This window comes from Prionailurus viverrinus, chromosome X (genome assembly GCF_022837055.1).
Source record: "Prionailurus viverrinus isolate Anna chromosome X, UM_Priviv_1.0, whole genome shotgun sequence".
NCBI lineage: Eukaryota > Metazoa > Chordata > Mammalia > Carnivora > Felidae > Prionailurus > Prionailurus viverrinus.
The window spans coordinates 99,859,836-99,931,924 of record NC_062579.1 but is presented as its reverse complement, the minus strand read 5'-3'; the positions used below and the strand labels follow the sequence as shown (position 1 = coordinate 99,931,924).

The window sequence follows — 72,089 nt, the reverse complement described above, 5'->3', positions numbered from 1 at the left end:
TTTGAGAGAGAGACAGAGACAGAGAGAGAGAGAGAGAACACAAGTGAGGGAGGGGCAGAGAGAGAGAGAGAGGGAGACAGAATCTGAAGCAGGCTCCAGGCTCTGAGCTGTCAACAGAGAGCTGGACATGGGGCTTGAACCCATGAACTATGAGATCATGACCTGAGCTGAAGTTGGACACTTAACCGACTGAGCCACCCAGGCGTCCCTTGAAATTTTATTTTTAAAGGGACTGAAGAGTATATAAAATTAAAGGTGATAATAATGTGAGTCAATGTAACATCTTAAGTTGTCCACAAATGTTTCTTCTACAACCTTCGTGGGCATCCTTTGTTCACTGGGTCTGCAATATGAACTTGATTGGAAGCTTAGATGTTGATTTTTCCCCCTCTAGTGTCCTATAATATGAAGTTTCTAAGAAAAAAACTAATGGTTTTATTTGCAAAATCCCAGCTCTTCTGCTCAGAGATGGATTGTTCTTAATCTAACCAGCTCAAAGAGCCAGTGGCTTTGCAACCAGAGGATTGAGGGTCCTGGTATCTAGTGGAAGCATGCCACTTTAAGGTCCTGACTCCCAGACACTGTGAGTGTACTAAATCATAGAAGGGAGGGTAACACTGCAAATAGATTCTTCTGTTCAGAAGATTTATCCTGCCCTACTTGGTTCTCATTTCATTTTCAGGCAGCTGCAATTATTTGAGAGTTATTTCTTTTACTGAGTTGGATTTCTGTTTTCTTTTTCAACCATGCCAATAGTCCCATTTTTGTTCTCTGGAGCCACCCAGACTGAGTAATTTATTAAAAATAATAACTCTGCCAAGGTCTGAAGACACTCCTAATGGTTTCCCACTAAATCTTTTCCTGACTAAACATCTTTAGGTTCCTCAACTAGTTCTCAAAGGCTATGACTCCAAGTCATATAATTACATTGGTTGCTTTGGACACACTACAATTTTGAAGGTTTCTTGTTTCTTATGACACCCAGAAATGCATACAGATACTTCAGGTGTATATTGCCAGGTGAACTGAGATGATCATCTCCCTTGATCTCAACACTAGTCTTATGTTAAAGTAATTTATGAAGCCAGAACAAGATAATTCTGCTTAAGCCAGTTACAGATGGTAATGACTTTTAAGTCAACCTTAGGTGGGGGTGATGTTGGGGGCTTAGAGTCACACTTAACTTCACTCTATGTTTGGCTTTTATATGCCAGTATATTTCTGGTTATGAAAAGAGCTATATTTTCTCATACTGTTGGCATGATTTGCATGCCAACAAAATCAGAAACTCACAAGTAGACTTTTCATTTGTTCAATACTCGCTCCTGACTTTCTGAGCCAGGTTTAATGAAACCCATCCGGGAAACATGTTTAATTCCAATTAACTTTCTTACTCTGAGATTATTATTCTTATCGAGATTTCCCACAAATACAAGAAGGTCTATATATACTCTGAGTTCTGTTTTAGTACTCTGGATAGCTCTTATATTCCCCCCTCACCCTTTCTTACAGTTCTGTTGCTATGCAAATTGAGAAGAACCAAAGATATACTTAGACAAAACAAGTAGTATTATTTATAGCACTTAGGAATCCAGAGAAAGTAGGGAAGTGCAGATAGATTAGTAAACAAAGAACTGTGAATCCTTAGATGGCTTCACCAGATAGTTAATTAAAGTTGATTATTGCCCTTAGTCTCCCAGCTCTGGATTAGGATGCTTGCAGTGTGATTTATGTAGTCAGCACTATTTCGTGACTCCACAAGTTTTTATCTTTGTCCAAAATGATCTAGTCAGAGACCCACTACAAATGCCAGGCATTAAGTGTATCACAATGCTAATTCTTTTGACTGAAGCCTGACTTGATTTGGTAGAAAATGACTTCAGTGTATTGGATTTATGGTTCATTTAATGAGTGCTGTAGATGTCAATACGTTAGTGTAAACCTGATGCAAGCAATAATTTCATTTGTAATGAGGTGCTCAGCCATCATCCTACTATGAAAAGTAGCACATTGTTCAGTGGGCACACAATATACCTGTCTAATCAGACTTAAGAAACATGCTGGTTGTACATCACAATGATATTAGACCACTTGACTTCTCTGGGACTTGGTCTCCATGTTTGCAAAATGAGTATGTTGAACAAAGGCCTTTGCAGCTCTGAACTTTTAGGATTTTATTAGCCATTTCAGAAAATCTCTTTACTTTAAGACATGTGCTTTGTAATGCACATGAATTTGTATAAGCCATTTATTCTGTGACCTGCACTCCCTCCCAAAGCCATGACTCCACGAACTTGCCTAACTACTGAGTGTGGGCACTGACTGCCCATTGTACCAGACTATTTTTTCAAGGATGTTTGTATAGGGAAAAGCCTTGCAATATAGAGATAGAGTCTCCATCTGAAACAAAGGGCAGACATGCTTATTGCCCATTGTAAAAGATTCTATAAGCTTGATTTCCCTAAGCTCAGGGTTCCTCTCCTATAATGCAACCTACTTCACATGCAGGAGTCATTTGGCCCTCTTCACATTACCCATTGAGAATTGGGAGTTTGGAACCAATGCAAAAATGCTGATACACTTGTTACTGCTATTGCTGTGAGCAACACATTATCTGTCATTTCTAATCCAGGAATCTCCTATTTTCTACCAGTATCCATGAGACTGTGGCAGCTAACTTGCTAACTTTTAGGTAGAGTAAAATCTTAGACCCTTCACAGTTCTTGACAACAACCCCAGCCCACATTCACTGTCTTCTTTTCTTAATGCCATAGCACTAGCCTCTGAATAATCCAACTCAAAACTCATTTCTTTTATCTAATTGTTTTATATGTTAATCTTATCTCCCAACCAGACTGTAAGCACTTGAGATCAGGCACCATGCCAATACTTTTTATGTCCACCCTATAGTTGCTGGCACAGGGATGGGCACATAGTAGGGGCTTAATATGTGTTTTTTTGATTGACACTGGCTACATGCATGTCAGCTGAGCTAAAATACTTCCTAGTTTTTACCAATGAACTTCTCAGTTTGGGTGTCTTGTTATGGATGAAAACTATAGACTTACTCCCCTAGAAATAGAAGAGCATTAATGAGAGAGGGAGATGTTTGTTTTTCAGGCATCTAGGATGCAAGGCATAGACATTACTTAATCAATTGGATACCATTTGACTAACAGGCCAATTGTAAGGCTATTCTGAGCCCCATATTTCCAAAGATATCAGAGAAAGTTTGTTGTGCTGGACTGCTAATAATTATCATGGTTTAGCTACTTAAACTAGAATATCGTTTCTGTGTAGAATTCAAGAGTCTCGGGAGGGCTTATATGTCAGCCCACTGACTTCAGCATCAATGAGAGCTCATTTGACATTTGATAGAAATCCCAGAGGAGAATTTGACTCCCTATGAGTGCATTCACCAAAGCCACATTGCTGCTTGTATTATTGTAAGTATCTTATTATTATGGCCCATTATACCAGAAACAAAAATGTCTGTATATACATTTTCATTTGGCTTATCATTGTTTCCAGTAGTCTGGATTATTCAATTAGTCTAAATTCAATTTTTTTCCAAAGGAATATGGAGACACAACAGGCTTTCTGCTATTAGTGCTAAAGTATTAGGACTCTTTCTTTAGCTATGGCTCTGAATATGCACCCCCTATTCCCATAATAAAATTTACATCTCTCTCTCTCTCTCTCTCTTTGCAGCTATTCGGACTGCAACACACTCTCAGTTCAGTCTTCCTAAGTACAACTGATACTACTTTATAGCTGTGACATGGTTATCTGTTTCTAACTGTAGCTTTGCATATCTGGCATATTCTAACTTTAGTTTTGTAAATTCAAGCTGTTCTTCTCACTTAGAAACAGTTCTTGCTATTTGAATTTGGGTATGCTGCCACCAAGTGGTTGCCAGTTTTTTGATTCACATGGGCTCATAATTCAAACTGTAGGTTGTGTTGTTTTTGTTGTTGATTGTGGTGTATATGATAGGATTAGGGTAGTGTGATGACTATGAATAGGTGAATGTATCAGGTATCAAAGGAAGTTGGGAGGAAATCTTAATGAAGCAGCAAAAAGATAGTGAAGAGCAAAAAATGGGCCATAACTTGAGGAGAGAAGAGGAAAGGTGGTCTGAGCTTCAGAGAATGAGATCAGGGACAGAAAAGTTGTGGAGTAAAGGGGACAAGGAAATAATAGGACAAAAAAGAAAATGACACAGAGTTAAGTGAACTTGATCACCGAACCAATTTGTATCTTTTGTTGTTGAACTTTTCTATGGTTCTTATACTTGTTGGGGAGTCTGAATAGCAAGATAGATGTAATATCTTGTGCAGAATTGTGTCTGGTACATCTTTGTACCCACCCCCCCCCCCCCTTAGTGTCTAGCATAGTGCATAGTTGGTCCTTTAATAAAGGTCTGTTGAATGTTTAACCCAAACTTGGAGGTGTTGAAACAATATATAATGGAGGTGCAGGGTGCTGGCTTGAGGCATACAGGTAGCTCCTGATAAGCAAGTCTTGATGATGTCCTGCCTCTATCATTAAGCTGAGGTCCTGCACAACTTTAGCTGGCTCCTATAATCAGTCTTCCAAATAATTATAACCTTTTCTAAATCTTCTGAGTAAAGTGCCTATATACCTTCTTTTTTTTTTTTTTCTTTTTAAAAAATCTCAGATACAAGGCCCTTGAAGTCCTTAGTATGTCTGAACCAGTCTAGGGGCTGGAAACAGATGATGCATGTAAACTCTAGCTTGGAGGATGTGAGATCTAGAACTTTTTCAATTCATTAGATGTGCAGGGTATGACTATATAGGGCTTTTTAAAAATGCATATAAAAAGAAAACTGAGGATCATTCCAAATAGGATGTTTGTTGGAATTAACACCCTAGTTAGACATAGTTCTTCTCCAGAAGGGGGTTTACCCCTGCATGATAATATGTATGTCATGTTATCTTTGGCCTTGGCGAGCATATGACCATATAACTGTTTTTTAAAGGTATACATGCCTGGATCTTACCCAATTCATGCAAATCTGGTGAGATTGTCTCCAATGCTTCCCTTAATGTGGAAATTATATCCTTGAGGACAATAGTTCTAGGGAGCAGATATAATGACCTATTTGGCACCAGAAACCTCCATATCTCTTAGTGCAGAATTCCTCAACCAGAGGTCCATGTGGAACAGTATAACATGGTGAATAACAGCATGGGCTTTGGAGTCAGACATACCTGCCCTCAAACTTTACCTCTACTTTATAGGAACCCTTTGAGATCAGACAAGTCACTTAACCTCTCTGTGTTCTAGGGTTCCTAACCTTTAAAATGGGGTGATATTAACTACCTTATATGGTTGTTATGAAAGTTAAAGAAATGGCAAAACATGTAGTGTGCTTAACAGTTTTTATCATGTAGTAAGCACACAATCTCTGGTAGTATTATATACATTTATTCCTAGAACACAAACTTTAGAAAGTGACAGACCTGGATAGCATCTTTTCTTGCTCACCACTACATCTTTGCCCTCAACTTCGGAGACTTGTGCTGCTTTCCTGGGCACAGAGACTCAGATTATCTCCTGCCCTACAGAGGGCTGAACAAGTGAGAGTTTGTAAGCTAAGTAGGATGTCATTTTGAGTCACCATTGCTCTAATTTATTTAGACATTTCTGAAGAACAATTGGAGTCCCTTCAGTTTTAATTTCCCTCCCTTCCCAGATAAATTTTCCAAATGTCTACTTCCTATTTCCTTGATCAAGGCCAGAGTTGAAGAAAACTGGCCTTCAATCTTCAACCAGGCTGAGAGCACCGTTTGGGCTCAAGAGCAAATTGTATTGGAAAAGTAGCAGAAGCACTGAAATGAATTGTCATGAAATGAGGCTTCAAATGAAAACACAAGGCAGAGCCTGATCCTAATTGGCAGTGGAGTTACTCAGGTAAGAGGCCAATTCCAAATGTCCCATTGCACAACTTTTGTAATATGCATTTCCCCTCCCTGCAATCACCTCCTTTCATCCACAGAAGGCCTTTGGAAGATGATGATCACTGGGTAAATGTAACACTGAGTTATTTGACATTTAAAAAATCACTAACCCATAAACAATGTGTAGATATGGAAAATGTCTATACTGTGGTACAGTTTGAAATGTTCCCTATGATAGGGTGAATAATGGTACCCCAAATATTTCCATGTCCTAATCCCTGGAATCCCTGGAATATGTTACCTTATATGCAAAAGGAACTTTGCAGATATGATTAAGTTAAGGATCTTCATATGGGAAGATTATTCTGTATTTTCTGGCTGGGCCCAATGTCATCACAAGGGTCCTAATAAGAGGGACTAAAGAGGAGACAGAGGCAGAGGAGAAGGCAATGTGATGACAGAAGCAGAGATTAGAGTTATGCACTTTAAAGATGGAGGAATGGGCCAAAAGCCAAAGGAATACAGGCAGCTACTAGAAGATGACCAAGGCAAATAAATGGATTTTCCCTTCAGGGCCTCCAGTAGGAACCAGGCCTGTCTACATTGTGCTTTAGGACATTGAAACCTATTTTAGACTTCTGAACTCCAGAACCATAGGAGAATAAATTTGTCTGGTCTAAAACCAGCCCTCCAAATTCTCCAAGATATACTGGAAAGCCAGAAGTTCCCAATATTAGAATTATTGCTTTGGGTGATATCACTGAAAGACACAGCTGTTAAAAGCTTCTGCTGAAATGCAAAGGAAAAACCGTGTTAGGCAACATTCAGCCTGCTATGCCTTAATCTTCCTGACTGGCAGAGAGCATGGAAGGGGACCCAGATTGCAGGGATTTCTGGGCCTTGGATTGTGAGAGGATAGACTTGATGGGTGGTATCTGTGTGGCTGGGTGTAGCAAGTGATACTTGGGATAAGAGGCTGCCAAAAAGGGGAAAGAGAGAACCTGAAAACTAAATTTCATTTATTACACTTTGTACTGGGACCAACTAGTGAAAAACTCACCTTGGATGGTGAGCATCATCTTTATGACTAATCTAGTTAGTTGCAGGCCTGTTCCATAGAGTTCCTGATGAACTCAAGGAAAGAAAGAACTTCTTGTGCTCTCCTATACAAATCTACAAAATGTCTGACTTTGGGACTGATAGCTCTTTGGTTCACCACTGTTGGTTTTTGTCTCTTTCTAATATTCTGACATCCTGCCACCTCTACTGCCTTTTCCTGCTGTCCTCTAAGTTCAGCTCTTTAGGCTAGGCCTGCCAGACACATTTTCTTTTCATCCCCAGAGACTTGAGTTTCCTGCTCCTAGGAATTCTTTGCCCTAACCTATAAACTTTCTACCAGCCCCTGGCTGGTTTTGATCAGGAGATCTTACAGATTATTTGTGAAATGACTCTTTCCCAGAGAGAATTCTCTTCCCCACTTTGCCTCTCCTCACCAAGTATTCTTATCTTTACAATAAGAAATAGCAGATTTATACATGAAGGATCTTGAATCCCAAAATCTGCCATCTGTATCTGTAATCATTACACTTGGTCGCCTGCCTTCCCTACCTCTGATCTCACTCCCAGAGAACTCTAACAAAGGTCCAGAAAACTGATGAACTTTGAACTTATTAGTAGCTTCACCTATCCCTTGTCTACCCCCGCCATCTCCATTTGTAATTTGATGGCTTCAATATAAGGAACAGTTGGGCCTTAACCTAACAGAGAGACTATCTGATCTACATAGTTACTAAGGTCTTTCAGCAACCCAGGAAGGAGAGACTTCTTGTTTTCCAGGCTATTGCCTCAGAGTGAATATAATGATGTCACCAAAGTGATGCCTGTAGTCTAGGATATATAACAGATTCACTTATTAAACTATCAGGAGGCCTCAGACAAATCCATTCAAATGTGAGTGCTGACTTCCCAGGAAGTGGACAAGGGAGTTCAGGTGTTGTAAAGGAGCACTTCTAACTTGTTTACGAGGCCTAAGATGTATAATCACAAGGGCCCAAGAAGATCAAATAGCCCACATCCAATTCTTAGACAGCAAGACCTGATATGGTCTGAATCCAAGGCTATGTTTATTATTGAATGGTGTTCTAGCACTTCAGTAATACCTAGTGGTAGAACCAGGACTTGGGGGTGGTAGAATAAGCCAGATTGGAAGAGGCAAGACTTGGGAATTTAGGAGGGCTTAGTGGGTCAGGGGAGGGATGGGATGGGGTAAAGATGTAGTTCCAGGGTTTAATGATTTGGTTATCATAGGCTTGAGTATATGATGTACTTGATCAGGGTAGGTTCAGAATCAAATCAGACTACAGAGGGCTAAAAGCAGGTAAATATCCATAATGAACTAAACCAAGAACCAGGCTATTGGCCAAGCAGAAGTGAGGCAGTTGACAATGGTCATCCAAGCATTTGACAATTGGCAGAGTCCGGATTAGCTGGTGGTCAATTATCAAGGGACTGTGGTATGATATAGTATTGTATGATTATGTGGGATTCAGATCTAGATTCAGATTGGGAAACAGATTTTTCTGTAGAAAATTTAGTCCAACTAAAGGAAGGACTTTAGTCCAGGCAAGGAATCACAGGGGAGGAAAGACATAGAAGGGCTCTGATTGTGGAGGTACTTGTATTCTGTCAGTGGAAAAATGTGACTTGGTACTGAATTGCTGGGTTATTTCAATCTTCTCACTGGTGGTCCTCTCTAGTCTGTTATTCACAATGTAGCCAGAGGTAGCTTTTGAATATGTTAAGATTTTATTGCTTCTAATTGCTCTTAGGATAAAGACTTGACTCCACTGATTTCTATAAGGCTATGCATGGTTTGGCTCCTGCCCACCTCTTCAAACTTGTCTTCTACCATTTTACTTTTCACTCTTGGCACTCTAGCTGCACTGGGTTTCTATAGGATCTTTAGCTCCCTACTGTCTCAGAGCTGGTGCACATGCAGTTCCTTCTGCTTCAAGTATACATTACCTCTCTTTTTATCCTTCCAGTCTCAACTTAAATATCACTACATCAAAAAGGCCTTCTCTGATTCATGTATCTAAAGTAATGTTTCCTTCTTCTTTTTTTTTTGAGAGAGAGAGAAAGAGAGAGAGCACACAAATGGGGGAGAGGGGCAGAGGGAGAGATAGAGAATTCATGCTGAGTGTGGAGCCCAATGCAGAGCTTGATCCCACAACCCTGGGATCATGACCTGAGTGAAAATTAAGAGTTGGATGCTCAACTGACTGAGCCACCCAGGTGTCCCTCCTTATTCTTTATAATGGTTCTACTCCCCACCATCACTTACAAGTCACACTCACTAACCTTGCCTACCGGGAGCAGCAAGTTCACCAGTTCCTATGCACCACTTCCATTAGGCTTTACCTCCTCAATAATCTCATCACCCACCACAATTCCCCACTGTCATGTCCACCACCACACCTTTCTTCATTAGCCATACTCTCTAGCCCCACCTATTACTGCCAGCCTCATCCACCTCTTCTAAAACCAATGCTTCTCTTCCTACCACTCCCTATTAGCTATACTCAGAAGCCCCACATACCACCATCAACCATATTATCCTTGCCCATCCAGCAGCTCCAAATAGTAGCAGATCTACCCTACTTACCCTACTAATTAACAAGGGCCCTCTTACTTACTGGTTAGGTATGAGCCTGCTTCAGTAATGTCTTCCCTGATCATTCAATCTGATTTAAATTTCCTTGTTTTCCATAACACCTTGCCCTTCTTCTTTATAGTACTAATCACAATAGCAATTATAATGATTAACAGTTGTCACCCCCAGAGAGTCTATGGCTATTTGTTCACTGCTATTTCCCCTTTACCTAGACATACTGTAGATCTCAAAATACACTTGATGAATCTCATTGTATCAAGTGTTACAGAAAAAAAACCCTGAGCTTAAAATAGTTAAATAATGTACTCAGGTTTCCATATGTCAAAATAGTTAAATAATGTACTCAGGTTTCCATAGCTAGTAAGTGCCAGAGCTAGAATTCAAACACAGAGACAGTTGACTATAAATCCCATGGGTTCTTAATAATTATGCTAGTTGTTTTTGCCAGACCATCAGCATCAGCATCATTTGGGAACTCATTAGAAATGCTGATTCTCAGGCAATACCATAGACTTACTGAATCAGAAACTTTGGAAATGTGGCCTAGCAATCTGTGTTCTAATAAGTCCTCCAGGTGACTCTGATGCATGCTCAAATGTGAGAACCACTGTGTACACTAGATTGCTTATTTTATGGTTCCTTCTTGGTAAGAGATCCAGGTTGCGCTCATCTATGCAAATAGCCCTAAGGGTACCTATGGGCTCAGCATACTGTAGATGTTTAATAGTAGTGTTGAATAATGAGTGAATTGAGCTGTAGGGTACATTAGTTTTTGAAAGACATATAGGCCTTTTCATCAAAACCACAGGAGGACAGTGAAAACACCATAAAAGGGCTAATATAAGGGGCATGACACTTGCCTGGAGAAAAGTTATCGAGATGAAATTATTCATTTATTACCTCCTCTTCTCTACCTTCTTCCTTTCAGGTCAATCATGTCCATGGAACTGTCTCTGACCCTAATGGATCATATTGATAGCTCTTTTATTTGGCTTCTTTATAGCATTATGAGTAGCATTCAAGCTATCCCTGATTATATGTGACAATGCATTTTTTGCGTGTCTAAGATATATAAATCATGATCCCCATAATGAAACTGTATTCTCCTTAGCACACAGACTGTATCTTTCTTTTGTGTCCTCTAGTTTCTACTATGGGCTTAAGTGTATAGTAGCATGTTTGGATAATGTTTTAATAAATTATCCTGAGTGTGTGTGTGTGTGTGTGTATGTGTCCTTACATCTAGCCCTTCCCATATTTAACAAAGACATCACCTAAGAAAAAGGTTAATATAGTAGGAGATGAGAAAACAAAAAAGTTAATTATTAGCCTTTGAGTTTTAAAAACGTATTTGAGTTTCAGGAATCAAGACTTTTGAGCATAAAGAACTTAGAACATACACTTCATGACATACACAATAAATCTAAAATGATATAAGACCAAACAGAGCCAGTTTTTCTCTCCCCAGACTAGATGAAAATTCCACGGGATGTGAGAGGAGTGAGAATTTGAGCAAAAGAGTGAGTCTGTGTTAAGTCCTTTAAGAAAGGTGGTGTAACCTGTCCCTGTGGGCCAAGGCCCAAGTTGAATAAATAATATAATACTCAAATGGGAAAGAGTGATGGAGAAAGCTAAGCAAGAGACTGTGCCTTGCCTCTCCCCACATAGGGGAAGGCAATACACCTTGAAGAATTCTGCTGAACCCAGCCTGGCACCAGAGTGGTAGAGGTGGCTGCATGTGTTCTATTTCAGGAGACAGGGCTTGAACAGTCTTATAATTTTCTGGTAAGGTATGGGAGGAGCCAAGTGTTTTCTAGATAACAACAATGTGCCCTGAGACCTGAGAAAACTTAAATTCAGGGTTGAGGAGGCACAGCAGTGATCTGAGTGCAACTTTGACTGAGACCTGAGTGTAAGTTGAATATCCCCACAGAGACAATCAAGGCCACGCATGACAATGTACCTCTCAGTGGATTCCAGGGTGGATAGCAGAAGACAACTGGAGACTAAATACCTTCTGCTTGTCTTAGCCACAACCCCAGACATTGTGAGGAATGCTTGAATTGACCATTTTATATTACTTGGAGATATGGGGACTCAAAATAGAGAAAGAAAAGATTCTTAAGCATCTGTATTTGTGAGTTGACATTTATATCAACCCTACCAAGATACTCTGTATTTGGTTGACTGGATTGACTTGATGAACCAGAGCCTTCCTCTTGGGGCCAACATTTAGGAGAAAAGTGAATCAGAAGACAAGAAGCTCTTGCAGGGGATTGGGTAAATTAGTATGTATTTAAGTGCTCCCTGAGTTGTCCTTGCCTCAGTATGCTTTCACTCCAACACTTCTCAGCTCCTCTAGTCTCAGTTGTGATAATAGTGTTCCAAATATCAAACAGTGCAATATCCGTGCTTAGTCAAAGAAGATTCTAGCTAGAGTCACTCAACTATTAAGGCAGGAAGGTGAATTCAGCCATTTTAGAGTTTTCTCATAAATACAGAGATGGAAACAAGAAGTTTTAAAATAAGCCTCAATATCCACTTTTATGTGTAGTTACAGATGTATGACTTGATCATTGATTTTAGCAGGTAAACAGAACTGGAAAGATTCATATTTTTAACTGGGCTGTAGCATGAGTATTGCATTTGGAAGGGCCACATTATTTATTAAACCATGTGGGGCTGCTGTGATTACGCTATAGATAGGCAGGTCTCCAGAGTCAATTGGGGTCGTCAAATCACATTCAATGAATGTCCTCACGTCTCAATTGAAGAAACCTGCTATTGAGGGACTCCTCTAGAGTAATCAATTAAAAGCAGTAGCATTAAGCAGCTAACGGTACTGGAAAATCAATACCAGCATGGGGAAGAAACAATTCCCTGCAATGATTTCATGCAAATTTTTATTCTTGTGCCTAATGACATTAGGATCCACTAATGACACATAGTTCAAGGAGGAGCATCTTTTCCAGTTAAGCATAAAGCACATTTTTACCCCTATAACCTTGATGGCCACTTGGGAGGTCTACTTTCACTGCTGGGAAGCAATAGATTAAGGTAAGGCAGCCAAAGTTTCTATGTATTTCTCCTGTGGGAAAGATAGAGGTAAGATAGAAAGAATGACTTTCTGGAGATTGGAATAGGTCCCTGGAAGGGCCAGGACCATTCCTCTTTCATTCACTAGACATCTTTTCACACTGGCTCTACGCCTTTAACTGCTCCTTCCCCACTCATGACCAAAGGAAGACTAGGAAAGACACCTATAGCTCAGCCCAAATTGCTTTGAGATTCCAGACTCCACTACTTCTCCCCAGTATTAAAACTTGTGGTGGGCATGCATTTTACTCTAATATATGGAGTGAATTAAGTACTGTATTTCTTTTATTCTCTAAACATAATTTAGTCTGCTAAGAGGCCACATCCCTTCCTCAAATTTGGCAGAAAATTCTATCTTAGTTGTTATTGAGGCCTCCAGGATCATGTTAAGTTACTGGGTATCTTGAAAATCATAGGGAGTCTTCAGTCTACATACCGTATGGTCTCTTCAAGGCTAACAGCTCTTATGACTCTGGACCAAGCCAAGGAACAGGAATTTTTATCCAGGTTGGTAGCCCCAGAGTGGCCAGGAGTCTAGCCTTCTTTGCATACCACATTGCTATTTTTCTCTGAGATCTTGTCACCTGCTGGGCACTGTCAGGACACAGGGTGCCTATACTTTCCACTTGTAGAATCTATAAAACTTTAGTAGCCCTGCCAGTTTTAAGGATATTGTCTTTAAATTCTAAGTACCTCTTTATCTGAGGTATCAAATCTCAGAGCCACTTCCATTTTAGGACATCAGTTTAGCTCTTTGCCTCCTTTTGCCTTGGATTTAGAACACAGCATTCTCTTAACTTTGGCCTGAAGCTGTTGAATCTCCATGGTTTCCAAGTCACAAGGCTCATATTGCCCTGGGTAGGCTGTGTGCATGTGAGCATGCTAGTGTGTGTGTGTGTGTGTGTGTGTGTGTGTGTGTGTATGCATGTGTATGCTTCTGTGCATGCACATCAGGGGTGGGGTGGGAGAGGGTTTATGTTCTTTCTGAATTTTCCCTTTCTCATAATCCTCCCTGCTCCTCCACCCCCTTTCACGTAGCAAACTCCTAACCATCCTTCAAGTCTCAGCTTATATGTCACTCTTTCAGTTAAGTTTTCCATGGCCCCATGCTCTAAATTAGATCCCCATAATACACATGCATAGCATGGCGTAGCTTTTCTAAGTAGTACACGCCATAATGGTAATGAGTTATTAAGGTGACTGTTAATATTTCTTTCTCTTACAGGTTTGTAAGGTCCATAAGAATAGAGACTAGCCTTTTTTGTTTATTGTTATATCCTTATTGCTTCATAATATCACAAGTTTAGAATATGTAAAAGAAGGTGGAGTAAGTGAATAAATGAAGTGAAAGCTTTCCACAGTTGTGAAGTAACAATTCAGTGGTCATTTTCTAATCTTTCTTTTTTTAGACTTATATAGTGGTAATAGATTATAGGATGAAAATAGACCATGCATTGACTTGTGCCAGAAAAGTTGGCATTGAGTTGTTTATGTTATCTTTTTATTATCTTTTTAAACATATGTAATATCTGTAGTGATATCTCTTTTTTTAAATTCTTTATATTGCTAATTTGAGCCCTCCCTTTTGGATTTATGTAACAAAGAATTTCTATTCTAAAAAACACTTGAACAGATATTTCACAAAACAGGATATTGAAATGATTAACAAGCATCATTAGTCATCAGGGAAATGCAAATTAAGACCACAATGACCTCAACTCTCAGGAAGGCTAACATTAAAAAGACTAACACCACCAAGTATTGTCAAGGATGGGAAGCTCCTGGAACTCTTATTCACTGTTGATTGGAATGTAAACTGGTACAACCACTTTGGAAAACTGACAGTATCTACTCAAGTTGAATATAGATGTATCCAATGACCTAATAAATCTGTTCCTGTATATATACAACCAACAGAAATGCATATATTTCTGTAATAGTACCAAATGGAAAGCAATCCAAATGTTCATCAGCATTGGAATAGATAAGTAAATTGTGGTATGGTATATTTAAGTAATAGAATGTCACACAGCAATTAAAAAGAGTGAACTATACTCTTATGTGGATCCTGAGAAACTTAACAGGAACCCATGGAGGAGGGGAAGGGAAAAAAAAGAGGTTAGAGTGGGAGAGAGCCAAAGCATAAGAGACTCTTAAAAACTGAGAACAAACCGAGGGCTGATGGGGGGTGAGAGGGAGGGGAGGAAGGGTGATGCGTATTGAGGAGGGCAACTGTTGGGATGAGCACTCAGTGTTGTATGGAAACCAATTTGACAATAGATTTCATATATTTTTTAAAAAAGAAAATTTTAACCTGCAAAAAAAAAATAAATAAAATAAAAAGAGTGAACTAAATTACATCAAACAACTGGATGAATCTCACAAAGATAAGGCTGAGAAAGAAGTCAGATGCAAAAGAGAACCTATTTATATCAAGTTCAAACACAAGCAAAATTAATCTATGGTGACAGAAATCAGAATAGTGGTAGACCAGGAGGGACACGAGAGAGGCTTTTAGGATTCTGATCTAGTTCTCAGTCCTGATATAGGTGGTGGTAATACAGGTATGCTCACTTCATAAAAATTAATTTGTACAAGTAAGATGTATCCTTATTATATATATATATATATGTTATACTTTAATTAAAAGTTTATAAAAATAAATAAAACAAGAATAAATATATTAAATAAGAGGAGGGGATTACAGTGGATGATTTTTAAGGTTCTCTCCAGCTCTAACATGTTTTTATCTCATGTGAAAATGCTTTCAAATTAAAAAGTTCTCTACAAGTATATGGTCTTTTACAGGTTACCAGTGGTACCTGATCTTTATTAGTGATTTCTTGACCAAACAATGGCAAATAATTTACTTAAATGTCTATGTATTTATTTTCTATTTGAAAATTTAAGTTACCTATCTGCTTTTCTGGTTATTGTTCATCTTCCAATTCCTTTGAACTTTTCTGTCAAGACCCTGGATGAGAAGCCAGAGACAAATATCATGGAGAATAATCCTGAATCTTAAATTTTGAGCTAGCAATAAACAATGACAAAGCCTCTAAATTCAAGGTTCAAGGTTAAAGGAAAATGGTTCATGACTTCTTTGAATCAGCTGTGGCTTTGCATTCTTCAGACTAAGTTTTCTACTTAAATACTTAATGGAAATAATAATGATTTCTGCAATCATTTGACCTCTGTTAGGAGTCCATAATTCTAAAGTTAGGAGAAATTAATGCTAGAAGAATAGTAAGATACATTTGACATTAATTTTCAAAAGTAGTCATTCAAATTGTATCATTTTATCACTTTTTTTTTCCTTGGCCTCGTGGGTAAAACTCAGTTAATGAATCTACCAGTAAAGCACAGTTGATTAAGTGGTTTACTTATTCTGAGAGATGAGGCTTTGGCTTCACTGAAGCCACTGAGCTTATTCAAACCCAATATACAATTTTTTTTACTTCGAAGTTTTTCTCCCTTTGAGGTATTCTATTTATTAAGAACTCAACTTTCCTGGTATCTAAATGAATGTTTCCTTTTAAGGTATATCGCCTTTCTAATTTGTGGCCTGGGAAAAAATGTCAGAAAGTTCTTTAAATCTATTTAGTGAAGTATTTTAAATGCTCATCTTGCACTTTTGAGTGAAGTGTAATTTACATTTAATAAAAGTAGAAGCTGAGCAGTAAGCTGTAAGTAATTATCATATAATTAAATGTCTACTATGAAGGGAATGAAAACGTGAGCTCCTTCGTGCTTTCCGTGACTGGGTTATGCAATGGCAAATTAAATTACAGCTCTTTATCTCAGGAGGCTCCAGGGAACCAATTCAGGGTTTGAAGAGATACCTCTGAGTTGCCAATATAGTTTCAGTAGGAGGCTGAAGTGATGAGTTCACTGTCCAAGCAGGCCATATAAAAATGGATTCTGTAGCTTAGGTTTTAGAAATGGAAACCAAAGTGTCTATCCCTCTCAGTGACTTTGAAAACCCCTTTTCCCTATGTTAATATTTATAAATGGGAAATAGCACCATGATAATTAATACTTAATTATCACCATAGATAAGTTTTATTTTTTTCAAATTCACAAAGCAGTTGGATTTGGGGATGATATTCAAATACATTTGTAATTAGGTGAAATGCTCCCTCTAATCTGATTTTGTTTAATATCACTTAAAATATGCATTGAGTTCCTGCTAAGTTCAAGATGTCACAGGGCATTCAAAGGTTAAAAAGACATGATCCCTGCCTTGTGGAAGATTATAGTCAGGAAGGGGATAAAAGTTATGCACACAAACTACAAAACAAGGCAAAATCAGATAGTTATCAGAAAATACAAGGTGTGGAATAGCTCAGGGGAAGAAACAATCATTTCTATTTCTGGCTAGGTACAGCTGGTCAGGTTTCAGGAAGATGGTATTTAATCTGGTGCATGAGAAGTAGACTTATTATAAGAAGACATATTGAAGAGACCATGAGCAATGATAGATGTGGGAAACCAGCACAGGGGCTTCAGGTTATGAAGTCGACCAATTTTGTTACTTATTCAACAGTCAGGGTGGCAATTTATCTAAATTTGTGAATGCAACTATTGGGTTTTTCAGACTTTCTCCCTAGTCAAAACCTATAATGTGATATTTTTTACACTTTACATTGGAGCATTAGGTATAGTGAAAGATATGGATGAAAATGGAGATATGGAGCTGGGTTATAAAAGCTCTTGTGTAGATTTTATGCAAGGAAACATTCAATTAAAAAATCTTACTGATGGACTATTGTGTGCCAGACATTTAAAAAATCATGGGGAGTATAGAGATGAATACCTTTCCTGCCCACAGGAAACTAATTTAGAGGAGGCTATGCATGAGAAGTGCTGAGGGCACCTATCCTAGACAGGATATGAGGGGTCAGGAGAGGCATTCTAGAAATGGTGATGTCTGAGTTGAAATATGAAAGAGAGTATGGGCTTTCCTGAAACAGAAGACATAGGAAGAGTGTTTCTAAGCAGAAAAATGAGAAGAACATTATAAGCAGAGAGAATATGCAAAGTCCCCAAGGTGTAGATAGCCTGGAGAATTCCTAGGAGTGCTAGGCTTGAACTGAGGGTGTGAATTGAATGCTAAAGAGATGAGGCTGGAGGGATCAATAGGGAGCTCACCCTGGAATGCCTTATAGAAGCTATTTTAGTGATCCAGGTGAAGATGACACAACTCAGAATTAAAAATATAGTAGTGGGGCGGGGGCACTTGGGTTGCTCAGTGGGTTGAGTGTCCCACATAGGCTCAGGTCATGATCTCATGGTTTGTGAATTCAGGTCCCATGTCAGGCTCTGTGCTGACAGCTCAGAGCCTGGATATTGCTTCAGATTCTGTCTCTCTCTCTCTCTCTCCTCCTCCCCTGATCATGCTCTGTCTCTTAAAAATGAACAAAAACATTTAAAAAATATAGTAGTGGGGAGGAAGAAGAGGGCATACGTCCATCTGAGAGAGATTGAAGGGGTATAATTGACAGGATTTGTTAATGAAACGTAAGTGTTAAGGTACATAATAGAGTGCAAGGATGAAGTTCAGGCTTGGACTTGGGTGTCAGGGAGAGCCATTCACTCAGAGGGGGAACACAGGTAGATGAGAAGATTTGAGAGGGAAGTCATGAGGTAAGTTTTACCTATGTTGAGTGTGAGAGGCCGGTCAGATATCCAAATGGAGAAAATAGCAAAAAGTTGGATATATTATTTGGAGTACAGGAAGGAATGTAGTTTGAGCTGCAGATATAGTTTTTAGAGTCACAGTATCAGGAGTTGCAAATCCAAATGTCTACAGGATCCAGGCAGGTAACATAAATGGATGACTCAGTCTGGGCTGATATGGGGTAAAGATAAAAGGAGGAGATGTACATAGGCCCTGCCCAGGGCATTCAAGTTGAAAATAATCTAGTAAGCCAGCTAAACCAAACCCAGCTACAAAGCCATATGAATTTTCAAGCAGCCAGTTTTCCACCTTTGATAGAGATCACAATTAGCCATAAAGGGAATGTAGAGTTTTGGCAGAGAGAATGTAGAGTACAGAAAAAAAAATAAAACCAAGGGCATAACTCCAGAGGAGAAATATAAGGAATAGATAGATATTTGGGGTTAGGGGAGAAGAGAGTAAGAGAGAGCGAGAGCAAGCCAGGCAAGAAAAATTAACTGAATTTGCACCATGGAGGGGATTGCTAACTTTGCTAACTTTAACTGAAATCATTTCATTGGTGTGGTGGGCGCTGAAACCAGATTGTAGTGGATTGAGAATTTAATGGAGGAAAAGAAGTGGAGACTGAGTATGGACAACTCTTTCAAGATATTTGGCTGTGAATGAGAGGTGAGCAGTTGGGTGATAGTTGGTTATTTATACATGCATGTATACCAGGAGAGACATGAGCGCAATTGTATGCTAAAGGGATAGGGTAAGGTTGAAGATGGAGGAAAGAAAATGATCTGTCAATTATCTGAGGTCCCTAGAGAGGTGGAACCAGAGGAAATTCAGAGCACAGGTGGAAGGATTAGCCTTGAGGTAAGAAGAGTGGCACCTACCCTACTGAATTTGAAGATAATTTCATTTAACAAAGATTTATGGAGCTTCTGTACTGTACTAGACACTGTTATAGGTGTTAAAGATGTAGCAGTTTAAAACAGCAGGAAAAAATTTCCTGTTGTCATGGAGCTTATGTTCCAGAATGAAGTATGTACAAGAACAAATACATATAAGCCATGCTTGGGCTTGAAGCAGACTGTGGTTGAAACATTCAAAGGTCAAAGGTTGACCTTTGTTGTTCTTTAATGACCTATATTTCCTCTGTGACTGATGCAGGAGATCTCAGAACAGTAGGCTCGGAAGATGTTGGAGAAGCTTTGCAATAACTACTGTGGTTCATGTAATAGAGGGGTCTAGGAACAAACAAAGGTACTTCTGAGTAGCAACGAGACCTATAATTGTCTTGTAGTGGAAGAGGGATCCACTGACTTTTCTGTAAAGGACAAGACAGCAAATATTTTGGGCTTTTCAGGCCAGAAGGTATCTGTCACAAGTACTCAACTATGTTGTAGTACCAAAGCAGCCATAGACAATAGATAAATGAATGGGCATGGCTGTGTTCCAGAAAGACTATTTACCAAAACAGGTGGAAGTCTGGATTTAGCCTGTGGGCCTTAGCTTGCCAACTGCTGTAGTAGAGCATTCACAGGATGACAACTGCTTCATAAGAAAATTTTATTTGACAGCACCAAGGAGGTGGGTAGGAGGGTGGAGGACAGTGCATTGGTTTAGGTGAGTCTTAATAAGGATCTGGAGCAGTGGGAATGGAAACTAGCATTGGAGCAGTGGGGATGGAAAGGCCAGGAGAGCAAGGAGAGATACAGTGTAATGCCAGTCAGGGAAGGAGTTGATAATCAATTATGTCAGATACTGCAGAGAGGTCTAGGAAACTGGGGCTAGAGAAGAGGATTTGTTATTGAGGAGGTTGGTGCTCCCCCTTTCTTGAAAAGTTTACCAAATTTTATCAACACATTGCACAATTGTAAAACATAAAATAGTTAACAGGCCCCACCCATTCCCTCTCTTCCTTCATATCCAGCCTGCTAGAAGACCAACACTTAAGTCTTCTGACTACTCCTTCTGGTAGTTGTTTTCCATTTGTATAAATAATATGCTTTTAGTGCTATTTCCTGTTATATGAATTCTAGACAGCATCTATTGACATTTTCTTATGGAATATGGGGATTTAATACTTTTACTTTACCCTCTGCTTATCTTCTTTTCCCTATATCCACTCAATATAATTACATCATCATCTTTGTTCAAATCAGTATGCTGTATTTTTCTTAGGGTAGCTATGTAAGTATGGTTCACTGCTGAGCCAAGTAACATACTATGATTCTTATGTCTTTCTGTATACAACTTTTTGTTCATCCTGGAGTTAATAACTGCTTCATATTTTGCTTAATTAGAAACAATAATTATTGTAATTAAACTTTTTATTTTGAAATGAATGTACATGATAGTTGTGAAAAATAATACAGGGAGATTCCATGTCCCCTTTATCTAGTTTCCTAAAATGGTAACATCTTGCAGAACTATAGTACACTATCAAAAACAGGATTTTGACATTGATAGACTCAAGATACAGAATATTTCCATCACCACAGGATCCATTGTTTTGTTTTTCTTTTAAAAAAATTTTAAACGTTGATTCATTTCTGAGATAGAGAGACACAGAATGTGCGCGGGGGAGGGGCAGAGAGAGAGGGAGACCTGGAATCCAAAGCAGGTTCCAGGCTCCAAGCTGTCAGCACAGAGCCTGATGCGGGGCTCGACCTCACGAACCATGAGATCATGACCTGAGCCAAAGATGGACGCCTAACCAACTGAGCTACCCAAGCACCCCTGTTTTGTCTTTTTATAGCTACCCCCACTACCCTTCCACCCTCACCCCCTCCTTAACCCGTGGTAACCACTAATCTGTTCCTCATTCTAAAATTTTGTCATTTCAAGATTCTTAAATAAATAGAGTAATATAGTATGTAGCCTTTTGAGACTATGTTTTTTCTTTTCACAAAGAATAATTCCATGGAGATTTATCCAGGTTGGTGCATGTATTGATAGGTTAAGCCTTTTTATTACTGTGTAGTATTTCATGGTATGGATGTATCACAATTTAGTCATTCATCCTTTAAAGAACATCTAGGTTATTTCCAGTTTTTGCTTATTATGAATAAAGCTGCTATAAATGCTTGTGTACAGGTTTTTGTGTTAACATAAGTCTTCATTTCTGTGGGACAAATGCCCAGTAGTGCAATTTCTGGGTTGTATGATAATTGCATGTTTCACTTAAAGAAAGGGCCATACTGTTTTCCACAGTGGATATACCATTTTATATTCCCACCAGCAGCATAGGAGCAATCCAGTGTCTGTGCATCCTCACCAGCATTTGGAGTCACATTTTTTTATATTAGCTATTTTGACAAGTGTATACTAATATCTCATTGTTTCAATTTGCAGTTCTCTACTGGCTAATGATGAACAACTTTTCAGGTACTTATTTGCCATCTGTACATCTTCTTCAGTTAAATAGCTGTTCATGTTTTTCCCTATTTTCTAATAGGATTTTTTTAATTTTGAGTTTTAAGCGCTCTTAATATGTTCCAGCTAAAAGTCCTTTGTCAGATTTGAATTTTGCAAATATTTTCTCCTACTCTGTAGTTAGTCTTTTCATGCTTTTAACAGGGTCTTTTTCAAAGCAAACATTTTTAATTTTGATAAAGTCCAATTTATCAATTTTTCCTTATGAATGGTGCTTTTGTTGTCAAGTCTAAGAACTCTTTGCTTAGCCCTACACCTCAAACGTTTCTCCTATGTTTTTTTCTAAAAGTTCGATAGCTTTATATTTTAAATTTAAATGCTTGACCAGTTTTGAGTTAATTTTTCTATAAGGTATGAAATTTATTTTTTATTTTTTATTTTTTTCAATATATGAAGTTTATTGTCAAATTGGTTTCCATAGAACACCCAGTGCTCATCCCAAAAGGTGCCCTCCTCAATACCCATCACCCACCCTCCCCTCCCTCCCACCCCCCATCAACCCTGTTTGTTCTCAGTTTTTAACAGTCTCTTATGCTTTGGCTCTCTTCCACTCTAACCTCTTTTTTGTTTCCTTCCCCTCCCCCATGGGTTTCTGTTAAGTTTCTCAGGATCCACATAAGAGTGAAAACATATGGTATCTGTCTTTCTCTGTATGGCTTATTTCACTTAGCATCACACTCTCCAGTTCCATCCATGTTGCTACAAAGGTCCATATTTCATTCTTTCGCATTGCCACGTAGTACTCCATTGTGTATATAAACCACAATTTCTTTATCCATTCATCAGTTGATGGACATTTAGGCTCTTTCCATAATTTGGCTATTGTTGAGAGTGCTGATATAAACATTGGGGTGCAAGTGCCCCTATGCATCAGCACTCCTGTATCCCTTGGGTAAATTCCTAGCAGTGCTATTGCTGGGTCATAGGGTAGGTCTATTTTTAATTTTCTGAGGAACCTCCACACTGCTTTCCAGAGTGGCTGCACAAATTTGCATTCCCACGAACAGTGCAAGAGGGTTCCCGTTTCTCCACATCCTCGCCAGCATCTATAGTCTCCTGATTTGTTCATTTTGGCCACTCTGACTGGCGTGAGGTGATATCTGAGTGTGGTTTTGATTTGTATTTCCCTGATGAGGAACGACATTGAACATCTTTTCATGTGCCTATTGGCCATCCGGATGTCTTCTTTAGAGAAGTGTCTGTTCATGTTTTCTGCCCATTTCTTCACTGGGTTATTTGTTTTTCGGGTGTGGAGTTTGGTGAGCTCTTTATAGATTTTGGATACTAGCCTTTTGTCTGATATGTCCTTTGCAAATATCTTTTCCCATTCCGTTGGTTGCCTTTTAGTTTTGTTGGTTGTTTCCTTTGCTGTGCAGAAGCTTTTTATCTTCATAAGGTCCCAGTAGTTCATTTCTGCTTTTAAGTCCCTTGCCTTTGGGGATGTGTCAAGTAAGAAATTGCTGTGGCTGAGGTCAGAGAGGTCTTTTCCTGCTTTCTCCTCTAGGGTTTTGATGGTTTCCTGTCTCATATTCAGGTCCTTTATCCATTTTGAGTTTATTTTTGTGAATGGTGTGAGAAAGTGGTCTAGTTTCAACCTTCTGCATGTTGCTGTCCAGTGCTCCCAGCAACCATTTGTTAAAGAGACTGTCTTTTTTCCATTGGATATTCTTTCCTGCTTTGTCAAAGATTAGTTGGCCATACTTTTGTGGGTCTAGTTCTGGGGTCTGTATTCTATTCCATTGGTCTATGTGTCTGTTTTTGTGCCAATACCATGCTGTCTTGATGATGACAGCTTTGTAGTAGAGGCTAAAGTCTGGGATTTTGATGCCTCCTGCTTTGGTCTTCTTCAAAATTACTTTGACTATTCAGGGCCTTTTGTGGTTCCATATGAATTTTAGAATTGCTTGCTCTAGTTTCGAGAAGAATGCTGGTGCAATTTTGATTGGGATTGCATTGAATGTGTAGATAGCTTTGGGTAGTATTGACATTTTGACAATATGCTTCCAATCCATGATCAGGGAATGTCTTTCCATTACTTTATATCTTCTCCAACTACCTTCATAAGCTTTCTATAATTATCAGCATAGAGATCTTTTACATCTTTGGTTAGATTTATTCCTAGGTATTTTATGCTTCTTGATGCAATTGTGAATGGGATCAGTTTCTTTATTTGTCTTTCTGTTGCTTCATTGTTAGTGTATAAGAATGCAACTGATTTCTGTACATTGATTTTGTATCCTGCAACTTTGCTGAATTCATGTATCAGTTCTAGCAGACTTTTGGTGGAGTCTATTGGATTTTCCATGTATAATATCATGTCATCTGCAAAAAGTGAAGGCTTAACTTCATCTTTGCCAATTTTGATGCCTTTGATTTCCTTTTGTTGTCTGATTGCTGATGCTAGAACTTCCAACACTATCTTAAACAACAGCGGTGAGCGTGGACATCCCTGTCATGTTCCTGATCTTAGGTAAAAAGCTCTCAGTTTTTCCCCATTGAGGATGATGTTAGCTGTGGAATTTTCATAAATGGCTTTTATGATGTTTAAGTATGTTCCTTTTATCTCGACTTTCTCAAGGGTTTTTATTAAGAAAGGGTGCTGAATTTTGTCAAAGGCCTTTTCTGCATTGATTGACAGGATCATATGGTTCTTATCTTTTATTTTATTAATGTGATGTATCACATTGATTGATTTGCGAATGTTGAACCAGCCCTGCATCCCAGGAATGAATCCCACTTGATCATGGTGAATAAGTCTTTTTATATGCTGTTGAATTCGATTTGCTAGTATCTTATTGAGAATTTTTACATCCATATTCATCAGGGATATTGGCCTGTAGTTCTCTTTTTTTACTGGGTCTCTGTCTGGTTTAGGAATCAAAGTAATACTGGATTCATAGAATGAGTCTGGAAGTTTTCCTTCCCTTTCTATTTTTTGGAATAGCTTGAGAAGGATAGGTATTATCTCTGCTTTAAACGTCTGGTAGAACTCCCCTGGGAAGCCATCTGGTTCTGGACTCTTATTTGTTGGGAGATTTTTGATGACTGATTCAATTTCTTCGCTGGTTATGGGTCTGTTCAAGCTTTCTATTTCCTCCTGATTGAGTTTTGGAAGTGTGTGGGTATTTAGGAATTTGTGCATTTCTTCCAGGTTGTCCAGTTTGTTGGCATGTAATTTTTCATAGTATTCCCTGATAATTGCTTGTATTTGTGAGGGATTGGTTGCAATAATTCCATTTTCATTCATCATTTTATCTATTTGGGTCATCTCCCTTTTCTTTTTGAGAAGCCTGGCTAGAGGTTTATTAATTTTGTTTATTTTTTCAAAAACGCGGGGCGCCTGGGTGGCTCAGTCGGTTAAGCGTCCGACTTCAGGTAGGTCACGATCTCGCAGTCCGTGAGTTCGAGCCCCGCGTCGGGCTCTGTGCTGAGAGCTCAGAGCCTGGAGCCTGTTTCTGATTCTGTGTCTCCCTCTCTCTCTGCCCCTCCCCCGTTCATGCTCTGTCTCTCTCTGTCCCAAAAATAAATAAACGTTGAAAAAAAAAAACGCAACTCTTGGTTTTGTTTATCTGCTCTACAGTTTTTTTAGATTCTATATTGTTTATTTCTGCTCTGATCTTTATTATTCCTCAACCTCTGCTGGGTGTGGGGTGTCTTTGCCGTTCTGCTTCTATTTCCTTTAGGTGTGCTGTTAGATTTTGTTTCTTGAGATAAGCCTGGGTTGCAATGTATTTTCCTCTCAGGACTGCCTTCGCTGCATCCCAAAGCGTTTGGATTGTTGTATTTTCATTTTCACTTGTTTCCATATATTTCTTTTTTTTAAAATTTTTTCAACGTTTATTTATTTTTGAGACAGAGAGAGACACAGCATGAACAGGGGAGGGGCAGAGAGAGAGAGGGAGACACAGAATCTGAAACAGGCTCCAGGCTCTGAGCTGTCAGCACAGAGCCCGATGCGGGGCTCGAACTCACGGACCGTGAGATCATGACCCGAGCCGAAGTCAGATGCTTAACCGACTGAGCCAACCAGGTGCCCCTGTTTCCATATATTTCTTAATTTCTTCTCTAATTGTCTGGTTGACTCATTCATTTTTTAGTAGGATGGTCTTTAACCTCCATGCTTTTGGAGGTTTTCCAGACTTTTTCCTGTGGTTGATTTCAAGCTTCATAGCATTTTGGTCTGAAAGTATGCACGGTATGATCCCAATTCTTGTACACTTATGAAGGGCTGTTTTGTGACCCAGTATGTGATCTGTCTTGGAGAATGTTGCATGTACACTCGAGAAGAAAGTATATACTGTTGCTTTGGGATGCAGAGTTCTAAATATATCTGTCAAGTCCATCTGATCCAATGTCTCATTCAGGGCCCTTGTTTCTTTATTGACCGTGTGTCTAGATGATCTATCCATTTCTGTAAGTGGAGTGTTAAAGTCCCCTGCAATTACCACATTCTTATCAATAAAGTTGCTTATGTTTGTGAGTAATTGTTTTATATATTTGGGGGCTCTGGTATTCGGCGCATAGACATTTATAATTGTTAGCTCTTCCTGATGGATAGACCCTGTAATTATTATATAATGCCCTTCTTCATCTCTTGTTACAGCCTTTAATTTAAAGTCTAGTTTCTCTGATATAAGTATGGCTACTCCAGCTTTCTTTTGACTTCCAGTGGCATGAAAAATAGTTCTCCATCCCCTCACTCTCAATCTGAAGGTGTCCTCAGGTCTAAAATGATTCTCTTGTAGTCAGCAAATAGATGGGTCTTGTTTTTTTATCCATTCTGATACCCTATGTCTTTTGGTTGGCGTATTTAGTCCATTTACATTCAGTGTTATTATAGAAAGATATGGGTTTAGAGTCATTGTGATGTCTGTAGGTTTCATGCTTGTAGTGATTTCTCTGGTACTTTGTCTCACAGGGTCCCCCTTAGGATCTCTTGTAGGGCTGGTTTAGTGGTGACTAATTCCTTCAGTTTTTGTTTGTTTGGGAAGACCTTTATCTCTCCTTCTATTCTAAATGACAGACTTGCTGGATAAAGGATTCTTGGCTGCATATTTTTTCTGTTCATCACATTGAAGATCTCCTGCCATTCCTTTCTGGCCTGCCAAGTTTCAGTAGAGAGATCAGTCACAAGTCTTATAGGTCTCCCTTTATATGTTAGAGCACGTTTATCTCTAGCTGCTTTCATAATTTTCTCTTTATCTTTGTATTTTGCCAGTTTCACTATGATATGTCATGCAGATCGATTCAAGTTACTTCTGAAGGGAGTTCTCTGTGCCTCTTGGATTTCAATGCCTTTTTCCTTCCCCAGATCTGGGAACTTCTCAGCTATTATTTCTTCAAATACACCTTCAGCACCTTTCCCTCTCTCTTCCTCCTCTGCAATACCAATTATGCGTATATTATTTCTCTTTAGTGCATCACTTAGTTCTCTAATTTTCCCCTTAAACTCCTGGATTTTTTTATCTCTCTTTTTCTCAGCTTCTTCTTTTTCCATGATTTTATCTTCTAGTTCACCTATTCTCTCCTCTGCCTCTTCAATCCGAGCTGTAGTTGTCTCCATTTTATTTTTCAGTTCATTGATAGCATTTTTTAGCTCCTCCTGGCTGTTCCTTAGTCCCTTGATCTCTGTAGCAATAGATTCTCTGCTGTCCTTTGTACTGTTTTCAAGCCCAGCGATTAATTTTATGACTATTATTCTAAATTCACTTTCTGTTATATTGTTTAAATCATTTTTGATCAGTTCGTTAACTGTTGTTATTTCCTGGACGTTTTACTGAGGGGAATTCTTCTGTTTCATCATTTTGGATAGTCCCTGGAGTGGTGCGGGACTATGGAGCACTTCCCCTGTGCTGTCTTGAATAAGTTGTGTTAGTGGGCGGGGCCGCAGTCAGACCTGATATCTGCCCCCAGCCCACCGCTGGGGCCATAGTCAGACTGGTGTGTGCCTTCTCTTCCCCTCTCCTAGGGGCGGGATTCACTGTGGGGTGGCGTGGCCCGTCTGGGCTACTTGCACACTGCCAGGCTTTTGGTGCTGGGGATCTGGTGTATTAGCTGGGGTGGATTGGTAAGGTGCGCAGGGGTGGGAGGGGCAGGCTCAGCTCTCTTTTCCTTTGGAGATCCTGGAGGGAGTCAGACCCACCGGAGGGATGGATCCGCAGAAGCACAGCATTGGGTGTTTGCGCGGTGCAAGCAAGTTCCCTGGCAGGAACTGGTTCCCTTTGGGATTTTGGCTGGGGGATGGGCGAGGGAGATGGCGCTGGCGAGCGCCTTTCTTCCCCGCCAAGCTGAGCTCTGTCATCCGGGGCTCAACAACTCTCCCTCCCGTTGTCCTCCAGCCCTCCCGTTCTCCGAGCAGAGCTGTTAGCTTATAACCTTCCAGATGTCAAGTCCCTCTTGCTGTCGGAACACACTTGGTCCGGCCCCTCTGCTTTTGCAAGCCAGACTCGGGGGCTCTGCTTGGCCAGCGGGCTGCCCCTCCACCCCGGCTCCCTCCCTCCAGTCCGTGTAGCGCACACCGCCTTGCAGCCCTTCCTACCCTCTTCCGTGGGCCTCTTGTCTGTGCTTGGCTCCGGAGACTCCGTTCTGCTAGTCTTCTGGCAGTTTTCTTGGTTATTTAGGCAGGTGTAGGTGGAATCTAAGTGATCAGCAGGACGCGCGGTGAGCCTAGTGTCCTCCTACGCCGCCATCTTCCCAGGATCCCCCCCTAAGGTATGAAATTTAGATGCATGTTCATATTTTGACTCTGCATGTCCAGTTGCTTGAGCACTATTTGTTTAAAAGTTTATCTATCCTTTATTAAATTGCTTTTATACTTTTGTCAAAAATCAGTTGGACATATTTGTATGGGTCTTTTTATGGGTTTTCTATTTTATTCCATTGATTTAAGTGTCTCTGTGTCAATATTACATAGTCTTGATTGCTGTGGCTATATAATAAATCTTGAATTTGGGTAAGCTGATTCCTCCCACTTTATTCTTTTGTGAAATTGTTTTTGCTATCCTAGTTCCCTTGCTTTTCCATATACATTTTAGAATAGTCTTGTGTATATCTGTGAAAAAATATTGCTGGGAGTTTATAAGAATTGCATTAAATCTATATATCAACTTGGGGAGAATTTAGATATTTAGTATGTTGAATTTTCCACCCCATGAACATGTCATGTATCTCCATTTATTTAGATCATATTTGACTTCTTTCATCAACATTATGTAGTTTCTAGCATGTAAGTTCTGTATGTATTTTGTTAGATTTACCCTTAGGTATTTATTTTAAAAGCAATTTTAAGTGGTATAGTATTTTTAATTTCAGTGTCCGTGTGTTCATTGTTGTTTGTATAGAAATACAATTGATTCTCATGTTATTATCTTATATCTTGCAACCTTGCTGAACTCACAAAAACTCAGTTTTGGAGGGTTCTTTGGGTAGATTTATTAGGGTATTCTATGTAGAAAATCATGTCATTTTCAAATAGGGACAATTTTCTTCCTTCATTTCCATCTGTATGCCTTTTCTTTTCTTGCTTTATTGTACTGACTAAACCTTCTAACACTATGTTGAATAAGAGGGAGTGAGGATGGACATCCATGCCTTGTTCTTGATCTTAGTGGGGGACCATTCAGGCCTTCACAATTGAGGTATGTTAACTGTAGGCTTTATGTAGATGCTCTATATCAAGTTGAGAAAGTTCCTCTCTATTCCTATTTTCTGAGAATTTTATCATGATGGTGTGGAATTTTGTCAAATTTTTTTTTCTGCAACAATTGATATGATCATGTAATTTTTCTTCTTTAGCCTATTAATGTGAGGGATTGCATTGATTAATTTTTCTAATATTATACCAGTCTTGCATTCTTCATATAAATTGTACTTGATCTTGGTGTATAATTAATTTTATGTGTAGCTGAATTGTTTTTTCTATTATTTTGTTAGACTTTTACATATGTAGTCATGAGAAATATTGGTATGTACAGTTTTTTTTGCACTATATATCTGGTTTTGGTATCAGGGTAATACTAGTTTTATCAAATGCATTTTGAAGTGTTTCTTCCTCTTCTATTATCTGAAAGATACTGTGTGGAATTGGCATTTATTCTTTAAATGTTTCGTATAATTCTACTAAATTTAATTTTATTATAATAGTACTCAAATTATCTATTTTATATTGGGTGAGGTTGTGGTAGTTTGGATTTTTTGAATAATCAGTCCATATCACCTAAGTTGTTGAATTGTGTGCATAGAGTTTTTCATACCATTCTCTTACCATTTTGTTGTCTACAGGGTTGTGGTGATATCCCCTGTTTCATTCTTATATTGGTGATTTGTGTTTTATTTTTATTTCTTTGTCAGTCTCTCTAGAGGTTTGTCAACTTTATTGGTCTATTTATTTATTTCAGGTTTGTAGATTAATTTCTTAATAAATAGGTTAAAGAGAAGTTACATCTTTGCAATATTGCAATTTTCTACTAATAAACACAACCTATATCTACTTGTTCCCATAGTGTTTTCAGTTTTTTATATGCAAATATAACAGCTATTCATTTATTATAGTAATATATAATTTGCTTACCAAAAAACTAATTAAAGAAATTTTTAAGGGGCACGTGGTGGCTCAGTTGGTTAAGCATCCAACTTCTGCTCAGGTCATGATCTCACAGTTCATAGGTTTGAGCCCCACGTTGGGCTCTGCACTGACAGCTCAGAGCCTGGAGCCTGTTTCAGATTCTGTGCCTCCCTCTCTCTGCCCCTCCAACACTTGTGCTCTCCCTCTCTCTCTCTTTCAAAAATAAACATTTAAAAAAACAACAACAAAAAGAAATTTGGACAACAGAAACATAATATAAAGGAAAATACAGAGGTAAATAACAATCCCATATAGTTGTATCACACATAGAAATCCACTGTGAACAGTCTCTCGTGTGTGCTGGGTATTATTATGCAGCATATTTAATTTCACGTTGTGTAAAAATGAAGCTTCACATTTGATCTCATGATAGTAGATATTCTCTAAAGTACAATTTATAACTGCCAACATTATATCACATAAATATACTACAATTTTTTCAACCAGTCTTCAGTTGTTAAACATTTCACGGATTTTTTTGGTAATGTTTTATTTTTTTAAGTGGCACTACAGTGAACAAACTTATAAATATGTATGTGTTCTCTTGGTTCTTTAATTGTTTAAATTTTTAAATTTTAATTAAATCCATGTTACTTAACATATAGTGTAATAATGGTTTCAGAAATATAAATTAGTGATTTATCAGTTACATATAACACCCAGTGGTCATCCCAGCAAGTGCCCTCCTTAATGCCCATCACTCATTTAGTCCATCCCCCCACCCATCTCCCCTCCAGCAACCCTCAGTTTGTTCTCTGTATTTGAGTCTCTTATGGTTTGCCTCCCTCTCTATTTTTATCTGATTTTTCCCCTTTCCCTACATTCATCTGTTTTGTTTCTTAAATTCCACATATGAGTGAAATCATATTTGTCTTTCTCTGACTGACTTATTTCTTTTTTTTTTTTTTTTTTTTTTTTTCAAAACCTTATTTTATTTTTTTCAACGTTTATTTATTTTTGGGACAGAGTGAGACAGAGCATGAACGGGGGAGGGGCAGAGAGAGAGGGAGACACAGAATCGGAAACAGGCTCCAGGCTCTGAGCCATCAGCCCAGAGCCCGACGTGGGGCTCAAACTCCCGGACCGCGAGATCGTGACCTGGCTGAAGTCGGACGCTTAACCGACTGCACCACCCAGGCGCCCCCTGACTGACTTATTTCTATTAGCATAATACATTCTAGTTCCATCCTCAGGAAACAAGTTGTTAATGAGGATGTAGAGAAAGGGGAACACTTTTGCCCTGTTGGTGGGAATGCAAACTGGTGCAGCTGCTCTGGAGAATAGTATGGAGGTTCCTCAAAAAATTAAAAATAGAACTACTCTATGACCCAGCAATTGTACTACTTGGTGCAGCCATTCTGGAGAACAGTATGGAGGTTCGTAAAAAAATTAAAAATAGAGCTACCTATGACCTAACAATTGTCAAAGGATGCAAAAATGCTGATTTGAAGGGGCACATTGAGCCCCAATTACTCAGTGATCAAAAAGAATGAAATCTTGCCATTTGCAACAGCATGGATGGATCTAGAATGTTTTATTGATCTTTTTAAAGAATGATCTCTTTGTTTTGAGTATAAGACAATTATAAAGGTTTTAATGATTTCAAAAGCAGTCAGGTTCTAAACCCATTAAGTTCTGACTTGCAACTGAACCCCATGAAAACTGATATGCCCACTTTGAGGAGGTTGTCTGACCATCCAGGTCAAGCTGGATCACCACAAGGTAGAGACAATGGAGTAAGGCAGGCCTAGAGCTGGTGTGTCTTCCAGGATAGATAGGCATTCCAGATAACAGTAACACACTGGACAAGGGCCAAGCTGTAATGAAGGTGAACCAGGTGGAAGTTGGCTAACTGCACAGAAGGCTAGAGATTATAGTTGGTAATAAGGGCACCAGGATTGTCCTGCTGTAGCTTGGCCCATCTGTCCCTGACTGACAGTCCATTGAACGCTCCTACCAGTGGGAAGAAACAGCCTAGAAAGCACAGGGCAAAGCTCCGCTGATTTAATAGCATCATCTTTAGTGCATCTACCTTGGTGGTGCTGGGGATAAGCTGGTCAAAACCCCTGTACAAGCCTTATACTACAGAGCCCACAAAACCACAGCCCAGAGAGACCATAGTTAGGGTCCAGCCAGTCTGGTGTTCCTACAGACCTCACCTCTCCACCAGCTGCTGTGAGATAATGTCACTCAGAACCATCAGGGACGCAGCTGTCATGACCTGTACTTTCCATGGATTTTGTAGTTTCTACAAAACTAAAAGGCAATCTACAGAATGGGAGAAGATATTTGCAAATGACATATCTGATAAAGGCTTAATATCCAAAATATATAAAGAACTTATAAAGCACAACACCCCCCAAAAATGAATGATCCAATTAAAAAATGGGAAGAAGACATGAACAGACATTTCTACAAAGCAGACATCCAAATGGTCAACAGACACATGAAAGGATGCTCAACATCACTCATCATCAGGGAAATGCAAGTCAAAACTACAATGAGCTGGGGCGCCTGGGTGGCGCAGTCGGTTAAGCGTCCGACTTCGGCCAGGTCACGATCTCGCGGTCCGTGAGTTCGAGCCCCGCGTCAGGCTCTGGGCTGATGGCTCAGAGCCTGGAGTCTGTTTCTGATTCTGTGTCTCCTTCTCTCTCTGCCCCTCCCCCGTTCATGCTCTGTCTCTCTCTGTCCCAAAAATAAATAAACGTTGAAAAAAAATTAAAAAAAAAAAACTACAATGAGCTATCACCTCACACTTGTCAGAAGGGATAAAATCAACAAAAAAGGAACAGGTGTTGGTGAGGATGTAGAGAAAGGAGAACCCTCTTACACTGTTGGTGGGAATGCAAACTGGTGCAGCCACTCTGGAAAACAGTGTGGATGTTCCTCAAAAATTTAAAAATATAACTACCCTACAGCCCAGCAATAGCACTATTGGGTATTTACTCAAAGAATACAAAAATACTAATTCAAAGAGTTACATGCATCCCAATGTTTATAGCAACATTATCTACAATAGCCAAATTATGGAATCAGCCCAAGAGTCCATCGACTGATGATGGATAAAGAAGATGTGGTACATACTACTCAGTCATAAGAAAGAATGAAATCTTGCCATTTGCAACGACATAGATCGAGCTAGAGAGTATTATGCTAAGCGAAATAAGTCATTCAGAGAAAGACAAATACCATATGATTTTACTCATATGTGGAATTTAGGAAACAAAACAAATGAGCAAAGCAGAGAGAGAGAGAGAGAGAGAGAGAGAGAGAGACTAAGAAACAGACCCTTAGCTATAGAAAACAAACTAATGGTTATCAGAGGGGAGGTGGGTGAGGGTGTGGGTTAAATAGGTGATGGGAATTAAGAAGTGCACTTATTGTGATGAGCACCAGGTGTTAAATGGAAGGGTTGAGTCACTATTTTGTACACCTGAAACTAATATTATACTTTATATCAACTAACTGGAATTGAAATAAAAACTTGAAAAAAGTAAAGAACCATCTGTTTATTTCATAGATTTTCTCTATTATTTTTCTATTTTCACTTTTATTGACTGCTGTTTATTATTTCTTTCCTGATTGCTTTGGGTTTATTTTTCTTTTTGTTTTCTAAGTTCTTAAGCTGAGAGCTTAGATTATTGATTTGAGACTATTACTGTTTTTTAATATATGCATTTAGTGCTATAAATTTCCCTCTCAGCACTGCTTTAGCTGTCTTAACAAATTTTAATATGTTGTGTTTTCATTTTCATTCATTCATTCTGAAGCACTGTTTGATATCCTCCAACATTTCCTCTTTAACTCATGGATTAATTAGGAGTGCGTTTATTTTCCAAGAGTTTGAAGATTTTACTGTTATTTTACTGTTATTGATTTCATGTATGATTCCATTATGGTTGGAGAACACACTTGGTATGATTTAAATTCTTTTAAATTGGTTGAAATTTGTTTTATGGCCCGCAATATGATCTATCTTGGTATATGTTTCATGGGTACTTGAAAAGAATGTGTAGTTGACTGTTATTGGGTGTAGTGCTCTATTTATCCTGTTGGTTGACTGTGTTGCTCAATTCCATATACTTGCATATTTCCCCCTAGTATAATTGTGGATTTGTCTATTTTTCTAAATAGAGAAAGAGTTCTGTTTTTCCAATTCTCAGAACAGTTCTATCAGTTTTTGCTTTATAGATCTTTCAGCCCTGTTGTTTGGTGCATACACATTTAGGATTCCTGGTAGACTTTTCCTTTTATCATTATGTAATGCCCATCTCTGTCTCTGGTAATTTTCTTTGAAGTTTACTTTATGTGATATTAATATGGCTATTCCTAGTGATACTAATATGGCTATTCCTAGTCTCCTTTGTTTGATATGTCATTTTCTCTATTTTTACTTTCAACCTGTCAATATCATTATATTTTAAGTGAGTTTCTTGTAGACAACATAAAGTCGGGTCATGTTTTTAAATTCCCACTGCTAATCTCTGTCTTTTAACTGGTATATTTAGATCATTGTAAATTATCAGTATACCAGGGTTGAAGTCTGCCATTTTATTTTTTGTTTTCTGTTTTTGATTTATAGGCTTTACTTATTTTATTTTCCTGTGGGTTACTTGAACATTATTTAGAATTCCATTTTGATTTATCTATAGTGCTTTTTTAAGTTTTAAGTTTTAAGTTATTGATTTTGAGAGAGAGAGAACATGTGTGTGCATGTGAGTGGGGAAGGGACAGAGAGAGAGACAGAGAGAGGGAGAGAGAGAATCCCAAGCAGGATCCACACTTTCAGTGCAGAGCCCGACATGGGGCCCAATCCCACCAACTGTGAGATCATGACCTAAGCTGAAATTAAGAGCCTGATGCTTAACCGACTGTGCCACCCAGGCACCCTTAGATTCTTTCTGTATAGAATTTTTAGTGATTACTTTTGGAATTACATTTTATATACATGTATGTAACTTATTACATGTATCATCATTTTACCAGTTTGAATGAAGTATAGAAACTTTAGCTCCCTTTATGTCCTTTTACCCTCCCTATTTATAATGTGATTGTTTTAAATATTTTCTCTACATATGTTTAGAACCACATCAGACAATATTATAATTTTTGCATTAACCATAAAACATACTTTAGAAAACTCAAGAGAAGGAAAACCTATTGTATATACCCATACTTTTGGTTGCTGTGTTCTTTCTTTTCATGATGTTCCAAGTTTCTTTCTTTTACTATTTTCTTTCTGTTTAGAGAACTTCCTTTAGCCATTCTTATAGGTAAGTCTGCTCATGATAAATTCTATTAGTTTTTCTGCATCTGGGAATGTCTTGATTTCCCCTTCATTCTTGATATTTTTTCTGGATATGGAATTCTAAGGTGATAGTTTTTGTTTCAGCACTTGAAAGTGTTGTGCTACTTTATTTTGGCAATCATGGTTTCTGATGAGAAGTCTGCTATTCAAATTGTTTTCCCCCTATAGATAAGTAATCATTACTCTTTCACTGATTTCAATATTATTTCTTTGACTTTAGTCTAAGAAGTTTGACTATGATGTATTGGTGTGGATTTTTTTGCATTTACCATTTTTGGATTCACTTAGCTTCTTGAACCTGTAGGGAACCATGTGGGAAGTTTTCAGCTGTTATTTCTTTGAGCATTTTTTTCAGACCTACCCTCTCACTCTTCTCCTAGGACTCCAATGAGAAATATTAGATTTTTTGTTATAGTCCCATAAGTCAATGCAGCTTTGTGTATTATTTTTCACTATATTTTCTATTTTTCAGATGGGGTAATTTCTATTGCTCTGTCTTCTAGGTTACCAATTCTTTCCTCTATCCCCTATATTCTGATGTTGGGACCATCAATTGAGCTTTATATTTTGGTGATTTTATTTTTTAGTTCTAAAATTTGCATTTTGTTCTTTATGTCCTCTGTTCCTTTGTTGAGACTTTCTATTTGTTCCTGAGTTTTTCTGTTTTATCATTTGCTTCAATTGTGTTCGTTATTGCCCACTGAAGTATGATTATGATGATGGTTAATCTTGGACCGATATTCTAACATCTGTGTCATCTTGGGGTTACCGTTTATTTTGTCTTTTTTCATTCAGTTTGAGATCTTCATGGTTCCTTGTACAAGTAATTTTCAGTTGAAGTTTGAACATTTTGGCTATAATATTATGAGGCTCTGGATCTTTTTTAAACCTGTTTTAGCTTGCCTTTTTTGATACTGATTTGGCAGGTAAGAAGGGTGTCACCTCATTATTTCCAGGTAGGGGTAGAAGTCTATATTCCCTATTCAACCTCAATTAACACCCAAGGTTGGGGAAATTTTCATTACTCCTGGCAAGGGTAGGATTTCCATCTCTTCACTAGACCTCCACTGATGACTCCCTGGCTGGGAAGGAATGAAGTGCCTTGTTAATGCTCCACATCTGACTTTCACTCACACTAAAAGTTATAGGGGTTTCATTTATGTTGGGCAGTTAGCTTTCTCTAACATCACCCCAGTGCAGAAGTCACCTTGTTACTGTTGAGGGTGTGTGGAAGACCAAGCTTCTCAGGTGATTTCTTTTTTTTAATTATTAATTTATTTTATTGTTTAAATTACATCCAAGTTAGTTAACATATGGTACAACGATGATATCAGGAGATTACTTAATGCCCCTTACCCATTTAGGCCATCCCCCTTCCCACAACCCCTCCAGCAACCCTCTGTTTGTTCTCTATATTTAAGAGTCTTTTATGTTTTGTTCCCCTCCCTGTTTTTATATTATTTTTGCTTCCCTTCCCTTATGTTCGTCTGTTTTATCTTAAATTCCACATCTGAGTGAAGTCATATGATATTTGTCTTTCTCTAACTGACTAACTTCCCTTAGGATAATACCCTCCAGTTCCATACACATAGTTGCAAATGGCAAGATTTCATTCTTTTTGATTGCTGAATAATACTCCATTGTATATATATATACCACATCTTCTTTATCCATTCATCCATCGATGGACATTTGGGCTGTTTCCATACTTTGGCTATTGTCAATAGTGCTGCTATATACATTGGGGTGCGTTTGCACCTTTGAAACAGCACACCTATATTCCTTGGATAAATACCTAGTATTGGAATTGATGAGTTGTAGGGTAGTTTTATTTTTAATGTTTTGAGAAACCTCCATACTGTTTTCTAGAGTGGCTGCACCAGTTTGCATTCCCCTTAGTCATGCGAAAGAGATCCTGTTTCTCCACATCCTTGCCAACATCTGTTGTTGCTTGAGTTATTAATGTTACCATTCTGACAGGTGTGAGGTGTTATCTCATTGTGGTTTTGATTTGTATTTCCCTGATGATGAGTGATGTTGAACAGTTTTTCATGTGTCTATTTGCCATCTGGGTGTCTTCTTTGGAGAAGTGTCTATTCATGTCTTTTGCCCATTTCTTCACTGGATTATTTGTTTTTTGGGTGTTGAGTTTGATAAGTTCTTTATAGATTTTGGAGACTAACCCTTTTTCTGATATGTCATTTGCAAATATCTTCTCCCATTCTGTCAGTTGCCTTTTAGTTTTGCTGATTGTTTCCTTTGCTGTGCAGAAGCTTTTTGTTTTGATGAGGTCCCAATAGTTCATTTTTGCTTTTGTTTCCCTTGCCTCTGGAGACGTGTTGAGTAAGAAGTTGCTGTGGCCAAGATCAAAGAGGTTTTTGTCTGCTTTCTCCTCGAAGATTTTGATGGTTTCCTGTCTTACATTTAGGTCTTTCATCCATTTTGAGTTTATTTTTGTGTATGGTGTAAGAAAGTGGTCCAGGTTCAATTTTTTGCATGTTGCTGTCCAGTTTTCCCAACACCACTTGCTGGAGAGACTGTCTTTATTCCATTGGATGTTCTTTCCTGCTTTGTCAAAGATTAGTTGGCCATACGTTTGTTGGTCCATTTCTGGGTTCTCTATTCTGTTCCATTGATCTGAGTGTCTGTTTTCATGCCAGTACCATACTGTCTTGATGATTAAAGCTTTGTAATATGTATTGAAGCCTGGGATTGTGATGCCTCCTGCTTTGTTTTTCTTTTTCAAGATTGCTTTTGCTATTTGGGGTCTTTTCTGGTTCCATACAAATTTTAGTATTGTTTGTTCTAGCTCTTTGAAGAATACTGGTATTATTTTGATAGGTATTGCATTGAATATGTAGATTGCTTTGGGTAGTATTGACATTTTAACAATGGCATGGAATATTTTTCCCTTTTTTGTGTCTTCTTCAATATCTTTCATAAGCTTTCTATAGTTTTCAGTGTATAGATTTTTCACCTCTTTGGTTATGTATATTCCTAGGTATTATATGGTTGTTGGTGCAAACATAAATTGAATCGATTCCTTGATTTCTCTTTCCATTGCTCCATTATTGGTGTATAGGAATGCAGCCAATTTCTGTGCGTTGATTTTATATCCTGTGATCTAGCAGTTTTTTGTGGAATCTTGCCATCTGCGAAGAGTGAAAGTTTGACTTCCTCCTGGCCAATTTGGATGCCTTTTATCCCTTTGCATTGTCTGATTGCTGAGACTAAGAGTTCCAATACTATGTTGAATAACAGTGGCGAGAGTGGACATCTCTGTCTTGTTCCTGACTTTAGGATGATATTAGCATTGGGTTTTCATATATGGCTTTTATGATCTTGAGGTATGATCCTTCTATCCCTACCTTCTTGGGTTTATTTATGGAGAAGGGATGCTGTATTTTGTCAAATGCTTTCTCTGCATCTATTGAGTGGATCATATGGTTCTTGTCCTTTCTTTTATTGATGTTATGCATCACATTTGTTGTTTTGTGAATATTCAACCAGCCCTGCATTCCAGGTATAAATCCCACTTGGTCGTGGTAAATAACTTTTTAAATTTATAGTTGGATCCAGTTGGCTGGTATTTTATTGAGGATTTTTGCATCCATGTTCATCAGGGAAATTGGTCTATAGTTCTCCTTTTTAGTGGGGTCTTTGTCTGCTTTTGGAATCAAGGTAATGCTGGCTTCATGGAAAGAGTTTGGGGGTTTTCCTTCCATTTCTATTTTTTGGAACAGCTTCAAGAGAATAGGTGTTAACTCTTCTTTAAATGTTTGGTAGAATTGCCTTGGAAAGCCATCGGACCCTGGACTCTTGTTTTTTGGGAGCTTTTTGATTATTAATTTGATTTCTCTACTGGTTATGGGTGTGTTCAAATTTTCTATTTCTTCCTGTTTCAGTTTTGATAGTGTATATGTTTCTAAGAATTTGTCCATTTCTTCCAGATTGCCCATTTTATTGGCATATAATTGCTCATAATATTCTCTTATTATTGTTTTTATTTCTGCAGCGTTGGTTGTGATCTCTCCTCTTTCATTCTTGATTTTATTTATTTGGGTCCATTCCTTTTTCTTTTTGATCCAAACCTAGTGGTTTATCAATTTTGTTAATTCTTTCAAAGAACCAGCTTCTGGTTTCATAGATGTGTTTTACTCTTTTTGTTGTTGTTGTTGTTGTTTTCGATCACAGTCATTTCTGCTCTAATCTTTATTATTTTCTGCCTTCTGCTGTTTTTGGGTTTTATTTGCTGTTCTTTTTCCAGCTTTTTGAGGTGTAAGGTTAGGTTGTGTGTCTGAGACCTTTCTTCCTTCTTTAGGAAGGACTGGATTGCTGTATACTTTCTTCCTATGACTGACTTTGTTGCATTCTAGAGGTTTTGGTCCATGGTGTTATTGTTTTCATTGGCTTCCATGTACTTTTTAATTTCCTCTTTAACTTCTTGGTTAGCCCATTCATTCCTTAGTAGGATGTTCTTTAGACTCCAAGTATTTGTAATCTTTCCAAATTTTTTCTTGTGATTGATTTCAAGTTTCATAGCATTGTGGACTGAAAATATGCACGGTATGATATCAATCATTTTGTGGTTGTTAAGGGCTGATTTGTGTCCGAGTATGTAATCCATTCTGGAGAATGTTCCCTGTGCACTCGAGAAGAATGTGAGTTCTGCTGCTTTAGGATGAAATATTCTGAATATTTCTGTTAAATCCATCTGGTTCAGTGTGTCACTCAAAGCCATTGTTTCCTTGTTGATTTTCTGATTACATGATCTGTCCATTGCTGTAAGTGGGGTGTTGAAGCCCCCTACTATTATGGTATTATTATCAACAAGTTTCTTTATGTTTGTGATTAATTGATTTATATATTTGGGTGCTATCACATTTGGAGGATAAATGTTTACAACTGTTAGGTCTTCTTGGTGGATAGACCCCTTAATTATGATATAATGCCCTTCATCTGTTGTTATAGTCCTTATTTTAAAATCTAGATTATCTGACATAATATGGCTACTCTGCCTTTGTTTTGTTGACCATTAGCATGATTGATGGTTCTCCATCCCCTTATTTTCAATCTGAAGGTGTCTTTAGGTCTAAAGTGGGTCTCTTGTAAACAGCATATAGATGGATCTTGTTTTCTTATCCATTCGGTTACCCTGTGTGTTTTGATTGGAGCATTTAGACCATTGACATTTAGAGTGAGTACTGGAAGACATGAATTTATTGCCATAATGTTGCTTGTAGAGTTGGAGTGCCTGCTGGTGTTCTTTGGTCCTTTCTCATCTTTGTTGCCTTTGGTCTTTTTCGGTTTTCTTTTTTTTTTTCACTTTTTCTCCCCTCAGAGAGTCCCCCTTAAAATTTCTTGGAGGGCTGTTTAGTGTTCATAAACTCCTTTCATTTTTGTTTGTCTGGGAAATTTTTTATCTCCCCTTGTATTTGAATGAGTCTTGCTGGATAAAGAATTCTTGGTTGTATATTTTTTCCAATTCAGCACATTGACTATATCCTGCCACTCCTTTCTGGCCTGACAAGTTTCTGTGGATAGGTCTGCTGAAAACCTGATCTGTCTTCCCTTGTAGGTTAAGGACTGTTTTTCCCTTTCTGCTGTCATGATTCTTTCCTTGCCTGAGTATTTTGTGAATTTGACTAAGATATGCCTTGTTGATGGTGGTTTTTGTTGAATCGGATGGGAGTCCCCTGTGCTTTCTGGATTTTGATGTCTGTGTCTTTCTCCATGTTGGGAAAGTTTTCTGCTAGGATTTGCTCACATAATACTTTTTCTCTCTCTTCATCTTCTGGGACCCCTATGATTCTGATGTTGTTCCTTTTTAATGAGTCACTGAGTTCTTTAATTTTTATTTCGTGCTCTTTAATTTTATTTCGTAGTCTCCTTCTTTTTTCTGCTTCATTATTCCCCATAAGTTTGCCCTCTATATTGTTGATTTCTGCTCTGCCTCATCCATCCTTGCCACCATGGCATCCATTCGAGATTGCAGCTCAGTTATAGCAGTTTTATTTCATCCTAACTAGCTTTTACTTCTTTTTTCGCCACAGAAAGGGATTCTAATCAATTTTTGACCCCAGCTAGTATTCTTATTAACGTGATTCTAAATTCTGGTTCAGACACCTTGCTTGTGTCTGTGTTGGTTAAATCCCTGGTTGTCGTTTCTTTCTGCTCTTTCTTTTGGGGTGAATTCCTTCTGTTTTTTATTTTGAAGGAAGAAAAGGAATCAATGAGTTAAAAAATTAAGATTAAAAAATTAAAGACAACACACACATACACACACACACACAAATCAAATAAATGATGCTAGATCCTAGGTGTGTTTTGGTCTGGGTGTTGAAAGGGGCTTGAGAGATTAGAGAAAAGGAGGAAAAACAAAACAAAACAAAAACAAAAAAAGGAAAACATTTGAAAATTTGAAAAAATGAATACAATGAAATAGAATAAAATGAAATTATGGAAGTAAGTAGTATTTGAAAATTTACAAAAAAGTTATAAATATAGTAGAAAATAATTAAATAAAAGTATTTTAATAAAAATTGAAAAAAAATTTCTCTTTCTGTATTCAAGATAACAAAAAGAAACAAAAAAGAAAAAAAAAGAAAATTGAATAGATGGACCAGCATGAACAGACTGAGATACGATTGAAAGTACATTGTTTACCCCTAGAAGTCAACCTATGAATCACTTTATAGTCCATAAACTAAGCAGGCATAGAGAGTTTTGGTGTTTCTTAAGAGCAAGGTTGGCCCAGTTTGGCGGGGCTTAGTGTAGTGGTTCTGTTCTTCCCTAGATGGCGCTGCTTAGCTTACTGGAGTGGATTGTTATGGCCCTTGTAGGTGAGTATGCACATGTGTGGGAGAGGTTAAAATGGCATCACCCAGCTACCCAGTCTCTAGTATCTGAACTCTGTTCTCTCCAGTCAGCAGTCACACCCTTATCCTTTGTCTCTGGCTTTCATCCACTCCCCTTTTACACTGTCCATGACCAAGTCATTAAGTTGCCAAGTGGCACCTGCCTCCTGAGTTTTATCTCAGATGTGGCTGTTTTTCCCAACCCCTTAATTCTGAGCAACTGTGGCTTTGCCCCATTCTGCCCCTCTGCAGGAGGTTCTCACCAAGCAAATGGCCAGGTGCGGGCTGCACCCAGGAATGCCTGTGGGACCGTGCTGCTGCAATGCCTATAGACTGTGGTTGGATGCCTTCCTGATCCAGAAAAAGTTCATGTGATCGTGTAGCAGCATTGTTTCAGGCATTATGGAAAATCACAACACACACCTGACACTAGGCTTCACCCTTAACGACCTTATTCCAGAACCAGTGAATGTCGTTGTTTTCTAGGGTCCACTGGGGCCCTGCCTTTGTGGGGGGCACACAGCCTCTACCAAATGTCCTCCCAGCAGGGGAACCACCTCTCCTTGTGTGTCCCGTGGCCCCCTGGACTTCACTCTGCTCCTGGGAATTCATCCTTCTCACCAGAGCACTGCCAGGTATCAAGCTGCAGAATTTCAGACTCTGCACCTCCCCTGTTTATAGAGTCCTAATGGAATTTGAACCCTCCCCTTTCTCCTTTCTCCCTTTTTAGTTTGGTCCCTGCAGCTGTTTCCACTTTTCCACTTCCTCTCCAACTTCTTTTGGTGGGGGGTGCTTTTCCTGTATTCTCCTCTCTCCACCCCCCCCCCCCCACATCTCCATCCTCTCTCTGCACACAAAGACAGCTCCCTGTCCCTGAGGCTTCTCTCTCTCCCCCAGTTCATCTCTCTGCACCATGAACCTGCTGAATTCTGTGGTTCAGGTTGTGCAGATTGTTGTGTTAATCCTCAAATCAGTTTTCTAGGTGTACAGGATGGTTTAGTGTTGATCTGGCTGTATTTCATGGACGTGAGACATAAGAAAACCTTCCATGCTGTTTCGCCATCTTGGCTCCTCCCAACCCCTCCCTTCTGAGGGACTATGGCTTTGATCTGCTCAGACCCTCTGGGGGACGGTCTCGCTGAGCAATGGCCAGGTACTGGCCCACCCCCAGGAACGTTTGAGAGACCACGCTGCTGTTGATGCCTAGAGACTGTGGCTGGGTGCCAGCCTGCCCCAGAAAAAGTTCACTCGATCTTGTAGCAGCAGCATTTCAGTGATTCTGGAAAATCACAACACACATCTGGCACTAGGCTTCACCCTTAATGTCCATGTTCTAGTACCAGTGAATGTGATTGTTCTCAGGGCCCACTGGGTCCTTTGCCTGTGGGGAGTCTGCACAGCCTCTACCAAGTGTCCTCCCAGCAGGGGAACCACAACTCCCCATGTGGCCCGAGGAGCCCTTGGACTTCACTCTCTGCCTCTGGGGATTTGCCCTTCCCTCCAGAGCACCACCAGGTATCGAGCTGCAGAGTTCCAGAGTCTGCATTCCCCCTGTTTATAGAGTCTTAATGGAAATTAAATCCTGTCTTTTCTTCTTTCTGCCCCTTGTTTTCAGTCCTGTGGCTGTTTCCACTTTTCCACTTTCTCTCCAGCTGCTTTTGGTGGTGGTGGTGGTGGGGGTGCTTTCCCTGTACTGTACCCTGGTCTACATCCTCTCTCTGCAAGCAAAAATAGCTCGCTGCCCTCTGCGGCTTCCTCTGTCCCCCAGTTCACCTCTCTGCGCCATGTACTTGCCAAGATCTGTGGTTCAGGTTGTACAGATTGGTGTGTTAATCCTCAAATCAGTTTTCTAGGTGTGCAAGATGGTTTAATGTTGATCTGGCTGCATTTCAGGGAAGAGAGACATTAAAAAAAAAAACTTCCATGCTATTCTGCCATCTTAGTCCCTCCCTCAGGTGATTTCTACTAATGGGGCCTCATTATTGCCCAGGAGTGAAGAAATTCCAACTCCTTACATGGCCTTTTCTGGTGCCACCCAGTGGAGGTTTTGGGCAGCACCTTATGAATTTGCAAGAGTGGATGCATGCAAGAGTGGAAGCATAAGTTTCCCATTCAGCCTTTGCTACAATGAGTAAAGGCGGGGCTACAGTTGCTTTCTATGGTGTTCGACTAGAGTATAGTGCTAATTGTCTAGAAGTTTCCTGGTCCTTGGACTAGTGAAAGCAGACTTTAATTTGTGCTTTTTTTTTGTCTGTACCCACTGGTGTTTCTGGGTTGCTAGCTAGATTCTTTGTCTCTAAGTCTGAGATATATTAAGCAAAAAGAAAACTGGAGGAACTTACAACTGAGATCCCTAGCTGTTATGTCTTCTTTTCTCCACTTTCAATAGTCTTCCTATGCTTGTTTTATATATAATTTCTAGGGTTTTTAGATGTGCTTAGTGGGGAGAATAAAGAAAAAATGTATCTACTCCATCTTCCAAGAAGCAGAAGTTGTGTTATTTTTTAAAATCAAAGTAATTCATTTGCATAATTTAAGAAGTTAAGGGATTTATGACATAAATCTGCAATTCCTTACCCCTTTCTTATGTATTCCTGGATCTGACTCTTTGGAGGCAACCACTTTCAATATTATTAGGTGTTTCTTCTATTATTTACTTCCATGTTTCTAGACAACATCCTCACTCTATTTATTGACTTTTAAAAATTTAATATCTATTATTTTTTTGTAGTGGTAGATAAGGATTTAGCTTTCTCATCTATTTTTCCTCATTTTCTTCATCTTTTCAATATAGACATGTCACCATTTATTTTCATTAAATTGGTATCAGTGTTTATATTATTATAATAAGGTAAATAGTATTCTTAAATTTTTTCCAAGTTGTTCTATCAAATATTCCCCCCACCTTTCCTTTTCTCTTCTCTCAAATATTTCATCATATTAACTCATCTACAATAAAATTTCTTTTCCTAAAATTTGCTTTTCTTTAAGGTTCTTTGCTCTCTTTTTCCCATATGGACTGTTTACTCCCTTAGCTTGCTGTACAAATGTCATCCTGGGACTTTTCTGAAGTTTCAGTACTGTGCCCTGGTATAGGTAAAGCTTTTAACATTCATTTTGTTGGAACTTTCGTGAGCAGTTTTAATCTGGAGACTCATGTTTTTCAGGTCCAAAACATTCTCTTATGGTATTTCTTCGAAAATTTCTTCTCCTTCACTTTCTCTCTCTCTCTCTCTCTCTCTCTCTCTCTCTCTCTCTTCTCTCTCTCTCTCTGTCTCTCTCTCTGTCTCTCTAGGACCTAGCGTTAATTAGTTGGATATTAGAACTCTTGGATTGATTATGGAGAACACTAATTTTTTTTCGATTTTTTGACTTCCATTCACTTTTGTCCTACTTTTGGGGAATTTTCTGTGATTTTATTTTTTCGTTTTCTATTGAGTTTTTATTTTATTAAGTTACATGTATTAATTTTACATAAAATGAATTAAACTAATTTTATTAAGTTTTAATTTTTAAGAGTTTTTTTTAAACTTTTTCCTGATTGTTTTCATAACATTTTATGTCTATTTCATAGAAGCCATAATTTCTCATATTTTTCAGCTTTTTCTCCATTCTCTGAATTACTTTCTTCAGTTTCTTTCTGTTTAATTTTGCTTTTGTCATATGTTGAGAGCTTTCATCAGTGATATGATGATTGGTTACTTGCTTATATGTAGGTTTGATGCATAAAACATGAATAGGGGCTTTGTGAATATGGGCAGGGTGTACAGTGTGCAGAAGTTTGCTACTGATTGTTCACATAATTCATTGGGGGCCCAAACTGTCAATATGTAGAAGTCTTTTCTTTTAAACTACATTTCTCCAGAGATGGTTCTTTCAATTACTTGCCTGAGGTTACTGACTTGGTTAGAAGACTTTCTGACCATGGTATAGAGAAAGAGGTATGCATGGGTGTCTGACCATTTCATATGCAGCATTTCAACTTACATTCAACTTTGTATTCATCCTCACCCATCATCTTTCTTGCTATCCCTGATTCCTCAGATTTTTGTTCAGCTTCTCCAGTTAATAAGTCTCTATTGGTTTCTGGTTTACAGAGTAGGTTCTGGCTGAGGATGTTCTGTGAGTGTTGGAAGTAGTGTGTGTGTGTGTGTGTGTGTAGGGGGCAAAGTTTGATTATTCCACATATACATTTTCAATCTATCCCCATTTGTACCCCATAGTTCCATTCCTACACACTGCCAGAAATGATACCTCTAAGATTTGAATCTCTCCTGGATTCTGTAGATATTTCTAGGCATCTTTTCTTTAAAATCCCCTCTTTGAGGGGTGCTTGGGTGGTTTAGTTGGCTAAACATCCAACTCTTGATTTCAGCTCAGGTCGTGATCTCAGGGTCATGGGATCAAGCCCTGCATTGGGCTCTGTGCTAAGTGTGGAGCTTGCTTAGATTCTCTCTCTCTCCCTCTGCCCCTTTCCCCCACTCTTGCGCTTTCTCTCTCTCTCTCTCCCTAATAAAATAAAATAAAATAAAATAAAATAAAATAAAATAAAAAATAAATAAAATCCCTTCTTTGCATCCTTTAGGTCATGAACTTCTCTACTTTGACAAACGAGTGACCACTCTTTCATCTACTTTCTGTCTTCTAAAAAATTTCTTGAAATCTTTATCAGCTGACATTTCCTCTCTTGTTTTCATTTTTCTTGCTGGTCCTTCATTCTGATGAAGAAATAAATATGCTTAAAAATATATATTACCATTTTTAATTTTACCACATCTCTAGAAGAGCACATTTCAAAATTTAATGTGCATAAGGGTCACCAGCAGATCTTGTTAAAGTAAATATTCTGATTCCATTGTTCTGGGTGGGGCCTGAGATTCTCCATTTACAATAAGCTCCAAGGTAAATCTCCCTGATTACACATTGATGATAGTCTAAAGCATTTTTATCTGCTTCCTTTCTTTGATTTTTCTTTCTATCATGTTTACGAGGCAAGCTAAAGTTGGCTGGCTACTGTGGGATGTGCATGTGAGAAACTGAATTTGAAAGGCCCTACAAAGATACTTCTATTAGGAACGCTTATCGATAGTTTTCAGCATCCTAAAATGTTCCCATATTGACTATTATCAACCTTTTTTATTTTCAAATATACTATATATCTATGGAAGGAACTTTTCCATGTTAGTCAGATATAATTTACATATAACATTGTGTATGTTAAGGAATACAATGTAATAAGTTATATATATATATATATATATATATATTATAAAGGGATTACTGCAATAAGGTTAGTTAATACATCTATCACCTAATATAGTTACCATTTTTTTGTATATGGTGAAAGAAAACATTTAAAATCTACACTCTAAGCAGTTTTCAAGTATACAATATAGTATGGTTAACTATAGTCACCATGTTGTACATTACATCCCCAGAATTTATTCATCTTTTAACTGGGAGTTTGTATTTAAAAAAAATTTTTTTAACATTTATTTATTTTCAAGAGACAGAGAGACAGAGTGCAAGTGGGGGAGGGGCAGAGGGAGAGAGAAAGATACAGAACCAGAAGCAGGCTCCAGACTCTGAGCTGTCAGCACAGAGCCCGACGAGGGGCTTGAACCCACAAACAGTGAGATCATGACCTGAACTGAAGTCGGTCGCATAACCCACTGAGCCACCCAGGCGCCCTGGGAGTTTGTATTTTTTGACCACTATCATCCATCACCTGCTCCCCAGCCCCTGGCAATCACCTGTTGCTATGAGTTTTTGTTTTTTTTTTTAAGATTCCACATGTAACTGAGATCATACAGTATATGTCTTTCTCTGTCTGACTTATTTTCCTTACCATAATGCCCTCAAGGTCTACCAATGTTATTACAAATGGCAGGATTTCTTTTTTTATGGATAATAATACTCCATTGTTTATATATGTCATATTCTTAATCCATTCACCCATTGGTGGACACTTACTTTATTTCTGTCTTTTGGCTATTGTAAATAATTCTACAATAGATATGGAGGTGTAGATATGTCTTCAAGGTAGTGATTTTATTTCCTTCAGTTATGTACTCAGAAGTGAAATTGTGAGCATCTGGGTAGCTCAGTCAGTTAAAGCATCCGACTCTTGGTTTTGGCTGAGGTCATGAATCTCACAATTTGTGAGTTCGAGCCCCACCATCAGGCTCTGTGCTGATAGCGTGGAACCTGCTTGGGATTCTTTGTCTCCCTTTCTCTCTGCCCCTCCCCTGCTCACCCACTCACTCTCTCTCTCTTTCTCTCAAAATAAATAAACTTAAAAAAATTTTAAAAAAAGAAGTGGAATTGCTGGATCATAGGGTAGTTGTATTTTTAATTTTTTGAGGAGCCTCCATAGTGTTTTCCATTATGGATGTACCAACTTACATTCTGACCAACAGTGCATAAAGGTTCCTTATTTTCCATGTCCTTGTTAGCACTTATCTCTTTCCTTTTTGATAATAGCCACTCTAACATGTATGAGATGATATCTTATAGTTTTGATTTGTATTTTCTTGATGAATTAGTGATGTTGAGCATCTTTTCATATACCTGTTGATTATTTGCATATTTTCTCTGAAAAAATGTCTATCTAGGTCTTTTGATCATTTTTAAATTTGAATTATTTGTTTTTGGGTTTTATTGTGTTTTGTTTTGTGTTTTTGCTAGTGAGTTATAGGAGTTCCTTATATATTTTGGAAATTAATCTCTTATCACATATATGGTTTGCAGATATTTTGTTTCATTCCATAGGTTTCCTTTTTTATTATCTTGACTCTCTCTTTTGCTGTGCAGAAGCTTTTGAATTTGATGTAGTCCCATTTGTTCATTTTTTATTTTATTGCTTGTCATTTTGGTGTCATATCCAAAAAAATATTTTCTAAGACCTGTGCCAGGGAGATTTCCCCTGTTTTCTTCTAGGAGCTTTATGGTTTCAGGTCTTATGTTTAAGTTCTTAATCAATTTCAAGTTAATTTTTGTGAGTGTTGTAAGATAGAGGTCCAATTTAATTCTTGTGGAGGTGAATATCCAGTTTTCTTAACACGATTTGTTGAAGATACTATCTTTTCCCCATTGAGTATTTTGTCTCCCTCATTAAATATTAATTGAGCATGTAAATATGGGTTTATTTCTGAGCTCTTAACTTTGTTCCATTGGTTTATGTGTTTGTTTTTATACCAGTACCACACTGTTGATTACTGTAGCTTTGTAATGTAGTTTGAAATCAGGAAGTATGATGCCTCCAGCTTTGTTTTTCTTTCTCAGGATTGCTTTGGCTACTTTCGTGGTTCCATAAATTTTGAGACTGTGTTTTTTATTTCTGTGAAAAATGCCATTGTGATTTTTAAAAGTTTATTTTCAGAGAGAGAGAGAATGTGCACACAGGGCAGGGACAAAGAAAGAGGGAAAGAGAGAGAATCTCAAGCAGGCTCCACACTCAGCTTAGTATGGAGCCTGAGGAAGGGCTTGATTCCATGTTCATGAGATCATGACCTGAGCTGAAATCAAGAGTCAGATGCTGAACTGGCTGAGCCACCCAGGCACCCCACCATTATGATTTGGGTAGGGATTGCATTGAATCTATAGATGGCTTTGGGTAGTATGGACATTTAAACAATATTCGTTCTTCTGATCCATGAACACAGGATATATTCCCATTAATTTTTGTCTTCTTCAATATCTTTCATCAAAGTCTTGTAGTTTTCAGTGAGATCTTTTCCTTCCTTGGTTCCATTTATTTCTAAGTACTTTATTGTTTTTGGTGTTATTGTAAATTGAATTATTTTCTTTTTTTTAAGATTTTATTCTTGGTAATCTCTACACCCAATGTGGGACTTGAACCCACAACCCTGAGATCAAGAGTTGCATGCTCCTCTGACTACACTAGCCAGGTGCCCCTGGATTGTTTTCTTTATCTTTTTTGATACTTTGTTATTAGTGTATAAAAACACAACTGATTTCTGTATGTTGATTTTATATCCTGCAACTTTATGGAATTCATTTATTAGTGTTAAGTATTTTGGTATAGTCTTTAGGGTGTTCTATATATAATACCGTGTCATTTGCAAATAGAGACAGTTTTACTTTTTCCTTTCAGTTTGAATGCCTTTTATTTTTGTTTCTTGCCTAATCACTCTGGCTAGGATTTCCAATGGTATGGTGAATAGAAATGGTGAAAGTGGATACCCTTGTTTTGTTCCTGATCTTAGAGGAAAACCTTCATGCTTTCACCACTATGTTAGCTGTGGGTTTGTCATTTATAGCTTCATAGTATTGAGGTATGTTCCTTCAGTACCCACTTTTATTTATCATGAAAGGATACTGAATTTTGTCATATGCATTTTCTGTATCTACTAAGAGAATAATACAATTTGTATCTTTCATTCTTTTAATGTAATGTATCATATTTATTGATTTGTATATGTTGAATCATCCTTGTATCCTAAGGATAAATCCCACTGGATCACGGCAAATGATCCATTTAATGTGCTGTTGAATTCGGTTTGCTAGTATTCTGTTGAGAATTTTTGCATGTATGTTCATCAAGGATGTTGGCTGGCAGGTTTTTTTTTTTTTCTCATACTGTCCTTATCTGGCTTTGGTATCAGGGAACTGCTGGTCTCCTACAATGTGTTTGAGAGTGTTACCTCCTCTTCAGTTTTTTAAAAGAGTTTGAAAATGATTGATGTCAATTCTTCTTTGATGTTTGTTAGAATTCACCCATAAAACCATCTGGTTCTGAGCTTTTCTTTGCTGGGAGATTTAGGTTACTGTTTCAATTTTCTTAGTCATAACTGATGTGTTCAGAATTTCTGTTTCTTTATGATTAAGTCTTGTTTGGTTGCATATTTCTAAGAATTTATCTGTTTCTCTTAGGTTGTCCAATTTGTTGGTTTATAATTATTCATAGTAGTCTCTTTGTGCTTCTGTAGTATCAGTTGTAATGTGTTTCATTTCTGGTTTTATCTATTCAATTTCTCTCTCTTTTTTCTTGGTTAGTCTAGCTAAAGATTTGTTAATTTTCTTTATGTTTTCAATAAATCAACTCTTAGTTTTGTTAATCTTTTCTATTGCTTTTCTATTCTCTATTTAATTTATTTCTGCTTTAATCTTTATTATTGTTTTACTTCTGCTAATTTTGGGCTTAGTTTTTTCTTTTTCTATTTCCTTGAAATGTAATGTTAGGCTGTTTATTTAAGATCTTTCTTTTTTTCTTAATGTAGGTATTTATAGCTATAAATTTTTGTTTTTCATTCATTGTGTAAGTTTTGGTAGGAATTTTTTAAAGGATAAGAAAAAGATTATAATTTATAATTATAATGCTATATATTTTAAGAAAGAAAACATGCCACACTGTCATTTTAAAATTCACAACCAACAGTTCTGTGTTCTGATTGTAGTGATGGTTACTCAAATCTACACATGTGATAAAATTTTATAGAACTGTATGTCAAAAGAGTGCTTATAAAAACTGGTGAACTTCAAATAAAGTTTGTACCTTAGTTAATAGTATTGTAGCAATGCTAATATCCTGGTTTTGACATTGTACTATGGTTATGTAAGATATTAACATCGGTAGAGACTGGGTGAAAGGTACACAGGAACTCTATAATAATTTTTGCAATTTATTCTGAGTCTTAAAATATTTCAAAATAAGATGTTATTGTAAAAGTCCATTCAAATGAAAAGATACCCAACATCACTCATCATCAGGGAAATGCAGATCAAAACTACAATGAGGTATCACCTCACACCTGTCAGAATGGCTGAAATTAACAACACAAGAAACAACAAGTGCTGGTGGGATGTGGAAAAAAAGGAACTTTCTTGCACTGTTTGTGGGAATGCAAACTGGTGTAGCCACTGTGGAAAACACTATGGACATTCCTCAAAGAGTTAAAAATAGAACTACCTCCCAATCTAGCATCTACCCCAAAATACAAAAACACTAATTCAAATGGATACATGGACTCCTATATTTATAGCAGCATTATTTACAATAGCCAAATTATGGAAGGAGACAAAAATGCCCATTAATAGATGAATGGGTAAAGAATATGTGTTACATATACACAATGGAATCTTATTAGCCATAAAAAAGAATGAAATCTTGCCATTTGCAATGACATGGATGGAGTTAGTATTATGGTAAACAAAATGAGTCAGTCAGAGAAAGAAAAATACCATATGATTTCACTCATATATGGAATTTAAGAAACAAAACAAAAGCAAGAGGGAAAAGAGAAAGAGAGACAGAGAGAGAGAGAGAGAGAAGCCAAGAAACAGACTCTTAGCTGTTGATAACAAACTGATGGTTACCAGAGGGAAGGTTAGGTGGGGATGGGTAAAATAGGCAATGGGGATTAAGGAGTGCACTTGTCATGAAGCACTGGAGGATGTCTGGAATTGTTGAATCACTCTTTTGTACACCTGAAACTAATATAACACTGCATGTTAACTACTGGAATTAAAATAAGTCCATTCAAGAGATAAAGAAGGAAGAACTCTACAAATCTTATCACCAAGAAATATTACTATTAAAATTTTGTTGAACATTTTCCCTGATATCCCTATACTTATTGAGCACTTCTTATATGCCAGGAACCCTTCTAAGAACTTTATATATATTATCTCATCAATTTCTTACAATAGCCCTCTGTGGTTGATACCATTATTATCCTCATTTTACAATGAAAAAAACAAACCTTAGAGAGATAACTTGTCTAACGCTATATAACCAGTAAATTTTAGAGCTAAGATGCAAACAGATTTGTCTGATGCCTAAGTTCAAGTATTTTGTTCTGCACTGTGTTAATTCTTCTAAAAACCACACTTTGATCAAGCCCACCTTGTCTTCTTCCAGGTGCTAGAATGTGAGCTTTCTGAATGTTGGATTTATTGTCCCAGACACCTACCTCAGTGGTTCACATTAGCATGGCTTTATATCACCCAAACTGCTTGCTCAGTCTTAGCCTATATGATAATAACTTACAAATTCTCCACATTTATTTTATTTTCCTCTGATCTTTATTTTGATTTCCCAAGTTATTCCTGTGTTATTTTCCTACAAAGTGGATGCCAAGAATTTTCACCACTTACAGAATTTTGCTACTAGCATATTTGCCTTTGGCTTATATATTTATAACTTTTCACTTTGTCTGATTTTAGCTTCTCTGGCCTTCTGTGTATCTTACCAGAATGTTTTCGTCTGAAAAATATTTAACTGGTTATATATAAACCATCCCCCTTTCATCTTTAGACTTTTGCTTTCTTTAAAAAAAAATTTAATGTTTATTTTTGAAAGAGAGAGACAGAGTGTGAGCAGGGGAGGGTCAGAGAAAGAGGGAGACAGAATCTGAAGCAGGCTCAGGCTCTGAGCTGTCGGCACAGAGCTTGACACGGGGCTCAAACCCACGAACCATGAGATAATGACCTGAGCTGAAGTAGAATGCTTAACTGACTGAGCCACACAGGTGCCCCTAGACTTTTGCTTCTTTCAAACCTGACATAAGTTTCCATAAGAGAGGTGTGGCAGACCACTTATAAAGGTAAACTTTCCTTGCTTCACTATTATTTCAGCTTCTTCCCTTATCTACCCATTGCTATGTGTTATATTCTTCGATTTCATCAATACATCTGGCATTTCATTTCTCTGCAAGAGTTTGAGAAGAAAAGCATATACCAAAGGTTTGTTTTGATCCAGACACATTTTACAGCCTTTGACATTTAATGAATTTCAGAGAAATTCTAATAATTGTCAGTCAAATATTGCCTATCGCTTTATTGCTGTTCCTGGGCTTTGAGAAGTGTGAATTCTGCCAGTTTCAGCACCTTTTGCAGCTAGATTCCTTGTGTCACCTTGATGGCCATTTCCCCTTCCTCCTAGGTACCACCGAAAACAGTAGCTTCAAAGCTTTGCTGAAACTTCTATCCTCCAGTGTTGTGTTGAACTCAGCAGTGAGGCTGTCAGGACTGAGAGCATTACTCTTTTTCAACAACTGGATCCTGCTGCTCACTTCTGGAGCCATCATGTTGGCTCTTCTATCAGCTGTCTTTTTCTCCTCTGATTGGCACCTCAACATAAGACCATGGCCTCTCCCTTCTCTTTGCTCCTGAAATAATTCTGAAAAGAACCCCATGATCCAAATTTCTCATTTTGCACTGTCAGTCTGTTCATTTTGTCCATTAAGGCCACCACCAGAAAATATTCTTCTCTCTTAACTTACCAATTCTCAAATGTTCATAGGTCCTGTCTTTAGTTTGTCTTTAGCTTTATCTTCTTCACTTATCTCCTTGACTTGCTATATAAATTCTTATTCTTTGATATTTGCTATTTTGATTGTTTTTTTCTCTCTACTCTGATGAAATACATCTTCATTTCTGAATTTGTGCTTAATTCCATAAAGCCATTGGCTTGGCTCTTTCCTTTGGGGCTTTCCTTGGGATAGTTTGTAGGTCATTCCTGTCACATCCTGAAAGTGGCACAAAATTTATGAGAATTAATTCTGAGGAAATAGTAATACATGTGCATGAAGATGTGTGTACATAAAAGGTTTTTAGCATAATAATATTTAAATTGTGAAAAACCAGGTACAATCAAAATTTGTATCAATAAGAGATTAAATAAATTTTGGTACAACCTTGTAATGAAATAATAAACATGCATTTGAAATGACAATGTAAAGTTATATTTACTGACACTGAAAGATTCTATAATATTTATTGAGTGAGAAGGCAGGTTACAAAGTGTAAATATACTATGATATGTACGGTATATTTGTTAAACAGTGGCGATTCATGTTAGGCACATTTGAGTGTAAATATTGGCTTCGTTATTTACTAGCTGTCTGACTTTGGGCAAATTATTAACCTCCCCATGTCTTGATCTGCACATTTGTAAAATGGGGATGATAATAGCACTTACTCCATAGGGTTTTGTAAGGATTAAATGATATAGTTCATGTTAAGTGCTCAGAACCGTGACTGGCCATTATTTCCAGTATTTGAAACAAATAAAAATGTATATGAAAGTGCTTCAAAGGATAGAAAGTGACTGAGAGGTGATTGATAAATATCAAAATGTATCATGGCTTTGTATGGATAATATTGAGTATGGGAGAAATGTCTCCTAAATTCTGAAATATTCCATCTCCAAGATATGCCACATAAAGTTGAGAGGACTTCCCCTCATAATAAGGGAGTGGAGCCAAGGTTATTTCTACACACAGGAACTTACAGAAGTTTCCTCAATATTCTCAGCCCTACAATATCTCATGCCTTAGACAAAATGACTTAAGTAGTTTCTTCCATGATGTCTTTCATACTCTTCCTTTTTCCAGTTTCTAATCAGAAATCAGGGATTTCAGTATCATCATAGGGGAAAATGAGTAATGGTGAGGATTTCTGAGAGTTTGTGTCAGGTAAGTTGGCAGATAGGATAGATCTTTATGTAAGTAAACCTTTGAGCACTAACGCTCATCACACTTCCCCTTTGTTTGAGAGAGACACAACCTCAACTATTTTGATATTTGAAGATGTTATCATAGTTGAAGAGTTTTCTTACAGGAGAACTTCTTGGAGCATTCAGCCCACCTTCTTGAGCAGGCTCCAGCACCTATTTCCCTTAGGTGAGAGGATGGGTCTTCCTTGTTTTTTTCAGCATTATTGATTTGGTCAAGTTCTCTCCTTATTCAGTTTCCTAGAATTTAACTGTTTTTAGACTTGACAGTTATGGTTCTTAGACTTTAACTTTTCTGACACATTCATTTTTAGGGAACAAATTATTTTATTAAAAAATAATGCTTTTGTCTAATCATCTGTAATTAGAAGTTTACAAAGGAATAAGGAATGTGCAACTAGTGCTCAGAGTGGGTATGGTGGGTATTTGCTGATTTCCTGAATATTTTTTTATTGAAGGATGGTTGACACACAATGTTAGTTTCAGGTGTACGACATAGTGATTCAGCAAGTCTATATATTGTGCTATGCTTACCACAAGTATAGCTACCATTTGTCACCATATAATGCAATTACAATATCATTGACTATATTCCATATGCTGTGCCTTTCATCCCTGGGACTTCTTTATTTCCACACTGGAAGCCTATACCTTCCACTCCCCTTCACCTATTTTGCCAATCTCCCCGTCCCCTCTGCTCTTTGGCAACCATTAGTTTGTTCTCTGTATTTATGAGTCTGTTTCTGCTTTTCATTTATTTCTTTGTTTTGTTTTTTTTCAGATTACACATATAACTGAAATCATATGGTATTTTTCTGACTTATTTCATTTAGTTTAATACCCTAATGTCCATCCCAATGTCCACCCCAATGACAATGTCCATCCCAATTGTCACAAATGGCAAAACTCTCATCCTTTTTTATGGCTGAGTATATTCCATTGTATATAATACCATATTTACTTTACCCATTCATCTATTGGTAGACATTTGGGTTGCTTCCATACCTTGGCTGCTGTAAATAATGATGCAGTAAACACAGGGATGCAAATATCTCTTTGAATTAGTGTTTTTGTTTTCCTTGAGTAAATACCCAGTACTGGAATTGTTGGATCATGTTTTTAATCTTAATTTTTTCAAGAACTTCTATACTGTTTTCTGCAGTGACCATTCCCACCAACAGGGCATGAGGGTCCCTTTTTTCTCCACATCCTCATCAATACTTGTTATTTCTTGTCTTTTTTATTTTAGCCATTCTGAAAAGTGTCAGGCAATATCTTATGTGGTTTTCATTTCCATTTCCCTGATGATGAGTGATGTTGAGCATCTTTTCATGTGTCTTTCAGTCTGTCTTCATTGGAACAATGTCTGTTCAGGTTCTCTCTCCATTTTAAATGAGATTATTTGTTTTTTTGTATGAATTCCTGAATATTCTTTAAAAATATATGTCAAGGTTCCTGGGTGGCTCACTTGGTTATGTATCCAACTCTTGATCTTGGCTCAGGTCATGATCTCATGGTTTGTGAGTTCGAGCCCCACATCAAGCTCTGTGCTGACAGCACAGAGTCTGCTTGAGAGTCTGTCTCTCCCTTTCTCTGCCCCTTCCCCACTCACTCTCTATCTCTCTCTAAAAATAAATAAACTTAAATGAATATATAAATATGTCAAAGTAACATGAATTGGTTGAAGATATGTACACACATTATCACATGATAAAAATTCTGTGTCACATATAAGTAAAGCTTCATTATTCATGTATTCAATAAGATTGTTTTATTCTACAATGTAAGACATATAGTTCTGGACACAGTGAGCTGAATACATAGTGAAAAAGGTGTAGTATCTGTATTATAGTCTGGTGGGGGGGTATAAGACATATGTCCATAGGTAGAATGTGATCAGTATCACAGAGCCAAGGAAACTAATAGTTCTAGGAGCTTCAGAGGAGAGACTGATTTCTTCTGATTGAAAGATTCATGGAGGGGATACCATTTGAACAACATCTTAAAGGACAAGTGGAGAGTGACATTTCCAATGGAGGAAATGGCATGAGCAAAGACATGGATGCTGAAAAGAACAAGTTTTTTTTTTTTTTAAAGAGAACTAATTAGTACAATTGGATAGGAGGGGAAAAATGACTAGAAATGTTGAATCATAGAATGTCTGCCCTTGAAGGGTCATTTGAGATAATTTAGTCTTCCCCCTTCATTTTATAGGTGGAGTCACAGGTAACTTGTTCAAAGTAATTAAGCTGGTTTGTAGTAGTTTGGCATTATAGCTTTAGATGTTCAGTTAAAGATATTTCAGTTTATTTGAAACTGGCAGCAGAAAACCCTAGCAATTTTTGATCAGCAGGGTGGTAACAGTAGATAATAATAATAGCTCATACTTACTGCACATTTACTGTGCACCAAACCTGGGTCTAACTTATATGTTGTATCTCATTTATTCCACTTTGTGAGATAGATACCATCATTAGCCATATTTGAAAGATGAATGAAATAATGCTGTTTTAGTTTAGGTGAATTCTCCAAGCTCACAGAGCTCATAAACAGTAAAGCTGAGATTTGAACCCAATAGTCTAGCTCCAAAGTTTAAGGCCTGAATGACTATACTAAACTGCCATCAAAATGATGCATTACAAAGTGGCAGTAGGGCAGAGGATGAGCAGGAATTTGAGAAAGAATGGAGATAGGAAGACCAGTTAGGAGACCATTGTAATAATCCAGGAAAGAGGTGGTTAGGCCCAAATAATAGGTGGGAGTTATGGGAATAGAAGAGAGGGAGATATCCAAGAAGTTTTTTAAAAGAAGACCAGAGAGGGGCGCCAGGGTGGCTCAGTCGGTTAAGCGGCCGACTTCGGCTCAGGTCATGATCTCGCGGTCCGTGGGTTCGAGTCCCGCATCGGGCTCTGTGCTGACAGCTCGGAGCTTGGAGCCTGTTTTGGATTCTGTGTCTTCCTCTCTCTGACCATCCCCTGTTCATGCTCTGTCTCTCTCTGTCTCAAAAATAAATAAACGTTAAAAAAAAAAGAAGACCAGATAGATTGGATGAAATGTTGGGAAGGAGGAAAAAAGTGATTAGGAAACTCTGTGAGTTAAGAGTATGAGATGATTTCCAAAGGAAAGGAGTACAAGTTTAAAAATCATCAATGGAAGTATAATAGCTAGGGAAAGAAAAATAACAGTTTTGCCTTAACAGCTATGGTTAAGCCAGACTTAAAGCATCCGGTTCTGAGATTTGAGGAGATTGATAAACTGAAGCATGTTCAAAAAGGGATGACTAGGATGGTGAAGGGACTTGATGGCTAACAGCCATAGGAATACAGCCTGCTTAGCTTGAAGAAGAGAAGGCACAGGGATGGTCATGATAACTGTCCTCAGAAATCTGAAAGACTGTCATACAGAGATAAAAACAGGTTCCTTTTTTGCAAGGTATCATGAGGCAGAACCAGGGCCAATTGGTAGAAGGAATCAGTAGAAGAGATTTGGGGCACAATATGAAGAAGAAATATATATAAATGAGAACTGTGCTGATAGGGAAAGGCACAGTGCAAGGTGTTGGTGGAATGAATACCTTGGGAAATGGTGGTTAGCCTGGCTCTGGCTCTGTAATGGTCCAAGAATTGCCTGAGGACAACTTGTTGGGAATGCTGGAAAGCATATTCAAGTAACAGGTGGCTAGACAAGGTAAATTTTAAGGATTCTGCCAACACTGAGATTCTTTGGAATTGGTATTGGAGAAAGTTTGAGAACTTGAAACTATAGCAGCCATTTGTTCTCAAGCATGGTGAACTAAAGCTTTTGGTGGAACTGTGGACCAAGTCTCTAGGAAGACATTAAATCTATTAAGTATGTGTAGTCCTGAAACTGAAAAGAGATAACTCAGGAAGATGTTTTCCAGTGACCAAAAGGTATACTAAGAAAGAATGGTGCTACTCTAGATTAGTCTCTGAGTTGGTCAAAATCATTTCTAGGGTATGGCAAAATGAGTTGAATCTTTAGGATCTTATTTTGGGGGGTGCCTCAGTGGCTGCTCATAGAAATAAGGAGGTGAAACTATTCAATGACTCACACAGCAAAAGGTAGAAAGAGGTGCAAGTATATCCAATTGGTGCAAAACCTTGTCACTTCCAACAGTATGCAAAGTTAGGACTAGGCAGGTGGTCAGGAAATAACACTTTCCTGCCTTTTCCCCATCCCTTCTCAGACTGTGCCAACTCTTCACCTTTGAATCATGGGTGTGCTTGTACACATATTTTGATTTGCTTCAGGTCTTACCCATAAGTTGATTGTTCCCTACCTTTTTCTGACCCCCCAAAATGGTCTGGATCATAACAATTTTCTTTCCAGGAGTAATCTGCTGCTTGCTTCATGGGCCTCTCTGGAGCAAAGATGATAAATAGATTTTATATATGGGGCCAATTCTGATTGGATAGTAATGGCTGCATAGGACACTACAAGAAGTCATTTGAGGCCTCATCTGAACAAAGCAGGAAAGAAGGCCATGACTGATCAATGATGTCTGTTTTGTAGGTATGGGATGGAAGATTGACAGCACACACTTCAAAAATGTACTATCCTTGAAGTAGAAGAGAAAGTTATAGATTTCTGCCAAAAACTATCATTATCTGCACCTTGCTAGGTCAACAGGTTAAAACACATGACTACTAAACCCTAATCTTCATGTATTTTCTGGATGTCAGCACCGGATATAAGTTGAGCCTTGATTCTGTCCACAATATCATTTCCTGACTGTAGTTAAACCTGAGTCCTGGTCCTGGCCACAGATTGAGCCCCAATCTGGCCACAGTTGGCACCTTAACTCCAGACAGCTCTTACACTAATGATCATTGTCAGATGGGTTAAGGCAAACCAGTTCTCACCACTGGACACACAGTTCAAGGCCTGTGCTTTACTAGAGGTGGGTCAGTAGCTGTGCCTTTTGTCTGTGAAGGGCAGTGCATTATTGATATAGCAATATGCCTATCAGTGTTTCTTCTCCAATTATCCAACTGCAGAGAGCACAAATATTTTATTGCCATGATAAGACAGTCTTTTATTTAAAAAAATGGAAAGAAAAAATGAAAGTCAAGTGAAAGAAGTAATTTCCTGTGACTGTGAAAACATAAGCAAATGACAGAACATGATTTTAAATGGGTCTGTGAACATGGCTGCTGGAAGGAAGCTTTCTTGGAAAGGACATATACTGTGAGTGCTGCTGGGTACAGAGCACATTAGGGGGCAAGGAAGCCAAGAACCATGTGCTGGAAGTCAGTTTCTATTAAATTAGTAGACTTCATACAACTACCAATTCTGGTCTGGATAAATGGGATTTTAGAATAATTTCTTAAAAATCATGAAGTGACTTGATAAGGTAGTAATAAAACTGTCAGAGTCTCCACTTTGAAGCGGAGGTATAATAGGGATTTAAAAAGATATCTAAATATTTCAGAATGTGGGCATGGGGGAAATTGAGGAATTAAAGTTCCATTTGATCCCTGTACAGGGGCAGGGAAGGTGTATAAGAATAGCTCTGTCCAATAGAATTTTCTGTAATGAAGGAAACGTTCTGTATCTGCATTGTTCAATATAGTAGCCCCTGGCAACTTATGGCTATTGAGCACTTGAAATGTGGAAAGTGTGACTGAGGAACTTGGTTTTAAATTTTATTTAATTGCAATTAATTTAAAATTAAATAGCCATAGTGGCAACCGTATTGGACTGCATAACGTAGAATTTAGGTCAGTTGCCAGATCCAAGAGCAAGAAAAGTATAAGGAAAAGAGAAAACCCAGAAAATCCATATGTCTAAACTCAGTTTATACCTCTATTGAGAAGAATAGGCTTTTGTTAGCTTTAGACAGACACTTTACCTTGATTTTAGAGGAGAGCATGCCAGTATTTGTGGAGCATGTATCTCTGTGGACAGTCTAAGGATATGGAAAGTTCAAATTTATTTTTCTTTGCTAATAGGCATTAATGACTTTAATGTAAGTAATGCATTTTGTTTGAAGCAAATAAATTAATATTTCACAAAAGAAATGTAAATAATATTTTGATTAAAGAATTTGCTAATGTTTCTTCTGTGTTTTGGATATAATAACCAGAGTTCCATCTTTATATGGGACATTTATAATTAAGTGAAAGCCAAAAAACTTAATATCTATTTCAATATCATACTGTTGGAGACTTGGACTATAGAATGAAACAGGAAAAAAAATGATATGCCATTAACCAAATCAATGTCTTGAGTATAGTTTGAGTTATGAAGAAGATCTGAGGCTTGATTAGCTTCCATTTATCCTACTGTTCCTTTAATTGTTATAATTTTGAGGTATAGCTCTTGAATTTGCAACTCATTTCCTATGTGCTACCTTTATGCTTTTTAATTTTCCCCCACTTTATCATAGTGCATTCACTCAAATAACTTGAAGAAGTCTACTGTGGCATGTGCATTGATTATAATGGGGTATGGTAAAAGATTAATAGCAGGGCCAGATTATGAAGGGCTTTGAAGCCATGTTGAACTATTTAGACTTTATCCTAGGAACAGTGGGAGTGACATGAGGTTTTTAGAAAACTTAGTTACTGCAGCATGGGGAATGAACTGGAGAGCAAGAGAGGCAAAACCTTGATGAGTTAGAAGGTTAGTGCAATGGTTAAGGTGAAAAGTGATGATGATGACCTAAGGTGATAATTTCAATATAGATCAAAAGAAGTAGACAGATTAAAGAAATATTTAAGAGGTAGCATTTTTAGAACCTGGTGAGTGATTAGATGAAGAAGGATTCATTAGATGAAGAAGGACTCCCCCTGGTTAGCCTCTGCTTTTGCCCTATGCTTTTCCTGAGATAAGATTCATCACTCTGTCATTCATCCCACAAATAAATCCACTTCCATTAATGGACAATGTGCATTTTGCTGAATATGTCATGGGGAAATGGAAGACCTGGTTACACTGAACACCGTAGAGTGAAATTCAATCTGATTCCTTCATTGAACATATCTCTCCCAAAGTCTCTTTCCTATCTAACTCTCCCCAGGTCTTCCCCTCTTCCTGACTTTATTCTTCCTGTCTCAGCTTCTCTGCTGTCTTGCATCCTCCTAGATTCTACTTTACTTCTATCCTCTTTCTTATAGAGAGCAACTTAACTTTTCTCTGAGCTTCTTCAATTTATATCCTCATATGGCAACCCAGGCTTCCATTTTTTTTGGGGATCTTCATCTTTAGAAGGCAGAGGACATTCCATATAATGATCAATATTGCTGATTTTTTTCTTTTCCTTTTAGGCTCCAATATGGCTGGATAGTGCCATTTACTGATCCTGTGTTTATTTAAAATTTTGATATTTTGTTTATCATGTCTTTGCATTATTTTTTATTTTAAAAAAGTTTGCATTGAAGTATTTATCTTGATTCTGAGTCTTTTGCTGCCTTCTTACATTTTGCATCCAAGGGGAATGCCTCACTTGCCCTGGCCTTTGATAACCTGTAGGAATTTTAGACATACATTTTTATTCACTTTATGCAAGTTTAATTTTCCTGTAATACAGGCTTGCTTGAGCCACCCAGTCTGACCTTCTTTCTGTCCATCAGAAGGTGGTATTAGAGCAAAAGTTAGGAATTGACTTTATTCCAGAATACATGAGGTAAATAGTCATATAAGTCAGGGTATGGTTAAGTGGTAAATGTGTGAAACAGTGTTAGACATGTTAGAAGGAAGCAAGATGGGCCAGGGTAAGAGACATCTGGAACTGGAAACTAAACCAATATGTAAGGGAGATCCCCAACTCACTAATGGATTCAGCTCCACATCTAGTACAGGCAACAGGAAGTGATTTAGGTAGACAGCCAGAGTCAGGAAATCCACCAAGGGCACACTTTTCCTGGAGAGGAGGAGGAGAGCAGCACTGCAGAGTTTAGAAGCAGAAAGAATGCAAAAACACAAGAAGATATTTGATGAGATGGAAGCCTGGTGATAGTTGGATTGGGTGGCTTTAAAACTGAAAGAAGGGGAAATGAAAGTTGAGGATAATTAACATTTTTTGCCCTGCATAGTTGGAGCAGGGAAGACCATCAGCTGAACCCCTGAACTGACGTTCTTGCAATTTCCTCCTTGATCAGGAACATGTTGGTCCCAAGCTTGTGGCTCATTCTGCAAATGGCTTTAGCAATAGGGAGTGGCACACAGAGAGGAGAGGAACCAGGCAAGACACTGGAGTTAGGAATGGGAGAATATGTATAATGCCTTCTCTATACTATGCATGTGTAGAAACAGAAAATTTTAAACAGCAATTCTTTGTTGTTGTTGTTGATGATGATGATAAGGTAACTTAAATGTAATATTACTTAGAGAAAAGCATCCAAAATATGCTTTGCTTTTATCACTAGAAAAATGGTTTTCTTCCAAAGTTTAACTCAATGTCTCACCTCCCCCAGTATGCCAGAACCTCAAAGTCTGCAGGGTGTTAGTTATGCATTCAATTCACCTTCTCATATTCATGATGGCTAAATCATTTTTACTTTTATATTGCTTCTTACTGATAGTTTGCCAAATTCACATATGCACAGGAAGAAAGTTGATATTTTCTCTCTGTTAGCATGAGATGCTTTATTGCTGAACTCAATGGCACCACATTAATTCAAAGGGAGAGAGGCCAATGAGATTGGAAATCAAGCCTTTCAATTCTGAATTTCCACATTTATTGCATTTGAGGATGCCAAGGCGTAATGATAAAGCATTCCAGCAGGCAGAACGCACGGTTTTAAACCTATTTACTCTGCTGTAGCTGAATGTCTCTGCATATGACAAATGTTGTGAATAAGTATGTTTCAAGGCCAAAGAGCTCTGTGAGAAATCCCATCGTTCTAAAGATCACAAAATCATTTCAGAAATTGAACAATATTACAGAAGCTTAATAGCAGATTTGAATCTTATGTCTCCAACATGTCAAGAGTCATTTAAAGCATCCTGTGGGTGGTTTGTGCACAACAGCCAGTATTCCTGTGCTTTGGAACTTCCAGGAACCAGAACTTAAATTCTTCCAAAAAGGGAATTGTCTCAGTACTTAGCAACAAACTATTTTAGGTTCTCATGGTGGATGAACTCAGGAAGTCAGCCTTTGTTGGTGCAAAAGAGTCATTTTGATGGAACGATGAACCCATCATACAGCTTGAAATTAGGGAATTCACTTCTGGATTTTAGAACCTGAATCCTTTATGTAAACCAGTTACATTTATTACCTTAAAAGCATTTGTCCCTTTTCCAAAAAGGCTTATAACCAAAGCCTAATAAAATGAGTGCTAAGGAATCCCTGTTGTTTTATATTTGTACACCAGCTCTAAGTTCTGAATTTTCTGGAACAAGATCTTTTTAAAAACTGTCCTCTTAGACCCCTGAACTACTGACACTCCCAAAACATTCCAACATTTTCTCATGCAGACCTCATCTCCCTTACAACTGTTTCCATTCTGAGACAGAACAGAAATCTTTTGTAAGACAGCATGAGACAAAGCTGGTATCAGCCTTGTTTACCATAATTGGGATTTTCAGTTTCCGAAAATAGAAGAAGATCATTGCTTTGGAGCTTCTTTATGTGAGGGGAGCACAGAGAGAAGGTTACCCCAAATTTACTTGGTCTGTCCAGACCTAGCTGTGACCAAAGCAGGCTCACGTTTGAGTATGCTTTTGGGAAGGGGGTAAAATAGGAGGGAAAAATAAAGACACTTGGGAAAAGATATGGCCTTCTCTGTATGCTTTAGTGAAGAAATTTGATGCATATTCCTCACATGACTAGTTTCAACCTGAATCTAAATCCACTGATCTGTAAAGCACTCTTTGAATTTGCACTCCTGATTTTTAAATTTACTGATAATAAAGTCTCCCCTGGGCCTCATCAGCTCTTAATTGTTAAAGTATCTCACTGTTGCTGGTATGGTTTGTACAAACCCTAATTGAACTGCTAACATACCTTGAAATCTCAGCAGGATTATTTTTTTCACAGTTTGAGCGATTTTTATCAGATTAATTACTACCTCCTGTAGTCCAATCCCTCACTCTCTGCCAACCACCTCAAGAACCTATATCTATTTCTGGAGCTCTGAGAAATCTAACTGTCATGATGTATTTAGCTGAATCGTTTTGTTTTTTTTTTGGTTTTTTTTTTTTTTTTTTTTTTTTTTTTTTACAAAACTAGGTTTTTCAAACAATCCTTGCTGGGCTAATGGTTGAAAATTGAGATGCTACATGTAAATAGGTACAGTGCTTTCAAGCAAATAGCAAAGTGCTTTTGTTTGGATTTCAGATTTATTACTATGAATAGCTGACTGCATTTAATGTGTGTTATATAAAATTTAACCCACTAGTAGGACTTCCTATAGGTTTATTAGTTTTTTTTCCTTTTATCACCAGATGTGCATGCCTTCTTTCTCTCTTAAAGTGTCCAAACCCTTCTGTATATATTTGGAACCTCCACAGGCTTCTACCATAATATTTTAGCCAGCTCCTATTGTGAATGGCAGAGCCAGGTGTAGGAACCATTAAAGTGTGCATCTATTTATAATTAATAAATAGATAAAAAAACAAATAAATTGGGGAGAAAGGGCTCCTTATGCCAATGATATATGTAGAAGGGGTGGTAGAGCTGGGAAATCATCATTTTGCTGCCCTTATAGTATAGAATGGTTTCGGCAAGAATCATCAACAGATGCTAACTTTGGTGGGGAGGTTTGATGAGGAGCTAGATATATGCATAGTCTCAAAGTGCCTCCTCATAGATTGCTTTGTAGTTATGAAGCGAGAAAGAGTAACTATACAGTGGAAAAACTGGACAATTCCTTGACCAGACAATCAAAATCAAGATCACAGATAGCCTCCAAATGTGATGCTCTGAATAGGACACAGTGCATATGTAGTTTTCGGGCTGAGAATGCATAAACCTGAATGTAATCATAAGGAAACATCAGACAAACCAAAACTGCGGAACAGTCTATAAAATAATTGGCCTCTGCTCTTCAAAAATGTCAGTGTCATAAAGACAAAGAGAGCCTGAGGAACTGTTTGGGATTAAGAGAAACTAAAGAGATATGACAACAAAATGCAAACACGATGCTGGGTTGCTTCCTATACTGGAGGAACCAAAATGCCATAAAGGACATTATTGGGACAATTGATAAAATAAGAAGACGGACAGCAGATAAAAATATTGTAACAATGTTAAATTTCCTGAATTTGACAACTATACTGTGATTATCTAAGAGAATATCTTTGTCCTTAGGAGAGACACAAACTGGAGTATTAGGGGGCAAAGGGGATTGATGTATGTCATCTGCCTTCACATGGTTCTGAAAATAAATACACATATATTGAGTAAATATATATATATAGTTCTATATAAGATATATGAATTAATTATATTTAATAAATTATGTACACACACATGTATGTATGTATATATACATTCTATGCTTTTGGCCACTCTGCTATCTGCATCTGAAAGTTGTGTATATGGCAGGGAGAGAATGAGATTAACCTGGGTAAAAAGTATAAAGGCATTCTCTGTACCATTCTTGCAACTCTTAAGTTTGAAATTATTTTCAAAGAATGATGACCTGTTTCCCTTATATGTATACCTTTTGGATTCCCATCTCCATTCCTTCACTTCTTTACTGACATCACTCCCACAACAATTCTCCCCAATGTGGCAAATCAATTTCTCCAATCCTACCTGGATCAACAGGTTCAGTTCGAACAGGCCCCTTCTCTACATTCCTCCAGCACTGCTGGTGTCAGTATCATTTGACCTGATCTTGTTGATTGGCTTTGTTTTGGGATGTAGACAGCATAATGGCTAAATGCAGAGACTGTGGAATCAGACTGCCTGGGTTCAGGTCCCAGTTCTGCCACTTAAAAGCTGTGTGACCTTGAGCAAATTCCTTACTTTCTATCAATCTTGGTTCCTTTGACAGGAAGCAGCATTGCATGAGGCAGGAAAGAGCACTCACTGGGAGTTCAGAGGCTTGATTCTACTGTAGATTTGTCACAAATGTGTGACCTTGTGGGTCTCAGTTCTCACACATGTAAAATAAAGGCATTGGATGAATAAGTGGTTCTCCACCCAGGTTGACATTAGAATCATCTGGGGAGCTCTAAAATACATATAAAATATATCGGCATCCAACCTCCCCCTCCCCGACCAAAAACTCTGGTAAAAGGTGAATCTTAGGCATTGTAGTTTTTAGAAGGTCTTTGCAACTTTATGATTTCATGAAAAAAGGCTGCTGTGGATTGTTTGTTGTTGTTATTGAGGCCCCTTCTGTCTCACCCACAATGTGTGGCCTAGGGCTTGATCACATGGTAGGGACACACAATGCCAAAGTGTTAACTAAAATAATGATCAGCTAAGATTTTCCTTTTTTCCCCCAGCTAGAAAGAGAGATCTCTGACAATCTCAGCATCTTGACGGAGTGATTATTGCCTCCCAGAATCCCCTACTAGCCATAGGAAATTAACTGTAGGAGTGTATGCCCTTAATGGGAATCTAGCATGTCAATGGGCTATTTCTGTCATTGTGATTTAGTTTAATATTCCAATATGCCCCCGCTGATTTTCATGATACTTAGCAAAAAAAGAAGAAGTGGTGGTTCTCCCTTGGTTCACATTTGACCAATTGCTATGCTTGAGGCAATCACAAAACACCATAGGTGTTGAAAATGATTAGGGACAATTAAGATAGTGCAGCCTCCAAGGAAGAAGCCAGTATCAAGTCTTCGATCTCCCAAATGCACAGGTTGTACGTTCCTGCAGCAGCAATTACCTAAAAATATCTAATACTTAATTACTTTCAAAGTGTCAGTCTTCATAACCGGGTATTAGAATGTTCTAATTGATAGCGCAGCTGCAAACTTCCCTGCCTGACACTGGCATATGGCTTGCAATATTCTTCCACCTTGATCAGTTTTCTTTCTTCATAAAGCTTACCTAGAGATTGCAGATTGCAGGCACGATCTACCTAGGATTGGAATTACTGGACCTTTTTTTTTTCTCCAATTTCCTGCTTTGAGCAAAAGGGGAAAACACACACACACACACACACACACACACAAGTAAATGAAAAGAAAAATAAAAAATAGCTCAGCTCAGAGGCTTATGGCAACCAAATTATGTTGTAAAACTTCCTAGTTCCTGTTGCTTTTGCCTTTCATTTTAAGAAAACCCTATACACATGCAATATAGATATCAGCTAGAGTCACTCCTATCATCCTTAGAATCTAAAAAAGATTGGCTGGAACCTCTATCCCAGTGATTGTGAAAAGTCCAAAGCCCTCCACCAGCTGTGAATGCCATTGTAGCCACTTGTAGCTCTGAGCGCTTGCCACTTTGAGTCTGTTTTATTTCAGTCTGCTGTACGTGCAGTTTCTGTTCTACAGTATGTTGACTCAAACTCAGAACATAGCTCCTTTCCTTAATTTTCCAAAACCCCACTCACTCAAGGAAAGTGGATGTGGCAGATTTTAATGAAGCTTGGGTAATATGGAGGGATTTTTACCACAGGCATGCAAATGACTTCAAATGGAGTGGTAGCTATTCTTGTCCTTCAAAGTCCCTTAGCCCAAGCTCTAGCCTCCTACCACATTGCTTAGTCTCCTTGATCTTTCTTCATGGCTTCTTCCCTTTTCTTTACTTTTTGTTCCTGCCAATTCAGGAAGAATATACAGGTATTGCAAGTTTTCTTGAGCAGAGCAATTGTGCTCTCTAGTGCCAATTCCAAAACTTAATTCTGGGCCTCCCTTTGTGTACCCACAGCTGTAAATTTACTGCCTAAAAGGGCCCATCTGATTGGGTTTGTTTTCTAGTATATACATAAAATGTGTGTATGTATGCATGTGTATGCATAGATACATATGCACACATATATATTTCTAAATTTATAAAACTTATAGCATATATCAATTAAAACTTAATCTTTTATTTGGCAACAATATTTCCTATAAAACAGCCTCTTAACTCATGTGCAGGGCTCTAGGGTCTTTCTAGTCCTAATTAAGTCTCTGTACAGCTGTCAAATGAACCTTCCAGAAACTTTTTTCATCATGTTATTTCTCTGCATACCACCCTTCATTAATATGATGATCTAGTGAATATTTAGAGATTAGTGGTTGATAATGATTATTTATTTCTAGAAACTTATCCATTTTATCAGGAAGTTTTAATGTCTTGAATTAGAGGAATGAGTCAAAACCTACATGATGTGCTTAAACAGATTCTGGAATATAATAAGGGCTAGTAAAGGTTAGTGACTAATATTGTTGTTGTTGTTACATTATTATTGGGATTTTGGGTGTGGTGGCATAGAGGAGGGTATAGACAAGGTATGGGGACTTGTTGGTGTGGCTCAAATTCCTATAGTTAAACAGCTTATTTTACCTGTGAGTAATGTCAAAGCTAGGATTCACAAGTAGCTCCTTCTCTGTTGTGTTCATTATCGCCCACCAACTTCCCCCAGCCAAGTCAGGAATTACCATTAAGTGAATGTCCACATTCTTCAGCCTTCCATGCAACATGTGGCATGATCAGACTCCTGATCTTTATTTTTCCAAACTTTTATTCCTCTGCATACATATATAATTTTATGTTCTAGTTATACTTGTCTTATTTTTTTTGCTTGTCATATAACTTTACCCTAACATATTATACTTGTTAAGATAACGTTATTTAATTTTTTAAAAGTTTATTTATTTATTTTGAGAGAGACAGAAAACACGAGTAGGGTAGGGGCAGAGAGAGAGAGAGAGAGAGAGAGAGAGAGAGAGAGAAAGAGACGAGAGAGAGAGAGAGAGAGAGAGAGAGAGAGAATTCCAATCAGGATCTGTGCTGTCAGCACAGAGCCTGATGTGGGGCTTGATCTCATGAACTGTGAGATCATGACTTGAGCCAAGATCAAGGGGTTATCATCCCTGCTAAGATAACCTTAAGTGAGAGTTTTTATTTGGAACTGAGGAAACTATACTGGGATCTACCTAAGGGGTGGTGGGTGGTAGTTGGGGTTAGGAAATTGGGAATTAAGTTAAGCATTGTTGAAGTCTGCCATCATTACGCATTTCCTATTTTCTAAACAGGGCCATATGGTGATCATCTGCATTACTCTTTACCTTTCATTAAGCATAGGTTCCCCAAACCTACGATTAAAATATTTTCTGAATTACACTGATATCTTACTGTTTCACTGAGCAGGACTGTTTCCCTCTTCTCTGAATTTAACCTCTTAAGTAAGAATAGACAAAGCCAGTGTGGGTGATCTTACCTAGAGTAAGGCAGGGTTCTTAAGAGGCCAGAATCAAGCACAACTCTGTTAGCAGAACCAACAGAGGCAAGGCTCTCCGTGAAGACTTCCAAGCACTGGCAGATGGGAGGTAGAGGATTTGAGCATGCTTCAGTAGGCTAGGTCTCTACCTAAAGTTTGTTCCAAGAACAGTTACATACTGCAAAAGTCTGGCTCATTTGTTGGTCCACACTTTAATGAATAGTATCTATCAAAAACCATGCTACTTGCCCATAACCGGGTTTATTGTTGTCTTCCTGAAACAATTTTTTGGCCATCAAGTCCCCCAACAAATACCATATTGATGACCATATTGTGAAAACACTGTTTTTTGTAAGATGGTAAAATTGGCCCATCTGTTTCTCTCTCTGCTTACTTGTGGACAGGGGAATGGTGAGACACACCCCTCACCATGGTCTGGACACATTTCAATGCATTATGCCAGCCAGAGAATCTCACCTCATTTACTTCTGGATATTGTTTCCTTTCACAAGGAGAAGAACACAGACTGCTTTGGGAAAAGATCATAGTCCTGTCATGGATTTCTCTGACCAGATCCAGCTGAGTGGAGGAGTAGAGGATAGGGAAGTCTGGATTCTGAAGAAAAAAAAGATGGCTGGGGCTGGTATACAACACCAATATCAGTGTCTGAATGTCTTAAAGGGATTGGAGGGGGAAGGTATGGAACCTGAAGAGCTTAGATCA

General features: G+C 38.0%; 1 pseudogene; it reads right to left on the bottom strand.

The window, feature by feature from the left end:
• Nucleotides 1-32,170: 32,170 nt before the first annotated feature.
• LOC125157060 (protein Mpv17-like) lies at nt 32,171-70,545 on the bottom strand (annotated as a pseudogene).
• Between the last annotated feature and the right edge of the window lie 1,544 nt (nt 70,546-72,089).